This window comes from Pipistrellus hanaki (assembly GCF_964339955.1).
Source record: "Pipistrellus hanaki genome assembly, chromosome: 18".
Classification (NCBI taxonomy): Eukaryota; Metazoa; Chordata; class Mammalia; order Chiroptera; family Vespertilionidae; genus Pipistrellus; species Pipistrellus hanaki.
This window is the reverse complement of record NC_140520.1, coordinates 37,622,677-37,682,094: the sequence shown is the minus strand read 5'-3', so window position 1 is coordinate 37,682,094 and position 59,418 is coordinate 37,622,677. Positions and strand designations below refer to the sequence as shown.

The 59,418-nt window shown below is 55.8% G+C and overlaps 1 protein-coding gene across 6 annotated transcripts; it reads right to left on the bottom strand.

The window, feature by feature from the left end:
* Positions 1-3,317: 3,317 nt before the first annotated feature.
* Positions 3,318-57,915, bottom strand: ILDR2 (immunoglobulin like domain containing receptor 2). 6 transcript variants are annotated; one of them, XM_084867070.1, is made up of 11 exons: positions 57,454-57,915; positions 45,933-46,122; positions 44,666-44,998; positions 43,512-43,631; positions 24,113-24,169; positions 21,694-21,840; positions 20,283-20,459; positions 12,195-12,308; positions 8,331-8,547; positions 6,776-7,355; positions 3,318-6,138 (listed from the first exon to the last, which is right to left on the bottom strand). In XM_084867070.1, exons 3-11 carry the CDS (start codon positions 44,946-44,948, stop codon positions 6,103-6,105), a joined length of 1,731 nt encoding a protein of 576 aa, XP_084723196.1. In that variant the 5' UTR covers positions 44,949-44,998; positions 45,933-46,122; positions 57,454-57,915; the 3' UTR covers positions 3,318-6,102. The 6 variants fall into 6 exon arrangements, with proteins under 6 accessions (XP_084723196.1, XP_084723194.1, XP_084723197.1 ...); XM_084867068.1 differs by lacking the exon at positions 45,933-46,122; XM_084867071.1 differs by lacking the exons at positions 20,283-20,459; positions 45,933-46,122.
* Positions 57,916-59,418: the final 1,503 nt, after the last annotated feature.

Sequence of the window (59,418 nt, the reverse complement as noted above, 5' to 3'; positions counted from 1 at the left end):
TACAGGAGTAAAGAGCAAGATGCTCTCAACAATGACCATGCATGTTTAAAAAAGACCTAAAATGAACGTTTAAAAATGAAAAATAAACTGATTAGAAATAAAACTGGAAGGAGATTAGAGCCAACTGAAGAGAGAAGTAGGGAACTGGAAGATGAACCTGAAGAATACGGTACAGATAGACAAAGAGATGGAAATGCAAAAGGTAGATTAAGCAACATGTAGCATAGAATGAAAAGGTCTGAGTACATTTAACTGCAATTCTCAAGAGTTTAAAGAGAAGAAATATTTGGTATGTTAGTAGCTGGGATCCTGAGAGTTTTCAATAACTGATGGAAAATACAATCCACAGATTTAGGAAGCACAACAAATCCCAATCTGAATAAATTTTTTAAAAATTCACACCTGGCCACATGTTATTTAAACCAAAGAACACTGGAGACAAAAAGAAAATCTTAAAAACAGCCAGATAGACAAGATAGATTGCTTACAAAGCAAGGATAATTCAATTGGTAATTGACTTCTCAAAACAACCAACCACAAAAGTCAGAGGGAGTGGAGTGATGTCTTGAGAGTGTGGCCAGAAAGTAACTATTAATTTAAAGTTGTACATTCAGTGGAATTATCTTTCAAGAACAAGAATAGCATAAAAACTTTTTTTTTTTTAATAAACAAGAACTAGTCGAGTATGGTCCCACAGAGTCTATGGCATAGATAGACCATCACTGAAGACCACTTCCTTCAGAAAGAAGGGGAAGACCTCAAAAGAAGATACGAAACGCAGGAAGAAATGGCGTGTAGAACACCACGCGGGTGATTCTAAAACACTTTCCAAACCAAACCACCATTTTATAAAGCGAAAGAACAAGATGGGATTAAAAGAACGGACCAAACAGCAGGAAGTCCGGAGGAGGGCATCGGAGTGCAGCACCAACTGAGTCTATCTTTAGGCAGCTCTGCGGGTGAACATCATAAAGCTAACTGCTTCATAGGAAGGACTGAGCCCAGATGCTTCAGCCAGGGACAGGTTTCCCGTTCACCCAGTTCCCGGGTCTGCCACGCCAGAGCCTGGCGGGAGGAGGGTCCGCGGTTCCCTGGGGTCGTATCCCTTCGTTTGCTCACATCTGTCCAGATGCCTCCTCTTCACTAGCATGCTGTGGGGTTTTCCAGATCCCTTCGGAACACGCCCTCCCGTGAACTGCTTCCTTCCTCACTTCCCAAGTGCCATTTCTCGCAGGTGCCCCTTCGGGCCAGGAGCCGGGCGCCACCCACTGTGCAGCCTCCCAGCTGCCCCTCCGAGGCGGCGGTGTGCACAGAGCCGTGGCGATGCTCGTACAGACCTGTGACCCGCGCGGTGCTCCCTGAGGCCACAGCAGCCACGTACTCCGCTGTCAGGGGCTGGGAGCAGCCTCGGCAGCGCGGAGCGTGAGTTTTTCCTGCGGGGTCTCCGTCAGGTCATGATCAGCGGTAGCTGTGTTCATCATGAGACTTGACCACACACGGAGGTGAAAAATGCTTTATTTCCGTTTAAAACATCACAATGCAATTTGCTCTGTGTATCTGACACTGAAAAGAAGTAGTCCCGGGCAACAGACACACACAGTTCAGTTTTGATGCCACAGACGAGGCACAAAGACTAACGGGCAGGTGACGCGGCAGCACCTTCCCGCCTCCCTGCCCCGTTCCGTCCTCCGCAGGAGGCCCTGGGGCAGCCTGTGCCCCTCGCCCACACAGGGTGCGCCCTGGGAGCCCGGGAGGGGCTCCTCTCTCAGCCTTCCCGGGGGCAGGCCCGGCCCCGCCGCCAGCAAACACAGCGCAGAGTAACGCCTCTGCCGCCCTCGGTATCCGCCCGCTTCCTTCCACGCAACATCCCGAACGCAGGGAAGTGGCAGGCAGTCAGGTCCCAAGAGGTCCCCCCAAGGCCTGGGTTCCCGAGTCTCCATGACTTTGTACTCTGGCTCAGAGATTTCTCTTCAGGAGGAGTCTGCGATCTGTAACACAGGTGTCCAGGCGCCCCCAGCGCTGGGCGAGGCCGAGTCCCCGGCCATCAGCAGGCGCGGGCAGGGCCCTGCAGGACGGGCAGCGTGTCTGTGCTCACAGCTCCCACTCGTGGGCCAGTGCAGGGCTCCTGCACCGGGCTGGGCGGTGCGGAGGGCCAGCCAGACCCCAGGCCCTCGGGAATCCAGGACCCGGAAAGAACCTTAGACAGACAGTCCGTGGGCCTGGCTGGGTTTTTAAAACCCACTTTTGTTTGCATTTCCATCTCCCACAGCATGCCTCACCTCTGCCTTCCCTTTTCAACCTCTTTCACTGTTTGATGGGACTCCAGCACCCCCCCTCCCTGCCACCCCCCCCGCCTCTCACAGACACAATGAAAGGGCACGTGGGAGTGGCCTGTGACAGCAGCACCTGAACTCAGGCAGAAAGAGCCACCTTCTCCCCGCCCAGCAGCGGGGCCCAGGCGGCTGCTGGCAGCTCACGAGCGTCCTCGCCCACTCGGATGTCCAGAGCCCCCAACTCCGGGCTTCAGGGGTCAGATCAGCTTCCCGGGAGGTCGGAGGTGGGTCCTGGCAGGAAAAGCTAGGCCCCTGAGGCACCTGGACCCCATGTGGGTTGGCTCCCGACACCCAAGTCGCTCTCAGACTCCTGCCGGGTCAGGCCGCACTGGGACCTGGGCTGGGGATGGATGTAGATTTGATTCTTCTCTCCCGCCCCACATGCGGCAGTCAGGTCATCTGTGTGGCCAGGCAATCTGGGGAATCACGGATCCAGCAGAAAAGACCTAAGGCTTGGAGTCCGGAGACCACACTCCGTGTGTGACTTCACCAACGGGCGATGGAGTTCCCACCACGGCTACAGCCACGCTGCGGCCTCCGGCAGAGGCTGCCGAGTCCAGACCAGGAGCCGTGTGTCTCTGAGACGCCGCGGAGCACTGCCAGGCGTGGCGAGGCGCTGTGAGCATGGAGTGCCGGGTGGAGTGAGGCTCGGGAGGTGAGGCCCGTCTTCTCTGTAAGACGTTCTGTGTGGGGAGGGTGGCCGGCAGCCCTGGAGGCTGGGAACGGAGCCCGGGGCAGCCAGGACAGCGCTCCGGTGAGCACGCGTGGCAGGACAGCTGGCACGCACTGTCAGCTCTGTGACAGATGTCCCCGGCTTCCCAACGCGTCTATGCACGGCCCGGAGACGCCGTTCACCTACCAGGGACGCTGTGCCATCTGCATCCACGTGCCCTCCACACGGCCCCGACTCACTGTGACTCACAGGCAAGCACAGCAGCTCACACTCACCCCTGGCCCTCCGCCGCCCCTCCTTCTCCCAGTCACCTTTATTAGCATCGGCTCTTCCGAGCACAGAATATCATGAACTAAGATGGATGGACACACACACACACACACACACACAATACTAAAATATCAAAATATACCCATTTAGATAAAACACACACTTCAGTCTCTGGGTCTGCTGTCACTTATCCATTGCTGCGTTTCATGTGATGCGTGAACCTCCCGGTGCTTTCTTGGGCATGTCCTGTCCCCCAGGTCCCAGGGGCCAGGGGCCAGCCTCACACCGGACTGGCTCTGTGCCCCAGGAAACCCGGGAAGGCGGCTGGGCAAGCCCTTCCTCCGAGGACACGGACTCAGGAGAGCAGGAGCACGGGGTCCAGGAAAGCCTGGGCGTTGAGGGCACCTCTGCCTTCCCTTGTCCGTCAGCCTCACCTCCTGCCCACGTACCCAGAAGCGACCGTCTTCTCTCTTCACTGCAGGCCCTGTCGTCTCAGTCACTTTACAGACGACAAGCTGGCCCAGCCCCAGGCTACTTCCTGTGTGTCACTGTCTGCACGTGTGTTGTCCTTGGAATGGCAGGTTTCCAATTCAGTCCTTTCCCACTGCCCCCTCCAGTCACCCAAGCCAGAGGGCCTGCTTGGAGCAGTGGGGGCTCTGCGGCGGGCGTGGGGGGCTCTTTGGTGGTGAAAAGCCTGATGCAGGGTGCGGATGAAGAAGTGAGAGCGCCTGCAGCTGCCGATGTTCTCCAAGATTGCCTGAGCAAGTCAACTCCGAAGCTGGTGACTGAGAAGGGATGTGTTCACGGTCTTTCCCATCCGGACCAGGCCCAAAGGGACAGACTAGACCAGGCTTTTGGAGGCCAGGGGCAGCAGCATGTCAAAGACTCAGCACCAGGGTTATGGCTCATGTCTTCCAGCCCTTGGAAGTGCCGGCACTGGGCTGAACTGTCCGCCTGGGTCCTCCGGACAGGCCAGAGCCACCGTGGAGTCCTTGGCAGCCCAGTTCTCCAGCAATGACATCAACCCAGCCACTGCCCTCACCCAGCCACGTCTTCGTTTCATTGCACATGTACGACTGTGCTGGCCATACGTGATGTAAATGAATGGTCCTCCGAGAAGGAGGCCTGGCTTGTCAGGTGGCCCTAGAGAAGCCCAAGGAGATGCTGAGGAAGGAAGCCACAGGCAGGGGACGGACCAGTGTGGCAGGCAAGCACCTCCAGGGATTGGAGTCAGCCACGAGTCTCCCCAAACAGCCTGGGGAGAAAGGCTTTGGCTGAAGTCTGTCCAAGAGAGTGCAGGCTGTGCAGTGAGGGGTTGGATGGAGTAGGAGATTCGGGGCCGGACAGGGAAGAAGATGAACATATAGAGAGAGCAACGTCTCCTGCCTTGAGTAGGAGTCAGCAATGTGGGCTCACTCCTGGTGGTTCTTCTGTTGGTCTCAGCTGGGCTCCCCCATGTCTGCAATCAGCTGTGAGTTGACAAGCTGGGGGAGGGGGAACTGGCCCTGTCTCCCATCATGCAGCGGGACAGCGGGCTCACTCCCCTGGTGGTAACGGCCAGGTGCCCAAGAGCAGCAAGAGAGGGCAGTCCCATGCCCACGGATTTTCCGTCTCGGCTTGTGCCACACTTGTTACTGGGCCACCAGCCCAATCAAATCACCTGGCCATGCCAGATTCGAGGGTGGAGGGCAGGAGCAGGAGGCAGGAGGACAGACTTCATTTCTCAGTGAGAAGGAAAGTGTGGCCATGTTTTTGCAATTTACACAAATTACAAAATCCAGAGGGATCTAGCTTTGGGAGGCAAACCTGTCATTTAGGCGGGAACAGGAAGTGCTCCCCTGGAAGCAGCACCCCTTGTCTCCAAAGCGTCTGCAGTGGCCACAGAGAGGCCACGGTGGGCATGTGTCCGGGACCTGGACAGCAGAGCTGCTGCGGCAGAAACTACGGAGGCAGACGCAGTACAAACCCAGGGAGGTCACGCGAGTCCGTGGGGGAAATGGCCCATATTCCAAATACGAGAACACGTATTCTTTTCCCTCCATTACTGCGTCCTCTCCCTTCGCTCCCGCTTCTCGTGCAGACATGGAGCATTTACCGAAGAGCCTGTCGCATGGGGAGGGAGGCGGGGCTCCGTGTGGCCCCAGGCCGTGCCCATGACTCAGGCGTGTGCAGCAGAGAGAAACGGAAAAGGAATCCACGTAGACAGCTTTTCAAACAGGTATGTACTCTCTTCCGTGTTGTGCCAGCCACTCAAGAACTGTCCTTCGGAACAGCAAGTTGAAGTCATTTCTGTGACTGTCCAGCAGGTCACGGTCACGAGCTCACTGGCAGCTTCTGCCCTCAGTGTAACTGCAGTCGTGGAGCAGAGACGGAGGAGAGGGGAGTAACGGGTGAGCTCAGCCTGAAGCTCTCCCGCGGTCAGAGGCCGTGTGATAGCAGTCACAAGCGCTGCCGCCTCTCGGCACAGCCAGGCGGCCCGGAAATGCGTGCTGGAGGCATCCCTGGAGACTAGCCGTCCCCAGCTCACTCCCGTCAGACGTGGAGGGAATCCTGGTGCGGCTAAGGAGCCTGGCGGGCGAGAAACGGGCGTGTGGAAGGTTCCCGCGTGCAGTCGCTTCCATGGCAGATTTCTCAAACCAGACAGATGGCACCGAGGTTTGGAACCAGCCTCGTTCAGCCTGCCCCCGTCCCTGGCCAAGGCGAAGATCAGCAAACCTTCCAAGGTGAGGCCGGAGGAGTCCCGGGCCAGCTGGCTCCTGGATTTGCGCCTTGTCCCCATTGTCCACGTCTGATTCTCGTCACCCAGAGAGCTGTCTCGAACACACATCAGACCACGAGGGACATCCTGGTTGGAAAGTCGTTCTGGAGAAGAGCAGAAAGAGCCCAGCATGAGACCACACACTGTTTAGAGAACCAGCGCCACAGGTGGTGCTGTGGGCACAGTCCATGGCAGGGGTCCTCAAACTTTTTAAAGTGGGGGCCAGATCACGGTCCCTCAGAGAGCTGGAGGGCCGGACTATATGAACTACTAATTCCTACTGTAACACCTTGGCTGCGCTCACTGCCCAAAAAACCTGGCGGGCAGGATCAGACTCCCCTGGGGGCTGCATGTGGCCCGCGGGCCGTAGTTTGAAGACCCCTGGTCCATGGCCTGGCCTGAGCCTGGCACCCACACCCCCAGGGGTGCACTCACAGGACAGGTGTGCACACACACGAGTGCAGGAAGTTCTGTATGCAGGCCTCCCAGACCACATAACGCCACTAGAAGCCCTGACGCTGTTAGAGATGGTCACCAATGAGCCCACCTCTCCTTCCACACCCCCTGCGCCTGCCTGGCCAGCGCCCCAGGCCCCCTGCCTCCTCACCCACCTGTCGCAGGGAGAGGGAAGTGGGGGTGGGGGGGCTAGCCAGCACCCAAGTTCTCTGCAGCGGGCCCCGCCTCCACCAGCCCCTCTCCTCTGCCCCCCGCCCCGGCCACCCCAGCCGGGACAGGCCTCACCGGCTTCTTGGCGGGCTCCTTCTTCCGCCGCTTCTCCGAGGAGCCGTGGGCGGCCGGGTCGCGGCCGCGGCGGGACGGCGTGCGGCTCAGCTCCAGCTCGCTGTAGGGCGGCAGCGTGTCCTCGGCCGAGTCACCCTCGTCGCTGCCCCGCGGGGCGCGGGCCCGGTAGGAGGCGGGCGGGGACCAGGCGTAGCAAGGGCCGCGCCGGGCGGGGGTGTCCAGGCTGCCGCCCCGGCCCGGGCGCTCGCAGGACGGCAGGCTCACCAGCCGGGGCAGCGGCGCGGCCTCGGGGGTCCAGGCGCGCTCGGCCTCGGCGGGGGGCTCGCGGCTGCGGCTCCGCGGCCCGAAGTACGGCTCCGGGGAGTAGCCCTCGGGCGGGCCGTCCCCGAAGAGGCCCCCGCGCGCCCGCGGCTCCGCGCGCTCGAAGCGGCCGCCCGGCCTGGCGTCCAGGCTGTCCTCCGCCGCCCGCCGGGCCCGCGCGTACGAGTCGGCGAAGGCGGCCAGCTCGTCCATGGACACGGCCGGCACCCCCGTGGCGAAGCTCTTGCGCGACAGCATCTCAGACTTGGAGCGCTGCTGGCTGCGGGGCGGGCACCGGGTCAGGGGCACGTGTCTGCCCGGGGCCCGGGGCCTGGGGCCCTGGTGGGAGCCGCTGCACCTCTCTGGCCGGTTCCCCGCAGGGAAAGGGAGGCAGCGAGTCCCCCAGGGTCAGGTCCCCAGGGTCAGGGCGGAGCATCACAATGGGGCCTGGAGCATCACAATGGCGCCTGGAGCATCACACCGGGGCCCAGTGGGTGGGACTTTGTGACCCAGAGGGCGGGGCCTCCCGAGCATTATCACGTGACCTGAGGGCAGCTTGTGCCCCTGCTCACACCTCAGCTCCCTGGGTACAGTGTGGCTGGCAGTTCATACAGCTGCGGCCCAAGGAGCCCCTTGATACTTGGTGATAAACAGGCCTTGTCCTCCCTCCAACTGACCGACAGGCCTCCTCTGGGAGCAGGCCCGAGGGGCCCACATTGACGGGGGAGAAAGGGCTGCCCTTCAAGGGAGAGGTAGGTGAGTGAGGAAGGCGCCCCCGTGGGCAGTGGCCCCACACCTCCGCCTCCTGCGTTCACTGGCTGTGTGACCCGGGGTGAGCCCTCAGCCTCCCTGTGGGTTCAGTGTCTGCAAGTTAAAACGGGGGCCTGCCTGTAGAGCTATGACAACCAGATGCAACAGTATGTTGTGTTTGGCATTTTACCTTTTGCATAACAAGTGAGCAGAAAGGGTGAGCTGGTGGGTGGGGTATGTGAGGGCATGGGATAAACAGGTGAGAAGGCAGGGGAAGGCTAAAAGGTCTCACTAAGAGGACGGGAGGGCCCATGTCACAGCGCTAGAAGGTGACTGCATGGGTCATGTTCCTTAGTGGGTGTGGGGAGGGGTGTTCTCATAGAGAGAATGTGGCAGGAAACCTGGAATGGCAGGCAGAGGTGTGACTGGGTACAAACAGCCTTGGATCCACCTACCTCCTGCTCCTGCCCTCACCCAGCCCCCGAGCCGCCCGCCAGCCCTTCACCTGAGCCTGAAGCTGTCCCGGTCCTCCCGGTTGTACTCCGCGGCCGAGGGCCCCCGGCTCGCCCCGCTGCTGCCTCCCACGACGCCCGGCCAGTAGTCGGCATTGCTCTCCAGGTCCCGGGACACGGGCAGCTGCTTGCTCCGCATCTGGTGGTAGGACTGGCGGAAACTGCCGTCCTCCTCGTGCAGGGAGCTGAGTTCCGAGATGGTGTTGTTATCTGCAGGGACGAAACGAGGCGGGACAGCGTTCTACCTGCCGCACAGGCGGGACTGCCGGCCAGAGCGAGCCCACGAGCCTCGGGAAGCCCACCCGGCGCTCAGCCCCGTCCGTCCAGGGCGGCGAAGACCTGAACGAGCCTGTCTGTGTCCTTAGCTCGGCAGGCACGGGGTCCAGCTCGAAGCTCACTTGCCCAGAGTGGGAGGCTTCTGTCCTTGGACTGGGAGAACAGTCGTCATTGCTCCCCCTAAGGCAGGCTCCCCAGCACGTGGGCCTGCAGCAGTCTCCTCCCAGGACATCGTCATCTTGTGCAAATGAGTGTCGTCTTCTTGTAAGATTCTGTGCTGAGCTGTGGCGACCCCAGGCATGTTGAGCCCAAAGGGGTAACGGCGAGAGAAACCCCAGATCACAGTGTCTTCCCTACTGCTGGCTGAGTCCCGAGGCGGGGCCTTCAGGGCGAGTACCGCCCCAGCAGCGGGAGCACCCGTGCCAACCTCCTGCAGCCATGCCCATCCCAGAGCAGGGCGTCCATGGGGCCAAGGGCCATGCATATCTCATGTCTGACTGCCCACCTCCCACTGGGAGCTCATCAGGGAACCTGGAATACCCTCGCCAGATGGCTATTTCCAAGGGCCAAGGTTGACCCTTCTCCCGAAAGAGTATCCTAGGTGTATGTGGCCTGGTAGCCAGGATAGCTGTTTGGAGGGGCAGGCAGGACAGGGGCCACTGCACCAGGCTCTGAGCCTCCACGTGTGGTCTAGCCCCAGCCCCACGTTGTGAGAAGGGGGAGGGGGATGAATTGGCATGGCTGTGCTCCAATAAAATTTACTCACCAAGACAGGAGGCGGGACATGGTGCCCTGGGACCTGTAGTTTGCTGATCCCTGCGCTGGGATTCCAGACTCAACGCATCTCAAGGGCAAGTTCAAATGTGGGCCTAGTTCTCATTTCCTAATGTGGCCATGGGAGCTATTTGCAACAGCACTCATGAAAAAGACCGCATTGCAATCCGGAAAGAAAAATACACGCCTATTTACTTATGGAACTTTGAAATGGATCGAATGTCATTTTCCTTAAGAAAATGAATCTACTTACTCTATTTGTACTGTAATTCAAGCCATTTGTTTTCTAAAATCCTTTGGTTAGAAATTCAAAATATTATCAAAGTCAACATTTACAATATGGAGGGTCTGGCTGCTGAGTGAGGTAAGCCGAGATGGGATGTGGGAGGCACACATGTGGGCCTCGTTCCCTCTGCGTCTTCTCCCGGTCCCTGCGGACCGCTGCTGCCCCAGGCAGGGGGGGTGGTCCTTCCCTCAGCGGCACCGGCCGCCTCTCCCTCCCCAGGACCCGGCTGACCGGCAGCTCCGGGCAGCTGAGCATCAGGTGGTTTGGTGGTCAGTGGTTTTGAATTATAATCTAATTTTAAACCTGTCTTCCTCCGAAGGAACATGGACTAGTTTATATTTGAATGACAATAACTCAGAGCCTTTTGAGGAATAAAATCTACAACCTTCCTTTCTCAGGAGCTTAGTGATGGACAATCTCCCAGGGAGCACACAGGAGAGAACCTTACAATGCACCGAGGGTGAGGACTGTCCGCGGTCACGTGTGACTACCGAGAAACCGCACTGTTGTCCCAGAACTGCCCTCAGAAGGCAGCGGCAGCGATCCCTCCGGTCTGCAGGTCTGGAGGGCCGTCTGTTCCCCGCTCAGTGGGCGGGTGGGCCAGGCTGCCTGCTCTACAGCTCCTGCCCATTGAACATGACCACACCCTCCTCCGCTTACGGACACCTGTCACTCAGGGGCAGGACAGGCAGACTCTTCCAAAAGGGCCACACGGTAAGCATTTTAGGATTTGCCAGCCACACAGGCCTATTCAGCTCTGCCACTGCAGCGTGAAAGGTGTCCTAGCGAATACAGGTGTGACTTGGCATGGCTGTGCTCCAATAAATGTGTTCACCAAGACAGGAGGCAGGACATGGTGCCCTGGGACCTGTCGTTTGCTGATCCCCGCACTGGGATTCCAGACTCAAGGCATCCCAGGGGCAAGTGAGGGCCACACGGCTGGCGGGCCCTGGAATACCCAGGCTCACAGAGTGGATGCCTCCCTATTGCAACCTGAGACGACGGATCCACTCTGAGAAGGACCTTCAAAGGCGGTCCCACTTCCGTGACCCTCCCCAGGGTTCTCTGCCTTCAGGGACAGACCTCTCCAAGCCCCGTGAACTGCTTTCCTGCCTCATCTCTGTGCCTTTATCGCCATGACAACCGGCAGCTTCCAGGACACCAGGGTCCAGTTCTGGCGTCGGTGCCGAGACCTGGCACTGGTGACGTCCCACTGCCTCCCTTCCCTCCTCTGCAAAGTAAGGGGGAGACTCGGCACCTGCTCCTCTTCCAGGTTTGACTCCAAGTCCTACGAGCTGGAAGCTGTGGCCACAGCAGCCACGGAGCCGCCCAGCCTGCTCACAGGCTTCTGTGTGAGAGCACAGGGCGGGGAGTCAGGAGGGCTGGGTTCCAGTCTCATCCTGTCACTTGCACCCTCTGGCTTCCGTGTCCTCGACTTCACACCGGCCATCTCCAAGGCCCCCGTGGGCACCAAGAGTCCATGACCTTGTGACCTGCCAGGCCCTGGGGACCATTTTCATCCAGGGAGACAGGACGTGCCACCTAAACCAGCCTAACTCGTCTCCTGGATCACCGACTCCGTCCCCTTCCAGGGATCCATGACAACATGGTTACCACCAGCTCGTCAAGCGCGGTGACATCTGCATCCCTGACACCCAATCTGGAGCCGGCGTTTTATAGTCGGCGGCGGGAGGAGCTCGGAGCGCGAGCGCGAGGAACTGGCCGCCCTTCGTCCGCACAGAGCTCCTTTCAGCTGTGTTCATGGTGGCCCAGAAATCCCATCGCATCCCTGGCAGGTTCCGGGGTGAGGAGGGTTCAAAGACAGAGTGTGGAGCCATCGGTGCTACACCAGTCCCGCACACCCACCCGGGCCGCCTCTCCCCAGGGCTGGTCATTGGGAAGCGTGGGCTGTGTGGGCCGCCAAGTCCCCAAGGACCGGGGTGGGTGAAGGGGTGGGGCCCTGCCCACAGGCTCCATGATTCAAAAGTCCCCTGACAAGGGGCAGCCTCCCGGCTTGCCCGTTCATTTCTGCTGCCGGGCATCTCAGTGGCACAAAGGCCTCTTCGTACAACACGCATCAGCACAGCTGTTCTCTCACACACGGGGCCTCCATGTGGCCAGTACCGGCTGTTGTTCAGTGCGAGGGCCTCTCGTGTTGGAGAGACTGAACGTTCAGCTTCCACGTGGAAGTCTGTCCCAGAGATGCTTAAAAGGGCAGTGGAGGGGACTGTTTCCTTAAGACATCTCCACCCCCAGCGCACAGCCCAGCGGCACTCCCTGTCCACAGATGCTGAGCCCAAACCCCCTGGACTCGTCTGTTCTTCACCCAGAAGCCCGGGTCCCTCCCCGCTGCACCCTTCACGGCCCTTTCCTCAGGATGCTGTCGCCAGCACCTGCTGGTTCTGACCCTGGAAGCCAAAAGCTGCCCAAGTTCGGGGACCCCGCCCCCTCCTCCAAGTCCCCATTAGCTGCGAATTCCTGCACGAGGGAAGGCCCCGTCACATACAACACGGATGCTCACAGTGGCCCCTCAGCCTGCGGGCCGGGTCAAACTGAGCCAGCTCCTTCTCCACGTAGTACAGGACCTTCATGGAGTCCCGCTCCTTGTCCGCCTGGATCCGGTAACCCTTGCGAACTGTGGGGAAGAGGACACGCGTGTGAGCTGGGGAACTCGGGGGACGGGGCCTCGCGTGCTTTCCCAGGTAGAAGCCACGTTCCCATGTGTGGCAGCTCCCTTCGGAGCCGCCAGACACAGGGATCTGTATTTGTACACGTAAGACCCTTCAGCACGGTGCCCTCGGCACGGGGCCCAGCAGGTCCACAGAGTTCTGTGCTGGTGCCTGTTAGTCCTGTGGTCACCGCTGCTCCCTGCCCCACCCCAGCAGCTCCACACAGAGCTCCTCCCCTCAGAGCTCAGGACGTGGACCTGAGTCCTCCCTGAGCACAGACCCCTTTCCGGCCTGAGACAGACTGCTCTGCAGCCTGCGGCTCACACCGCCACTCGGCGGGAGTTCCTGTAACTTCAAAACAGACACCTCAACTGAGGGACGTGGGCAGAGGTGGCCTGAACGCCTCTAGTGGCCGGGGAGAGGGTGTAAGAATTCCACACCTGCCTGGTGCATAGGAGCTAATGTTAGATTATAGGCTAGATAGGCATTGGTACAAAATAAGAGGTAGAATACGTGATTATCGTTATTTTCTTATTTTTAAACACCAGTAATTCAACCTGCTGCTTGCTGTGTGTTACAAGCAGGTGCTGTTCTCGGGACTTAATAACAAAATTAAAGCATCCTGCAGCATAATCCTACCTCCCACGCCATCGCTCATTCTGTCAGGGACAAAAGCCGTTTGAGCCCCACACCCACCAAGTGTCACTCTTGTCCAACACCAGCCCCAACGGGAGGTCTAACCGTCACGGTAAGAGAGGGGAGGAGAGCAGGGAGAGCATGAGATGGGAACAGAACAATGATGGCAACAGACACGTGTGCTGGGTGCTCGCTGCCTGCGTGGCCACTGGCCCTCACGCCACCCAAGGAAGGTGCCGTTTTAGCCAGTTTGTGGTTGGGAAAACTTTGGCTCCAAGGAGTTTCCTAACTTTGCTCCCGGATCACTGGCAGCTCGGAGTCTAGGGCCACAGTAGGAAGGAGAGACGAAGGGGATGAGGAAGAGGAGGCAGGGCAGGAGGCCTTAGGCGGCCAGGGCACGGTGCTGAGGCGTGGTCCTATCTCCGCCCGGCAGGACTGTACCCTGAGGGGGAAGCGGGACCCAGCGCCAGCATCCTGCTCCCACAGGGAGGCAGGCGCCACACGGAAGCCGGTGCCTCCAGGTCTCTGGTCACGTTATGGTGAAAAAAGCCCCCACAGCCATGTACACGGGAGACTGTAATAGGCGACTCCCCAGCGCCCGGGCCACAGCCTGGCACGTGGGCAGACACGGCGCCCACACGCCCCCTGGCAGGCTCTGCTCTTGTACATGAGCCCGTGCCGGGCAGTCCACGGCATCAGATCGTGGCGGGCGTTACTTTAAAATCCCCGCGCGCCACTTAGTGACTCCTCCGAGAGGTCAGACCCATAATCCTTTCGCAGAAGCAATTATTAGAAGAAATGGTTTTATGCATCAAGCCGCACAGTCTCCCACCTCGTTTGCAGAGTGGTACAGACAGTTCAATTAAAATGCAATCATCCCACCAGCTGCTCTGTCTGCTCCGAGGCAGTGCCGTCTGATGGGTGCATACAGGGCTGGGGGTGGGGTCTGGGCACCCTGTGGGCGTGCCACTGGTTTACAGAGGGACCCCCAATAAATGGTCCCTCTGCTTTCCTGTCTGTAAAAGGTAACTCAGCCCCTCATCAGTTTGGCTCAGTAGACAGAATGTCAGCCTGCAGACCAAAGGGTCCCAGGTTCGATTCCAGTCAAGGGCAAGTACCTTGGTTGCAGGTGCCTCCCTGGCCAGTGCCCTGGTTGCAAGAGGCAACCAACCGATGTGCTTTTCTCTGTCTTTCCCTCTCTCTTCCACTCTCCCTAAAAATCATTGGAAAAATATCCTCAGGTGAGGATTAAAAAAAAAAAAAAAAGGCAACTCCCAGTTCCCACCTTTAACCTCACGAAGAAGAGACGACAACACGGACCGAAGCCACGGAACCGCCGAGCTCTCTCTAATCAGGAGGGGCAGCTCAGATGGCGCCACCTCTCCCAGGCTTTGCTTCTCGTCACTCGAGCAGTTCTACCTCCTCTCTCTGTCTCACTCCTAACTTACAAGTCATTTAGTCTGAACTGTCATCAAGGCCCTGGGTATATTCTAGCTTGTTTCAGGTTATTTGTAGAAATGTGTCATCTCCCCAGATTCTGCAGGGACAGGAGTCCTTGTCGTTTTGTGTAAAAACACTCAGGACCTCGCTGTACCCAGAGCAGCGCTTACTGAGGGCGTGTGAGCGGAGCTGCTGCCGCAGGGCGCAGTGGGGTTCCTGCTTTCCTCAGGAGTATTTCCAGTCCTTTCCCTCTGGACGGCCAACTTCCCGAGGGCAGAGAGGACCGGTCCTCTGTTTCTCTCTCACCCCAGCACCTAGCACAGCACCGGCACCTGCTAGACATCCCGGGTGTGTGAGAAGCCTCCAATGGCAACTGGAGGGAGCAGGCTTGGTAGGTTTTGCTTTATTGTTATTATTGTTGACGATACCAATGGTAAGAAGACTATAATGATAATAATCGGTAAGAAGACTCACTTGTTTGCGGGTGTGGGGACAGGGCTGCCCTGCCTTCGCTGTGGCTTCGACTGCGTGTTCCGAGTGTGAGGAGCGCCATGTGAAATTCCAGCCATGAAGACTGAGCTGGGCTGTGCCCAGGTACTGCCCCCGGCGGCGAGGCCGGCCCCTGACAACCGCTGGAAACCTGGGCTGCCACGTGGACTGGAATGCATGTTCTGTCACACAGCAGACACGCTCACCGGACTGAGCGCATATTCTGTCACACAGCAGACACTCTCCTTGGTGTGTTACAGGAACCGTCCCAGCCGCGAGAAGGCAGCGGCTGCCTCAGTCCCCGCTGCCCGTGACCCCAGAAATTGAATTCCTCACTATCACAAAGGACAGAGGCAAAATATTGATCCTGAGACTTTGGAGGCATCATCCAGTGGTTCCAGGAGCTAAAATGCCAGGCAGTCCTCCCTTGAAAGGTTTTTTTACCATCAGCTCAGTGCCATGGCGCGGCACACTGGGGCTCTTCCCTCAGGCTGCGAGGAGCCGCCGTGTCCCCTGGGGCTCAGGGGCATAAAACCAGGCCTTTCCTGGACTCTCCCCACCCCGCCTCGATGAGGCTGTTTTCTCTGGGCAGCCGGAGAGAACAGCCTGATCAAACACTGCTTTGCAGTCTCCACTCAATTTATTTGCTAGCCCCACAACCACTCCCCTAGACCAGTGGTCGGCAAACTCATTAGTCAACAGAGCGGCAAACCGCGGCTAGAGATCAGCATGTGGCTCTGGAGCCGCGGTTTGCCGGCCACTGCCTAGACCATGCATTCATTGAGGGGCAATTTATAAGAATTTATGAAATTTTTATTGATTTGAAGATAAATAGGATGGTGTCTGGTTGATTTTTTGTCTGTACTGAGTCTGAAGACCAGAGACCTATGCTGGGTGGTTCCATTTCAATAGGGATTGTCCCAGACCGGTGCCAAAGCCCAGCGCTTTGTGGGAAAGGAGCGTGCTCCCAGTGGTGGGTGCTCCCAGCGGTGTTCCAGTTTGGTGGGTGGTTTCTCTCTCCAGGTTCAGTCGGGTTCACGCCCTTTGGTTGGTGTGGCTTCTGCATCAGCTTCTCTAACTCATTAGCCTTGCCAACTCTGCTTCCACCGGACAGGGAATATTAGGGGACTCATTCTCATGCCACACTATAACGTGGAACCATTATTGCTAAAGATTTGAGCTAATACTTTTGTCCCCATTGAGGCTCAACTACTTTTCAGTTAACTTCCCCTTTGCAGCCAAATGAAACTTAAAAACTTGCAAACAACGCCCATCCCTAAGGCAGGCCCATGCCGTGGCCGTGGTCTCGGAGCGCCAGCTTCCTGAGCTGAGTGAGGCTCCGGGGATGATGGAGCAGCTGCCACCCCCAGTGACAGCATCAGCCGTGGGGAGGTGGAGCTGGAAATGCGTGTTCTCTGTGTGCACACAGCGGGCGCAGAGACACATCCTCATTAGTTTCGAAAATGACATTTCCAAATCCTACCTGCCTACTCAATTCTTTTGCTAGAAGGGTGAGGGGAGGCAGGTAGATGTGACGAGGAAGTGGATTGGAGTGAGGGAAAAGTGGATGCAGGAAGAGCAGGTAGATCATTTCACTCAAGCAGGTGGGAGGTGGTGGCAGAAGGGACCAGGGCTGGGGTGGAGATGGGGGACCAGGGCTGGGGTGGAGATGGGGGACCAGGGCTGGGGTGGAGCTGGGGGACCAGGGCTGGGGTGGAGATGGGGACCAGGGCTGGGGTGGAGATGGGGGACCAGGGCTGGGATGGAGATGGGGACCAGGGCTGGGGTGGAGATGGCAGACCAGGGCTGGGATGGAGCTGGGGGACCAGGGCTGGGATGGAGATGGGGACCAGGGCTGGGGTGGAGATGGGGGACCAGGGCTGGGATGGAGATGGAGGGCAGAAAACTGGTTCGAGGTTATTCTGAGCTACAGTCTGAAGGACTTGCTGACCAACTGGATGCGGGGAGTGAGGGTGAGGACGAGAGGAGGGTGGAGTCCCAGCTTTTGGCTAGTAGGTGGACAATGCCAGCCACTGAAATAAGAAACGGCCAAGCTGAAGTGGACAAACAGCAGGTTAATTCCATTTCCCAGAGGCTGGGGTTGAAAAGCCTGCCAGCCTCCAGGGAGACGTGAGGACAGCAGTGGGACCAGGGGACTGGGGATCAGAGAGGTCCGAGGCATCGGCGTACAGACCATGGCTACAGCCTGGGCGTGAGTCCATTTCCACAGGGGAGGCAGGAACACTGGCCTCTGGGCCACACAAAGGGACAGCCGGCAGGTAGAAAATGTCACAGAACACCACGAGGAGGAAGGCAAAGCCAAGAGTGGGTGAGGGTGCAGGTCCCTGGTAGCTCGGGGAGCCAGGATGGAGGAGGACCCACGGGCCTCTGGCAAGGGGCGGCCTGGCGGGCCGGCTTCTGCAGTGAGGGCAAGAGCGAGATGGAAGTTGGGGGCGCTGATGAGAGCAGGGACATGAAATGTTCAAAACTCTCCGGAGGAGTCTGGCAGTGAAGAGGCGCCAGGGGTGGGATGTGACCTCAGAGGGCTGCAGTGGGGAGAAGGGGAGAGATGAGGGTGCTGTATGTAACGGAAGGTTTCCAAGGCCGAAAGGAGGAGGCCCAGAGGCAGGCAGGCTGGAGACGTGAGGCAGAGCGGGCACCGTGTGGATGCCCACGGGAGAGAAACAGAGCCGAGGGGTGGGTCCGGCAGGGGGGAGGCAGCCATCTTCACTGTAGGAGGTCCCCTCCATCCGCCATGAAGGACGGGGGAAGGAATCGGGTGCCTCTGCCGTCTCCCTCGCGGTAGCCAACTGGTGGTTCTGTACGCAGCTCCTCAAAGCTGCCTTTGCAACCCCCCAGTGTGCAAACGACTATTGTGTACAAACAGAATCTGAAAAGTTACCGTTGCTAGGTGACTACCCCAAAATTGAGTTGGCATGTAAATATAAAATAAGCTAAATTTACATCTTTATAAAAAGGCCTTTCTTAACATGTCTAACATGCCCGAGAGAATAATCTACACGAAACCTTGGCGTCATCAGTAATTCTGGTCGTGGGACCAGGAAGATAGAAATGTGCCCAGCAGGACACTCACACAGCCAGGCTGGTGTGACACCCCCTTTCCCGTCACAGAGCCCTGGTTTTGTTCATTCCCAAGGTCAGTAAGTGCTTTGGTCTAAGAGATGTGTTATATATGTATATATATTTTTTCGTGCATCGGGCCTCTAGTGTGTACACACACACACACACACACACACACACACACTAGAGGCCCGATGCACGAAAATTCATGCAAGAGTACGCCCTCCTTCCCCTAGCTGCTGGCACCAGCTTCCCTCTGGCACCCGAGACCCAGGCTGGCTTCCCTCATGCCCTGGCTTTGTCAGGAAGGACGTCTGGAATGACGTCTGAAAGAGGAAGACGCCCAACAAACACCCTCTCTGGAAGGTCTAATTAGCATATTACCCTTTTATTATTATAGATTGATTTCAGAAAGGAAGAGAGAGAATCATCAATTGGCTGCCTCCTGCACACCCCACACTGGGGATTGAGCCCACAACCAAGGCATGTGCCCTTGATTGGAATTGAACCTGGGACCCTTCAGTCCACAGGCTGAGGATCTATCCACTAGTCCCAGCCAACTAGGTTTAGGAAGGGGCCTGGGACACAGTGCTCGCCACCAAGACTGCAGATGTGGACGGGAGGAAGGGCTTCTGGCAAAGGCCCGTCACTCTGGACAAAGCGGTGCAGGGAGGAAGCGTGTCTGCTTCCTGCCTCAGAATGCAGCGCCCGGAGCGATGGCGGCCATCGCGGGAGAACCAGGGAGCGCCCAGGAGGACAGAGCAGGTGGGAAGAACAGCCCCTCCGTGATGCCATGAGCTGCTCCTCCAGCCAACCCCAGGCCACCTTCCCCAGGGGCTTCTCGCCATGTGAAATAAGACACTGTCCTCGGTCCCAGCCATTTCTGACTACACTGGTCAGTACGGCAGCCAGGCCGGAAGGACGGCACTGCCACCAGCAGGGGCTGGGGAGGCCGGAAACAGGAGAGAGGAAGCCCTTGCCACTCTAGGAACATGAATCATTTTGTTATGAGACTCTCTGATTTAGAAGTGTGGGGGAGGGTTCTGGTGGGAAGGCAGGAAGGAGAGGAACTGGAGGAAAGGGGAGCAGCCCATAGAGTTGGAGACAAGTTCCCTGGATGGCTCCTGGCCCCCCACCCGCTGGGCAGCGGCTGCCTCTCTCTCTCTAATCCCCTGCGTCTTTGATCATTAGCTTCCACTCCCCTGCCTGTGACTCATTTCCGGTCTCAGGCGGCAGGATTCTGTGAATAGTTCCAGGGAGAGAAAAACACAAATGCCGATCACCCACTGAGGCCGCCTGCTCTGTCCACGGTCGGTACCGACAGTTCACCGCTGGGCGAGGCCCTGGTCCCTGTCCAGATGCCCCTCCCCGAGCAGAAATGCCTGCTTTCCCCATCCCCACGGCTCACCCACCCCGGGGTTTATAAATCACCTGCTAAGTCTCCCACACACAGCTCCAACCTTCCTGCTCTGCGGCCCTGGTCAAGGCCTCCGGGAGAGCCACACCTTAACGCGCTACCCCATCCCCCTCCGCCCGCCCATAACCATGACCCTTCATCCCTAGGTGGGCCAATCTCATCCGTACAGGCCTCTGGACCAATGAGCGCACGGCGGGCTGTGAGCGCACCACCGTTCCCTCCACTTCCTGCCCGATGGGCTCCTCTCCGAGCACCTGTCCGACTGCCCTCATTTCAGCTCACAATCTCCCCGCAGATGCTCACGTGTCCCACGAACAACTTCAACTGCATCTCAGCTTAGGGTCCGACTCACTCTCCCTGTAAACCACGTGCCGGTCAGCACCTCACTCTCCGCTCAGGACTCTGCTGCCGTGACTCTCGCTACAGCACTGAGCCCCAGCCCTTCTGGGAGCCGGACCAGTGAGCCGGACACCATCAAGCACACTGTGTTCTCCCTGCTCGGGCTTCACCTGCTGCCTCCTGGGGGTGCTAAGTGACCCCCTAGTCCTCTCATTCCTGCAGCCCAGCTCACACCTCACCTCTTCCCAAAGGCTTGGCAGCCAGCTCTCTCCCACAGGCCCCCAGTCCCACGCTCTAGCCCCCAAATGCCTGATGAGGCATCTTTCTGCGGCTCCAGCACCCGGCCGGACTCAGCTGCTTCCACACGTCTTGGCACTCGGCACTGGCTGGTTAGTCCTGTGCGTGAAGGAGGAAGGAGGAAACCACTGACTAGCTTCTGGGATGGAGATACCATTTCCCAAAGGGGCGTCCCTGAGCTGCCGTCAGCCAGTGCCCGGGGGAAGCCAGGAGCGGGCCGGGCGGGATGGAACCACATTACCGCTGCGGCTGCCTCCAGTGGAGTCGCTGGGAGCCAGGGGCGGTGGGTGCGGCTTGTCCATCAGCATGCCCGATGAGGGGGCTCCTCCCAAGGGGATGGGGGGGATGGAGTAGGGGCCGGGGCCACAGGACACAGAGGGAGGGTACCCGGCCTTGGCTGCTTTCCCTGCTTCATACACTGTGGAGGGAGACGAAGAGCAAGAGATTATACGGTCCCACCCTCACACCCCTCAACCTCACGTCCCTGAGGATGCACTTTAGGGACCCCCTGGATGTGTGCCTGTGTGCCTATGTGCGCATGCATGTGCATGTGTGTGCTTATGTCTGCAGGTGCATGTTGTGTTCTGGTGCATGTGTGTACATGTGTGTGTTGTATGGCTGAGTACGTGTTAGAGCATGGATACATGCATGTGGTGTGTACCTATGTGTGTGTATTTGTGTGTGATGAGAGTGCTTAGGTATGAGTGTGTCTATGCCTGTGTGCGCTTATGTGCGTGTGCATGTGTGTGTGTGCACTTCTGTGTGTTCATGTATGTGTATGCTTTCCTAGGCCTGAGCCACTCAACTGGAAGCCCTCTCCCCACGGCCATGGACTCCCCGGGCTCCGTCAGCGGATGACATCAGGAAGTGCAGTGTTTGGCCCTGGAACTGAGTCACTAAGCGGCTGTGTGACAGCACAGCCCACTCTTAGCGGCCCTGCGTAGGCGGCCCAGCCCCCCCGCTGCCCAGGGCAGCTTCCAGGGCAGCCGGAGCCTCTTCTAGCGGCAAAGCAGGGGCTGCTTGTGAGCCCAAAGCGGAGCAGATGACCTGACTCCGGGAAGCGCGCTACTCCTGAGGGTACCAACCACAGCGCTGTGTCTCTCTCCGACAGCGGGGGTTCCAAACGTGATGCCTACCTGGGCCTGGCACCTGGGGAATCCCCAAAGGAGGACTCACTCTTCTGTGGACCCTGTGGTCACGGGAGCACATGGAACCCGCCAGTGGCTGGCTGGTACCCAGCACTGTGGCCTGCACACTCTGCTGTCAGAGAGGGGTTCTCTGCTGGGAGGGGCGTGGCCAGAGAAGCGTCCTCGAGTCTGAACGCCCCAGGAGAGGGCAGGCGCCTCTCCCACAGCCTCAGCCGCCTGCACCTGCCCTTCCTGCACCCAGTCTCAGCGAGGACGGCACATGCTGGTGACGGGCGTGGACAGCGTGGAGGGAGTGGAGTGAGACCGAGTGATGAGTGGACGGAGTGGAGTGAGACGGCACACAGGGGTGTTGCTCTGGAAGCGGGGCTCCCGCGGGGAGGAGCATGGGATGAGTGACACTTGGGGCGGAAGGAAAGGAGGTGGAGGAGGAAGTCAGGCACACAGCCGCCCCTCGGGGGGGTCCCGATCCTCGGGGGCTGCTCCCCGCCCCAGCCCTTTACTCACAGGCCTGCGGGCAGCAGCAGGACTCGGGGCAGCAGGGGCAGCGGACGTAGCAGCAGCAGCTGTGCGGGCAGCACTGGCACCAGCAGATGCCCACCAGGACGAAGAAGAGGAAGACGCCCAGGATCACCAGCCCGACAAACACCCACTCTGGAAGGACGCACAGGGAAATGGCGTCAGAATGGCCCGCTCGCCCGCCTCTCCCACGAAGAGGCCGACGGGGGGCCGGGGACAGAGGGCACAGAGCCCCAAACTCGGGAGGCACTGGGAGCGTGAGCAGTGCAGACCCCCGGGCTTGGGCGTGAACAGGATGGTCACCGGGTCCTGTGATCACAATGACACCCAGCACCAGCCACGGTGGCTCAGGGCCCGCCCCGGGAGCGGGTTTGCCACGCTGACTGCAGGGTCAGGACGGGCGTGGGACCGGAGCACAGACACTGGTGCCTGGAGGGCACGGGTCTGCGGAGCTAGAACGGGGTTCTGTGCGTACGGATCTTGGGGAGTCGTTACTCTTGTCGGTGAAAGTGTGAGCCCTGAGACACTCGCCATGTCTACCTGGTCCCAATCCGAACGTGCTTGGTGGTCCGTGTCCTTACATCTCCGTCCGTTCCCCTGCCCATTGCCCCGAACACCTTCCCTGAACTCAGCATCGGGGCTGATATCTGTCCAACCAGGACCAGAGGCCGGGACAGAGAGGCCCCAGAGAAGACACTGTCCCCGGCCCGCGGCTGACCTGCTGGAGGGCCAGCTCCCCCTGGAGGCGCGGGAGGCTAGTGAGCGCACTTTCCCTTAAAAGCAAAAAAGCCACAGCAATTATGATTGAAAATCATCCGCCAAAACCCTTTCCAATGGACTTCACGTGTTATTTTCTTAAACTTGGGGTATTAAATACTCCGGTTAAGTGGCCATTCAGCGAGAGCTTGAAAACGTGGCATTTTTGTTGCGTAAGTTTGTGATCGTGGCAAAGCCATTGATCTTTGTTTAGACAGATTTCCTCAGAGAGGAGACTTCTCCTGCTTCCTGGCCGTCCCGCCCGCCTCCCCCTGAAACAGGTTCGAAGTGGCCAGGTTTCCGCTCTGCAGGAGAGGGAGCCCTCGTCGCTGGTGTGGTCGGAGAGCACTCCTGCTGCGGCGCCGGATGGCCGAGGCTTTGGCCTGGGCCTGGGAATGACGTCAGGTCACTGCCCGGAGACAGTGTGAGCCTGAGGGGTCGGTGAGGGATGAGGTGTGGTGAGGCGGCCCAGGGCAGGGCAGGCCAGGCCGTCGAGGAGAAAAGACGGCAGGCGCCCTTGAAGGAACACTGTTACCCACAAGGATTCTTGCAGCCAAAAGGGAGGGGCATGCAGGTTCCCAGGAGCAGAGATGGAAAATACAGCAACTCTTTGTTGGGGTTATCAGCTCTGATGTGGAGAAGCGGTGCCGGGTAACATTGTTTCTCTGACGCACACACTGACACAATTCTGGATGAGGGGGGTCACAGAGACAGTCTGTGTGGCCTTGGGACGAACAGGAAGAAGACTGTCTGTATTGGGCTGTTCAGTTACTGGGAAAGGGCCAGGGAATTCCTGGAAGAATAATGAGGGATGCTCTATTGGGAAGACTCTGGGTGTTTTTGAAGCCTTGAATCAAATCAAAACCAATGGCCGTGGATACTGTGTACCTCACTGCTGCTGGCAACCTCAGGCAGCTCGGCAACGTGGGCAGAAACCCTCCAAAGCGAGAGGGAACCCCTTCCCACCCCGAGTCTGGCTGTGGCGCCCCCTGGTCCATTCCTGCTCGGTCCGAGCCTCCTCCTTATGGCACCAGCCTGACCGTGGCTTGTGCAGGCCTCTGCGTTCAACTGAAGCCACACAAAAGCAGGGCAGGTGTCCTGGAGACAGTCCGCAGCCCCCCAGGACCGAGGCGCCCCCGAAGGCGCGGGAGCTGCACACCAAGCAGAGTGGGTATGGAGATGTGCGCTCCTCACGGGAGGAGGGGTGCCCAGCTCTCATTAAGTTGGAAGAAAAAAGTTCCGATAAAGTTACAAGGGAAGTTCAGAGTAACATGGCTGCACACTGATGGGTGGGTAACATAACTTAGGGCCTAAGGAACGCAGACAAGGAATGACTCCGTTAAGGATACTTTGTGCGAGGTGGTGCAGCCGCGACGCTGGGCGTGGAGGTGGCCAGGGAGGTGCATGCCTGGCATGTGTGGTCAGGGCTGGGGACCCATCTCAGCCATTTTTAATTTTCGTTACTTTTTTAGGGTCTAGTAACAGAGGAAATACAATTTATCCCAATGGGCTTAGTTCATCCTGGAAAAGACCACAGACACTTATAGACAAATGTGCAGATACAGTAAAGGAGCAATTAGTGACTAATGCGGAAGCCAGACAGATGGAATGACAGCACACTAAGCAAAGGAGGAGTTAAATGACGGAATACCTGGCATAATCTCCACAGCAAAACTGGGCAAGAGGTCAGCAAGCAGCCCTGTCCTGCCTAGAAGAGGTAGAAGGGAAGAAGAAGGAGAGAGGTTACTCCGCGGGAAAAAGGCAGCCTGGGCCTGGCTGGCTGGTGCCACCACATGGCCTGGCCCAGGCTCTTTGTGGCACCGAGGCACATCCGGCGGTGGGGCCCGGGCAAGAGAATGACCTTCCCACCGACCTCCGGCAGCTGGGGAAGTGACCGCTGCACCTACATTAGGGGAAGCAGAAACAGAACTTCCCCTCCTGCCACGTACAGGAGGTGGGACGCCTGCCTCACCCACGAAGGGCCCTGACCAGCAGACAGACATGCGCTGTCCACTCACGTGTGCGTCCTTTACTGGAGAGTCCACCCCGTCCGGGTCCAGACAGTCAACCTGCATTCCAATACACATCCACACGCATCCCCACACCCATAGAAAACAGAGCGCATATTTACTTTTAACTCGGAATGATCTCGGTATATAATTCTAATTACAGCCTGGAGACATTTCAATGATTAACATTTCCAAGGCAAAGGAGAAATAAGCTAGATCAGTCTCACACTCCTCTGCCCTGGCTTCGGAAAAGCTCTGTACGGTATGGCTTTCCCATATGGCACCCCCAGCTGGCGTGCGTGGACCCACCTGCCTTCCACGTGCCGTGGCAGAGAAGCGTGAGGGCTGGTATGGGAACACGCAGGGGCCCCTCGAGGCTCGGCTGGCAGGGAGCTTGCAGGAAGGAGCCACTGAGATGTGGGGAAGGAGGTCAGTCCTACAAACAGCCTCCTCTATAGGGAGAGGTGCCAAGCGCACCACATTCTCAGTCACAGTAGGGGGAAAGGCCCTGCTGGGACTTCCCTGCGCCTGACGCCCGGCCATGCTGTGGTCTCGCTGACCAATGAAGTGACCAATGAGGAAACAGCTCGTAAGCCGCCTCCTGTCAGGCTTGGATGGCAAAGGCTCACCCTGGCACCTCATGCTGCTTCGTTTGCGTGTGTGACGATGCACCAAGAACAGCTCTGTCCGGTGCAAATATAATGTGAGCAGCGGGTCACTGCAGGATTTCTAGTAATCACGTTAAAAGAGTAAAAAGAGGCCCCGCCCAGGCAGCTCAGTTGGTTAGAATATCATCCTGATATACTAAGGATGTGGGTTTGATCCTCAGTGAGACCACATACAAGCAGCAACCAATGAATGCATAAATGAGTGGAACAACAAACCAATGTTTCTCTCTTCAATCAATTAAAAAATTGAAAACGAGTAAACAGACTGAAGTTAACGGCTATTTTTACCTATACCCAGACAGCCAAAGTGAGCACTTCCCAGGCCCCGAGCATCACCTCCACGGGGGGTCTGTTTCATGCACGTGGACTTGGTTCATTCAGAAACAGCCCTTCCTGTTCAAGTTTCTAGAGGCGGAGTCCAGAAAAAGTCACGTGTGTGGTTTACATTTGAGCCATAAGGCCATGGCTGGGCACCGGCCTCTCCTTCCGCAAGCCGCCCCACGGAAAGCAGCTCCGACAGAGGCCACGGAAAAGGCTCGCCAGGCGCGGGGAGGCCGCTGTCCTGGGGGCGCGGCGTTAGCGGGCGGGGAAAGGATGTTGGCTCACTTTGCTTTTCTTGGCTCTCCTCAACTCGCAAGGCCCGCGTGGAGTCAGTGTCCCGGTCATGTCACCTGCGTGAGTGATGGCCCGACATTTAAAAAGCTCACTGGGACCAGAGCCCATTCCAAGGGCGAGGCGGCTTGGGGGATGGCGCAGGCCAGCTCCGGCTAGGTTTGGGGCAAGCAGAGCCTCCTTCTGTCTGTGCTGCATCTGCCTGCAGGCTCTCGGAAGGACATGTGTGAGCCACGCAAGTAATTGGGAAAGGCACTCTCGGGAGTTAGCCTAAGCCTCCAGGACTGGCTAGGTGGTACCTCTATGCACACACTTGGTCCCGTCCAGTCCAGTTTTCTGGGATGGGAGACCGGACTAGGCTCGGGGCCAAAATCTGAGGGCATGACTAAGGGCACCAGCTGGCCTCACCTGGCCACTCTCTGTACAAGTTTCTCTTGGAAACTCAACAAGGCAACAGACAGCTGGCCAAGGATTTGGGAACTGGGACCTGGGACATTTCTTAAAGGCATAATTACTATTAATTACCAGCCAATGGTCAATGAACAAGAAACCAATACGTAGTGTTTTTAGTAAGCCAGGTATCAGAGACTTTGACAATGAGAACAATCAGCACTTCTAAACGTGCCTCCGATTGTAGCGATACAATGAGAAGCTTCCCTTGCATTTTCTCTCTGGTTCTCAAGCCCACCAGTGTTTAAACATCTCTAGACATGTGATAGCTCCAGTCATTACATTCCTAATAGGAAGCACTGCTGACATAGCTGCCAGTTGTGCGCTCTCACAGGGAACTAGCTCTGTGGTGACTATTGACTGTAAAAAGCCCAGGCATGCAAGGGGGAGGTGCGCGAACACATCACAGGGCATGTTCTACGGAGACAGCAGCAGACGGGGAGCGAGGGCGGCGCAGCCCGGAGTTTACTGGTGATTATGCAGGCAAGTCGCAGCCTCCTCTGGTCTCCGTTTCCTCCTCAGTCAACGAAGTGCTCTCTCTATAAAGGAGGCCACCTGCCTGGCTACCATTGCCCTGGTGTAGTGATTCAGAGCGCCTCTTCTCACCCCAGTGCCCTGTTCGGACAGTTCATTGTAGGTCGTCCTGTCTATAGCATGTTTCATTCTTAAAGCTGATACGCAGTGAACAGAGTTGCAAAAGCAACTATCTGCCTACAGGGACTAGCAGGAGTGCAAATTTACGCACAGCCAGACCAATCTGGGGGAGAGGAGGGTAGCAAACAGCAGGCTGTGTGTCCATGGGGGCTGTTCCTCCCCACATCTGGCCAGTTGTCGCCCCAGAAAAAAATGTGCCTGCGTGTTTGCAGGTCTTCCTGTTTCTTAGCCAGACATGAGATTTTTTACGTGAAATATCCTGATGTGTGAACGTTGCCAACTGATGCACAGAGTTTAAAGAGCACCAGATAAACATAATAAACAGGGTGTACACACAGAGATATGTTTATGGGCACATGGAACACACAAGCTGGACCTCTCCACAGGCTCTTGGGTGACCTTGGTGGTGGTCTGACCTTGCTTCTCTACACAGAACGTCAGGGAACACAGGTTGTAGGCGCCTGGGTTCAGATCTGAAGGCATCACACGCAACAGTGTTAGCTCTTCCTACTGCTGGGAGCTGCGAGGGGCACAGGGAAGAACACTGAAGGGCCTTCCGTTTTGTACATGTTTTTGACATTTGTAATTGAAAAAAAATGAAAACAGGAGAGGTGGGATCAGAAATGTGGACAGGGCTTCACAAAGGTTGTCACTGGGACAGAAGGACAGACGTCTCATTTCTCATTCTCCCTGAAGCCACAGCCCAGAGCTGACGCTCCTGAGGCCGGGACACGTGCACAGTGTGGTGGCCCCTGGCCGGGCGGTACCCTTTTACAGGGAACAGCCGGAGTCCGGGGACAGCGGGCAGTGCCACCGCCATGGCAGCAGTGAGACCTGCGCTCACTGGCTCGCACACCGGGCCTTATTTTATTGGACTAAAGGCACTTTGAAAACGGTTTACACTGGGACCCTACATTTCTGAAAAGCATTTTGCTTCCATCTTCTCGCCTAGCGATTCCTGAGAATGGCCTTTGCCAGATGAAAATGCTGTATCTTTCTTTCCTAACCCGTCATGCCCAGTGCAGGCCTGACCCGGAGTCCACACAACTGCAGCGAACGCCCTGCTCTCAGAGGCCTGTCCCAGCCGGGACCTCACTTCTCCTCCTGGGTTCGGTGTAAGAGCGGCAGTTACACGTCACCGAATGTCTGAGGAAAGGATGGAGAGGTGACATTGCAAACAGAAGGCCATTTTCTCTTTTCAAACATCGTTAAAGCTATTACGGAAAACTGTTCATGAGGTGCTTGTGTCCCTGAACTTGGCAGAATCCATCACCTTAAAGCCATTTCCACAGGAGTCAACCCCACAACTCAGCACACACATGAGCACCAGTTTCACACCAAAGCATCATGCATGTCGCAGCCCAAAATACTCCTGGGATTGAATGATCATGGCAGCAGCAGCGTGCACAGTGGATAAAACAACTCACGTATCATACCTGCACAATTCCCACGGCCGCCATTGTTTGCCACAGACACCTTAAAGTTACCTGAGAGCTTTGTACTATTCCTCGGACCCATTACTTCTGAGTGTCTCCCAATCATTCATTCATTCATTCATTCATGCATCAAGAAATGTATACGGCGCCAGGTGGAGAAGCAGAGGGGAACTAGACGAGATCCCTGCACTCTCGGGGCTCACGGTCTCGCCTGCAGCTTGTCCAGCCGTGTGAGTGTAAAAACAAGTAAGTGTCACAGGACTTACTGAGGTCAGGGACCTTCCTCCTGCCCATGCCATAACTCATCAGCCTTCTTGCCTTTTAACATCGGGTTCCACCTGGCCCTGAGGCCCTCCCCAGAGCCTTCCCCAGAGCCACGGCATTCTAGTCCCAACAAACCCCGTCCTGTGACACTTCCCCGAGACTCGAGTGCTCCTTCACGGTAGGCCAGCCCTTCCATGGACTTCCTTCCCTTCTTTCCTAGGGTAACAGCTCCTCACTCCTCACTGTCCTTGTTGGTGTGAGTCCTCACCCCACACAGCCTCCCGCCTCCAATGTGGATTCCGACAGCCCGGAGGGAAGCTGCGCTGAGAAGGTGGGTGTGCCGGGCTCGGAGGACCCCAGGGGCACCCTGCTTTAGAGCTGGTCTCCTGGTGGCAAGGAGCAGCGCACTGAGGACGAAACCCTCCAGGCAGGGCCTGCGCTCTGTGCGATGTCCCCAGCAGCCCCGCAGGAGGAGACACCTCACCCTCTGGACCGTGAAGTGTTTCCAACAGCAAATCCCCTCTGTGGGGTATGTGGCTTCTGATTGGCTGCTCACAAGGGTGCCTTGTCCATCCCAGATGGACACGGGCTCTGCACCAGCACAGGAAGGGAGCCTTCGTCCACGGAGCCCTGGTCCATGTGCTGGAGAAGGGGGAGCACCCTGGACTCGGGGGCTCAATGGTAGGAGCATCCCTTGAGGATGCACCCAAACATCCCAAAGGTCATCTTACCGTCGCGGGGACTGCAGGACTGCCCCACCTCGCACCCACAGCTGTAAACCACCAGGCTGGGAATCTCTAAGGCAGCCATCACAGAGAAACAATGTGCTTATGAACTTAGCCAACAAGAGTGTTTTGTCTCTACTCCTGAAACTTAAATACAAGCCCTCAGAGGGCAAAGGTTAACCGCGTTTCCCTTGTCCTGGCGAGGCTGCCGCTGCGGACAGCGCGCCATCTCCGTTCAGTGCACTGAGCTGGTTCTCGTGGAGTCCTCCTGGGCTTCGCCAGCGCACTCCCCGCCAGTGCTTGCTTCCCGTCCTCGAGGTTCCCTCTCCTTCCTGTGCCTAAAGCACCGGTGGGCTCCTCCCACGCCAGGCCTTCCTCAGACCCCCGGTCAGTTCTCAGGGGTGCACAGTACCTACCCGGCTCTCTCAGCTCCTAACCCTCCCAAACGTTCCCTTTCAAAGTCTTCAAAGAGAGAAGATGCCTTTCTCTGGCTCTTTGAAGTGTAAACTTGTTTCTCTGGCTATTTGGAATCCCAAATAGATAGGAAATTTCCCAAGGGCGCACACATCCCTGCTTTTATCCCGTATCCCCCGGCAACCATGCATTCAGGGAGTTTGTGGTTACCCATCACGAATTTGGAGCTGGCCTCCCTCTCTTTATGTATATTTATAGACCATGTACGCAAGCCTTTCATACGTGAACGCTTTCTTTTTGTGTCCTTTACATTTTAATTCACTTTAAACTATATTGAATAATTCTGACATTGGAGTCTCTCCAATACTAATAATGACTAGTATTAGACCATCTGCAATTAGCTGTTCATAAATGCTTTGGGCTTTTTGGCAGTAATTGTAAGGTTGGTCCAAATCACTGACTTCTATTCACACAGAAGTCAGATTTGATAACTAGAAATGATCTTGGAGGTCATCAAATCTGTAACCTACCCATTTTTAGGAACCTGAGGCTCAGAGAGGTTACAAATTTTACCAGAGTCACACAGCTGACTAATGACCAAACCAAGAGTAGAACCTAGATCTACTTGTCCCATTCCAGTATTTATTTTTTACTAGTGGCCCATTGCATGAAATCCATGCACATTAAAAGAAAGTTAATTAGAATAAATATTTTAATATTGCTATTTTCCCTTTCTCTATAATGGAAGTGTCAGGGATGAAATAAAATTAGTAAAATATACATAAAATCTCCCTCCTGTCAGAGTCTGGGGTGTGCTGTGAGACGTAGGGTCAAGTCCCCACCCACCACCCACATTCGCTTCGAAAACGCAGGAGACCCAGACCTAGCAGGCCCCAAACCCATCAAGCCCCTTTGGGTGGGGGGGGAGGGCAGCCTCAGGTCCTCCAGCCCAGTGCTGGGGTGGAGGGGGCACAGCATGAGGTCCCCTGGCCAGGCGCTAGGGTGGGGGGGCATGGCCTGAGGTGTCCTGGCCTGGCTCTGGGCAGGGGGTGTGGCCTGAGGTGCCCTGTCAAGCCCAGGCCCCACCCACCCACCCCACAGAGTCACATCAGCACTGAATGGGGACGCTTGCAGGCAGTGTCACGTCTGTAGCTGGGGATGCAGGCAAGCAGCTTCACCTCAGCACTGGGCGAGGACACACAGGCAGAGTGACATTAGTGTTGTCCCCACTCACAGACTGGTCATGACTAGGACACTCACCATACAGACAAATTAGCATACTGCGTCTTTATATTATAGATTTATTTATATTTTGCCATACCTCACTCCCTCTCCAGATTTGCTTGTCCTTAAATTTAACTGCTTCCTCATCTCTTGGTATTTTCAGTGAGGGACCCTCAAATGTGTTTGTGGCATCACTGCTCTACTTAAATAATTAAAGTGTAATTTTTGGGTGTAGGGAATGTTAGAGGTGATTAAAAATTTCAGCACCTTTTAAAGTTGCATCCAGAAAGTGATTACTGAGTAGTTGTGACCCTATGATCTAATGAAAGGGCATTCGCCATGCTGCTACATGATAACACCATGGGGACCTGGTCAGAGTACGCCGGATGTGCAAGGCCACTCTGAGCATGGGACTCTTAATCAGAATGTTCAAGGCTAAGATACTATACACAGGTGCACAGTAAGGCCACGGTAGTCTTACTATGTCCACTGGGTAAACGTGCCCGTCTATAACCCAACATAGTGAGGCCAGTATTTTGAAATAAGCCTCTTTTAGTCTGAGTTGGTATTAAAGCATGTTACTGCCCACCAGGCTGCTGCTGCTGTGTGGGAAAGATACATTGTTGTTTAGCCGGTGTACAGCTATGGTATGGGACTTTACTTTGAAGAACTGTTTTGTCTGGTGGCTCCTTGTTAGCAATGGCTGCTTGGGCTACAATAAAGACTCTCTTACATATCTACAACTTCTCATGGCTTCTCCATCGAATACCCGGCATCCCAGGAGGTCCAGTCCCTGGCAGAGGGGCTTGGACCCAACCAACACCAACTGAAAAGTTCTCGGTCTTCTAAAGGTGCTACGGTGAGCCAAGCCCCGGCCCCAGAGAGTGCACAGGTGTAAAATGTGATCAGTATGTAAGGTGCTCCCGCTGGCCTGGGAGGAAAGGCAGGGACGGCCCCAATTGCCTCCAGAATGCTGTGAGGAGGGAGGGGTTCATGGACAGAAGTGATAGATCCTCCCTTTCTCTAGTTGATGGACAGACGTAAACCCCACCTGCGGCCAGACATTCCTGAGCTCTGAACCACCAATCAGCACCTGCCAAATACCCTAAGTCCCGATTCCTAAGGCCCTAGGTCCCTAATCACCAATCAGCGTGTGCTGAGTGCGCTAAGCCCCGCTCCCTAACCTTAAAGGTTCCTGTAAGCCCCTCGCTCGCTCTCTTCCGCTCCTCTCTGTGGAAGCAGCCGGCAGGGGTACCCTTCCTTCCAATAAAGCCTGTGTGTCCTGCCATCCCGGTCTCTGGTCGACCTTCTCCATTTAATCTATCAAGAAGATACGGAATTTCTTGGGGTGATTCCAGGGGATTTCCTGAGCTGCTGGGCTCCTTGCATCAGACTGGCCCAGGCACCTTAGCTACAAAGATACCAAGAACAGCTACTTTCCTTAACCAAAACAGCCCTGGAGTCTGGGGCATGCGGGGAGGGGTGTGGGGAGAGGGGCACGCCCCCGCAGCCCTGGATGTCAGAGTTCCTGCCCTCTCCCAGGCCAGCCCCTCTCCGTGTGAACGCAACCCTGCCCCCTTGAATAGCAGCAGCTGGTTTGGAGAAAAATGGGATGACTATCTCCTGACCGGCTTCCAAGGGCTGCCATTCTTTCTATGCAGGCTGAGCCGACTCTCCGGTGACTCCCCCTCTCCCGCACAGGGGCACAGGCCTGCAGCCTTTCCACGGACTACAATGAGGCTGGCTGTGGACCCAGCTGCTTCCCCTCCTCTCTCCCCCAACCCCAACCTGTCACCACAGCAACCAGCAACCGGGGCTGGAAGAATGCGCACTAATTAAAGGCCAGTTTCCTCCCACCTCCAAGAGCAACAAGTGAGCTGGGAGGAGGCTATGGAAGAGGTTGGGAGGGTGTGTGTGTGTGTGTGTGTGTGTGTGTGTGTTGGGGGAGGAGGGGAGGGTCAGGGAGCACACTGCAGCAAGGCCTGAGGCTGGGGCTCGGGGCGGGCCAACCCCAGCCTCCAAGACCTGCTTTGTTCTCTTAACAACCCCGGTCTGGAACTCCCTTACCCTGAGGAAATCTTAGCGCCAGTTTTTCAGTTAGAAGATATTATGCAAACCACCATCTGTTATCTGGGCCCTTTGCTTGGAGATATGCACATAGTAGGTTCTCCTGAATGAAATGCCAGCTACAGCCAGGGCTCCCAGGTTGCCCCCAGCTTCTGGAACTTCACTTCCTGTCTAATTGAGAGGAGGGCCTTCAGGGGGGTCATCTCTAAAGATGGTGGGACCCTCTTGCCACTCTGCCTAGACATTCTCAGTGTATGCCTGTTGTCCTGACATAACTTAGCAGGCTCTCCTTCTCACTCTAGGAGTTTCTTCGTTTGGACCATAAATTACAGTCACCCATCTAGACTTTCCAGGACCCATATTCTCATCACAGCCCTAGGTGCCCCCCAAAGCCTCCAGACTTCACCTGTGGCCCTAATCCTTGTATAGGTGGTCACACCCTGTAATTAACTAAGGGCCGTCCACCGAGGATTGGGGGCAACCAACGCTGGGAGCTGGGACGGAATGTCCTAAAGCCCACTGGCAGAGGTTCCCACAGGGCTGCAGAGGTCACCTCCACAGGGCACAGCACAGGTGTTACAGCGAAAACGTGGCTGTTGGAAGCAGGATTGCCAATTCACAGTGGCTCAAAGTCCATCTGTGGAACGGGCTAGAGGAGAGTCGGCCCCTAGCAGGAGTCCCACACGAATTCCCTGCAGTCCCTCAGACCACGGCCGACAGGCTGGAAGAGATGCGGGGATGGAAGGATGGAAAGGAACTCATCCTACAGGTTCTGGTCATGTGCCTCACAGCAGTTTTCCCAGGAAGTTTTATTCCTCCTCATCTGCTTTTACAGATAAGGACACTGGCCTGTCCAAGCTCCATGGGTGCACCAAGTCCAGGGACTATGACCCCACAGCCATGCTCTCGGCAGTGACCTTCTCCAGTCCCCAGGCTGAACTGTGGTCAGATCAGGATTTTGCAACCTGGCTATTGACACATAGGGCTGGATCTTCTTTGCTGGGTATAGGAGTCTGTCCATCCCACAGGGTGTGGGAGGCTGTCTGTCCTTTGCATGCAGGGTGTAGGAGGCTGTCTGTCCTTCGCATGCAGGGTGTAGGAGGCTGTCTGTCCCGTGCATGCAGGGTGTAGGAGGCTGTCTGTCCTGTGCACACAGGGTGTAGAATTGTCTGTCCCATTCATGGAGGGTGTAGGAGGCTGTCTGTCCTGTGAATGCAGAGTGTAGGAGGCTCTGTCCCGTGCATGCAGGATATAGAATTCTGTCTGTCCTGTGCATGCAGGGTGTAGAATTCTGTCTGTCCCGTGCACGCAGGGTGTAGAATTCTGTCTGTCCCATGCATGCAGGATTAGAACAGCCTCCTTAGATGCTAGCACCCCACGAGTGTGCCAACCAACAGCGTTTCCAGACACTGCCCACTGCCCCCTGGGGCAAAGCAGCCCCTCCTGAGCACCAGTAGCCTGGGTATTTCATCTCAAATACAGTTTTAATCTCTTCTGTGTTGTTCTCTAATTGCTTCAAATATATAATTAAAAAAAATATATATATATATATATTATTGATTTTTTTACAGAGAGGAAGGGAGAGAGAGAGAGAGCTAGAAATGTCGATGAGAGAGAAACATCGATCAGCTGCCTCTTGCACACCCCCTACTGGGGATGTGCCCGCAACCAATGTACATGCCCTTGACCGGAATCAAACTCGGGACCTTTCAGTCCGCAGATTGACGCTCTACCACTGAGCCAAACCAGTTTCAGCCAAATATATAATTTTTATCTTCACTAAAAGACAGTGATTTTTTATAGGGACAAGACTGTGTCACATATTGTCATTTTGAATCCTCACGGTGCTAGGCACTTAGTATGCAAAAATACTGATTACATTTAAATAATAATTTTGATAAAAATCAATTTGAAGCCAAACTGACTGCACTCCATGGTACCTACCCAAGAGCAAGGTGGCAAGGATGCAGTAGAGTCTGAGACCACCCTCCCCGCCCCACCCCCCTCCCCCCATCCCACACCAACCCCCCCACCTCCTGCAAAGAGAGAGAGGCCTGGCTGGGGTCCTGGAGGCTCTGCAGCCCCCATTGCACTCTGTCTGGGGTGGGTGGGGAGGCTTGTTGTTGACAATCATGAGCCAGAATCAGGTTTTGGTTGATTGGCACCTGGCTAACTCTCCCAGCTCTTCCTTCTCCTCCATCCCTTCAACTCATTTCCTGGTTCATCTCAAACCAAGACCAACAGAGGCACCGAGTGAGCTCAGGCGGAAGGCCAGCACAGGGAGCGGGCTGGGGGAGAGGGCCAGGGCTGAGGCTGAAGGTCACTCCTCTTTAGTCTTCTCTCCCGTCGGGGAGCCTAAACGGTTGTCTCAGCTCCTCCAGAAATCAGAAGGCTCAGTGTCTGCTGAACACAGAAAGGGCGCTTCCACCCGCCTCCAGAATCACCCTGCTTTCGGTCTTTCGAGTGGAGCCACCGTCTGAAGGACAGTTGATTCGACAAGTGAAAATGTGGGCTCAGCCCAAATCCGAGGGTGTTCCACAGGCGTCACCCTCAGATTTACACCCAGAGGGTGGCTGGAGCCTTTTCTTCCTTCCCCTCCAATTCCGTTCCCTCTTTCTGTTTGTAAACCTTCCAGAGAAGCCAGAGCAGCACTCTCAGAGATCAAAGTTTGAGCAGGCCAGAAAGACCTCCAAGGAGGCTGTTGCCATGGGAACTTGGAAGCTGCAGCCCTTTTAATTGGCAAATCTCCTCAGTTAGGAGCCACTGGGCAGGCAGAGGCCGAGAGCGGGGAGGGGAGCCTTGGCAACAAGTAGCCTCTCTAAAGAGCCAGAGGAATGTCCTGGGGGCGGGGGAGGGGGGGCCTCCAGTGTAGGCACAGACCCTGGGTGAGTGCAGGGATCTCTGCACAGCCTGAGAGACGCGCCCACATAACCCTCACGCAAATGCAGCCAGTGCTGTTGTAATAACTTAATAAACGATGTATGGAGCCAGACCAGTACCAGGCTGACGGGGTGACCACCAATAAGGAATACAAATGTCTAATCACTACGCTGTACACTTGAAACTAACATAGTAGTGTGTGTTAATGGCCACTAACAAACACACAAACATTTTTAACCCTAAAACATGGTTGCAGGATGGCGTCCCAGTCAGGCACACACCTAGGTAGAGGGTTTGAGCCCTCGGTCAGGGCACAGATGAGACACAAGCAATCCATGTTTCTCTCTCTCTCTCTCTCAAACCAATAAACGTATCCTCAGGTGAGGATTAAAAATACTTATGTAAAAAAGTTCACACACACACACCTGTTCCTAGGTCCAGGGTAAGGTCAGGGGGAGGGGGAAGGAAGCAGGAGCAGAGTGAACCCCAACTTAGCCCCTCCTCACTGGACCTGACCTGCCCCTGGAGTAGCACTGCCTTCGGCCAGGGAAGACGCAGAAGCCATGAAGCCACAACATGTGGGCAGTGGCGGTGGCAGTGTCTGCTCTGCCTGCCTGGTGTTCTCTTCTTCTTTTGGAATCAGTGGCCCACCCCAGCAACAGGACCTTTGCTGAAACTAAGGAGAAAAGCACTTTATACTCCACCGAGGTAGGAGGGTTCAAGTCCAGGAAGCCAAACCTGCTGGAGGGAGCCTGAGCAGGAGCAGCTGGCATGGAGGAGAGGCCCTCTGACCCCCACACTAGCAGGAGGAGCCCTCTGACCCCCACACTGGCAGGAGGAGGCCCTCTGACCCCACACTGGCAGGAGGAGGCCCTCTGACCCCCACACTGGCAGGAGGAGGCCCTCTGACCCCCACACTGGCAGGAGGAGCAGCTCTCTGCCCCCCCCCCCCCCCCCTGGCAGGAGGAGGCCCTCTGGCCCGGCCCACATTGACATGGCCAGGCCTGACGTGGGTACACCCTTGGACGCGGTCTTAGACTGGGGCTGCCGTGCAGCGGGAGTTCTGGTGAACAGCCTGTCAGCTCTGCGAGGCCAAAGTTCAGGAGATGTATTCTCCTTTTGTACTTTCCTACTTTGTTAAAAAATTTCTCAAGAAACCTGCATCATTTCCCCCTCTAATAAACAGTATTAACCCAGAACAAGACAGCAGCGGGCGTCATGGGCCTGCATGGAGAATTAGTTCTGCAAACTGGGCTGGGAGGTGAAGCCAGGGGCAGAGGAAGGGCTCTGATCCCTGGCCTGGTGGTGCTCACTCAGACCTGGGCGAGCGCCTGCCGCCCCTGGCCACAGGGCAGCGCCTCGGCCTCCTCACTCACCAGTTTCCCCAAACTGCCATTTCACATGTAGCTTCCATCTACACACACCCTGGTCCATGGCCTCCTGGTCTCGGCCACAGACACGAATACGCATCCTGCCCTATTTCTGCCCGGCCCTTCCCCTCCTCCTTCTGCCTGCAGGCCCTTAACAAACAAGCAGCCACATGGGGCCTCAGAAGGAAGAGGCCAGGCCCTCACATTGTCACAGAAGCGGGGCAGAGCAAAGCGAGCTGCTTTCCGATTTTTAAATAACAGCCTTCCCGCTGGCACCTTCCTGAGTCCTTTCCTGCCAGCCAGGGCCACTCGGGGCTTTGTTCCTGCCCCAGCCGTGCCCAGGCTCCAGGTCCCAGACGGCCTGCCGTTGCCAGCGACCCTACACCCAGGTCTAATCCCGGGTGGCGGACTTCCGGACACTCCCACGGGGCTGGGGAGGTCCAGCCCCACAACCCCAAGCGTCTGTCTAATTATTTCTAAGGTACTTGCCAGCGTCAACTTGAGGCACCCAAACACCATGAAAACATCCGACTCCAGAACAGCTTTGCCTTTTCAAGCATCAGAGAGATACGCTCGGACAGTTCTTGTGCTTACAGCGAGTCCACGGAGGTCACTCACTGTCTTCGGACATTTCTGAGCCCTCTGGAAGGAGCTTCCATGGAGATCTGAAGATGCTTCGGACGAGGAGACCCTGGCGCCGCGGGGAGGGGCCGCCTGGACAAGAACAGCTAGGCCTTGGAAGCGAGGGCCTCGGCCAGTGGTTAAGGGCAGTTTTACTAAGAAATAAAATGAAACTCTAAAGCCAACCTGGTACAAGTAAAAACCGTTTCCTGGGCCTCAAGCAGCAGCCACGTTTTACAGCCGCTTGAGAGGGACAGGTCGGCCCGCGTGGGAAGAGGTGGGGCTAGGAACCAGCCCTGGGGTGTCTGTGCACCGGGATAATGAACGTAGAGTTCTTCACTTGGGCAATGAGGACAATAATGCCTGCGCTGCTACCTGGCCAGGTTATCACAGGAGAGTTTATGGACTAACATTATTACCTGTGTACGTTACAGTAATAATAGACGGTGGACACGTATTGCTTTGGGGGCATCTCATGTCCTGTCTTACTTTGTCATCGTGCTCCAAAGTTTACTTGAAAATCAATTCTCTTTCATATCTCGAGAGACTAGCCGTCCAGCAGCCCCTGAGCACCCAAGGCTAAGCATGGACACCTGTCCAAACTGGGCCAACGGGACTCTCTCCTGAGGCTGATTCTTGGATGGGAAAATGCAAGAGCAGAAAATATAACAGTTCTACTGATGTTTTCTGGCCCTGGAACCCTAAACACACTGCCTACCAATTCTTTTTTTTTTTTTTTATAATATATTTTATTGATTTTTTTTTTTGTTTGTTTTTTTTACAGAGAAGAAGGGAGAGGGATAGAAAGTCAAAAATATCGATGAGAGAGAAACAACGATTAGCCGCCTCTTGCACACCCCCCACTGGGGATGTGCCCGCAACCAAGGTACATGCCCCTTACCAGAACCGAACCCGGGACCCTTGAGTCCGCAGGCCAACGCTCTATCCACTGAGCCAAACCGGCTGCCTACCAATTCTTGCTACACAGACCCCGGGGGATCTCTGGCAGGGCAGGGATGAGGCTGTTCATCTGCACAGTCTAACTCTCTTCCTGGGCACATACAAAACAGGTGACCCAGACCTGGTCTCTAAAAAGTCCCATCCGACCTGCCTCATTCTATCTTTCTGTGCAGCTGGGACCAATGGTCTCCCATGCAGCAGAGTTGAACAATGGAGCAGCCAGACCCCTTATACCACCACCGGGAAGGGAGCCATCGGGTGAGCCTCCTACCCTCATCTATGACCAGATGAAGTAACCAACTTCCGTGGTGGTAAGTCATTGAGATTTGGGCACTGCTTTTACAGGAGTTAACAAGCGTTACCCTAATGTACTACTATCCTTTCAGAGACTGACTTTCCTGTCTTCCTTGCAATTTCCTTCCAATGAATTCCTTTCTGCTCCCCAGCGTGTAATTCTGTTGCTTTCCACCACAGTCCCTGATGGATAGACTACAAGTAATAATGTAAATACCCAGCTGGAGAATTAAGACTAAGGAGATTAACGCATATTCTCTCTGGAGATTGTAGATGCTTATTGTATTGACACTCTATCAATCAACAAATAAATGCTCAGCGCTAACTAACATTTAAGAGGAACAAAGTAAGCATTAATTATAGATTCTGCCCACTTATCATTTGAGGGGGGAAAAAATGCCCTCAAGCTTCCTTACTGCAGACCCTCTGCCAGGCAGCGCAGATGCAAACACAGAGGAGAGTGGTCAGAGCCTCTGCTGACCCATGGCCCTCGCTGTTGGAGAGCTCCCTGCGTTGTGGGGAAGTGAAGACACGCCCATGGGCGGTGGCCATGCTACCACTCTCCTGAAGTGAAAGTAGGACATATGCCTGATGGGTTCCGTCTTTGTCCCTCTGCCCTTTATATAATCTTCCTAGCTGGCTCATCTCTTCTTTCATGGTTCTATCACTCATGGTTCTCTAATCTATTGTCTCTCATCCTCTCTTCTCCACCGAGTTCCAGGCCTATATTTCTAATTGGGACACCGTCTGGATGCTCCACAAGGCCTTTCATGTTCAACACATGCAGAACCAAACTCATTCTCCTGCCCCCCAACCTGCTCTCCACCCCGTGTTCTTTCTCTGAGTTGGTGGAGCGGTTGGCTACCCAGGGAATGAGGAGTCCAGTGACCTCAGAAATGTTTCTATGCTGACTTTTGTCAATCCACCTCTCTGTGCTCTCCAGCAGCCCCCTGACTGCCCCCTCTCCCAGCACACCCTCCTCAGTGCATTGTCTACCCTGCTGCTAATCATACTCCCGCCCTGAGGTCTAGTTTCATTCTTCTGCTAGTTTCTTCACCGGCTCCCCATGGTCTTCAAGATGAAGTTTAAACTTCTCAGTCCTACGTATAAGACACTTCACCATCTGCTCCAGCCACTTCTCCATGTTCGCCTTTGTGAGCATAAACAGAAAACTAAATTCTCTGATCTTTGCTCTAATTCGCCCATCTTTGCTGATTGGTCCTCTGAAATTCCAACCAGTTATCTGCTGCCCATTTTGTGATGAACTCCAAGAAGAGCTAACATTTCAGCTCCTTCAATCACCATCAAGAGTCTTCTCATTCCGGTGGGACCACCCGTTAGCCCTGAACTCTCTGCAGAAGGCCACCCTTTATCCCTCCCCCTCCTGCCCCCCCCCCCCCCCCACCAGCTTCTCTGTGAACGAGCATCACCCTGCGTGTCCTTATAACCAACCTGTAACCTTTCATCTCTGCCACGAATTTCCGGGAGGTCATTTTCTCAAGGTAGTGCATCACTCACGTTCATCTACATTTTAATGTGAGATTTTAGAATTTTAGAATTGAAATAAAGCTCAGAAGTAACTTAGTGAAGCACCGTTTCCTAAGCGTAAAAGCTTGATGAAACTCTTAAGAAAGTTTTCAACCGCTTAAGGACATGGGAGTCACTGCTCCAGAGAAGACTGTCCTTCTTTCCATGTCTCCAGCCGTCAGCAGCTCCTGCTCTCACGGAAATGCACTCCCCAGCCTGTGACGTCCACGCCTGGCTCTCATTTTATCCGGCCACACAGCAAGCTTCCAGTCCCTCCGGAGACACGTCCCAGGCTCCTGTTCCACGTCCTCTTCCCCTGGACCAGGACCTCCCACCCCTCCTCATGCCAAGTTCAGTGCCCGAGCCGGTGGCTCATGGGACTGAAATAAGCAGATTGTGGGCCTGTCACCTTCCCCCTGAGGCCTTCAGCTCCTCGAGGCCGACTTCACAAATCAGGGTGCTCTCCTGGTCTCACCGGGAAAGAACACCTAACAGATGGGCCTGCAGGTACAACACCAATAACCCGGCTTCCAGACTGACAGTATTTTGAAAAACTCTATTATAAAGGGAGTCAAGGCACAAATGCTCAGAATTTTGCATTTGGGAAGTAAATATAGTCCTTTATGGCACCCAGAATATTCCTGTAGGTGTCAAGGCAACCTCTTTAGTTAACTACACATCTAGAGTTCCCTAAAAAGTTTACATGGCAAATGTATCTGCATGTTTCTAATTCCTGTGAACACAGTGGAATTGTGAGACATGCCACCTCTGCTATGATGGGCTGGGTTGTGGCCTCCCCAATGTGTGTGTGTGTGTGTGTGTGTGTGGTTTTATTGATTTCAGAGAGGAAGGGAGAGAAAGACATAGAATCATCAATGATGAGAAAAAATCACTGATTGGCTGCCTCCTGCACATCTCCTACTTGGGATTGAGCCCACAACCAGATCTGGGCCCTTGATGGAAGTCAAACCCTGGACCCTTCAGTCTGCAGGCCGACACTCTATCCACTGAGCCAAACAGGCTAGGGCCCCAGTTTTCCTTTCTGCTTCGCTTTAAGTAGCACTGATTTCTGCTCTCCATCTTTTTGCCCATCGTGGGCGACCTCTTCCACCTGAGCATTCCTTTCTCCACCCTTTTGTCCAGGGCCCGCATCTTTGCCCAGGTTATTTATAGGCTCCTGACCCCCTTCCCACACACAGCACCGCTTCGCTCCTTCCCCACGCCTGGAACCGGGGCCGGACTTCTGAGAGTGGTTTCTACCGTCCACTTCCCCTGCACAGGCTCCACTTCCCCATGATGGCGGCACCAGCCAGATAACCACCCAGTCAGCGAGCTGCTGGCTTCTGACCTGGCCGCTAGCGGTGTGTGATAATGCAGACATTTATCTCTTCCTCCTTCTGAGTCACCAGAGCCCAGCCGACCTCCATCTGGTTTCCCAGGGTCCTTTTACAAAACGCACAGAAGCTGTCCATCCCTTTATTTCCTCTCCAATCCGCTCCCATTCCTTCCAGGACCCCAGCAGTGTGGCTGTATGATGCACTGGCCAAAGGTATATGCACTTGAATTAAGTCAACCCTCTGATAAGGGTTGATTATTCACAATAAAGAGATGATTTCTAATCATTATTACTTCATCCATTCTGTAAGTTACAAAGTTAAGGCAGCAGAACCATTGATTTGCCGATTTGCCAAAATCACAGTCATGGTTAAGTGAAACGAAATCCTAAGTGGCCAATTCAAGTTGTCCCTGGGGACTGAGTTTCCCGGGGAGGGTGCAAATTAACCTATAACCTCATTTGCCTTTAAACCTTAAATATTCTCCCAAATGGTTATCACATGGTTTCTTAAAAGCTAAAAAAAAAAAAAAAAAGTAATTTCTTTAAAAAACTGGTATCAAGTGTTTACCTTTTCCCCTACAATTTATGTAGTTTCTCTTTTTCATTCCTATTTTTTACTCCAATTTCCTTGTTCAACCAACACTTACAGAGCACGAAATACGTGCTCAATTTTAAGTTCATAGGGGGTCACCCCACTGACATCCCTCCAGTCCACGAAAGGGGAACAGTAGCCCAAAGTAATGAGTTGGCATTTATGGAGAAACTGCTATTAATAAGGATTAGATAGATATTTGCTTCGAGAAGAACTCAGACACTTCTAGGACTCAAGAAATTGGCCTTCCAATTACACGCTGCCACATTGCTCAGCAGCTCTTTGCGATGGCGCCATTCAGCATGAAACTCTCCAGTTCCCAGCCATCTCCCCCGTAATTGTCCTAAGTGGAGCTAATGAATGGGAAGGATTCCCGATTCTCAGAGGTCCTGACTCACCAGTGATTTCCCAGCTCTCCTGGGTCTCTCCCCTCTTGAGGGGCCTCAGGCGGTTCCTTCAGGGTTAGCATATAAAGATAAGTAAAGCTTTGAGCGAGAGAAAGCTGGGTTAATGATGCAAATGAAAGGAAGAAAAAAACAAAAACAAAAAAAAACACCTAACAGAGCAAAAGAAACACTCAGGACATTGCTAAGTAGCGGGCCAAAGCCACCAAGAAACGAGATGGGAGAAATGCCGGCCACCCGAAGCGCTCTGTCAGGCTGTAGAGCACATGTGTCAAACACACGGCCCGCGGGCCAAATCCAGCCCGCCAGGCCTTGCAATGTGGCCCGCACCGCGCTGTCATCACTGCACTCCGCTGTCAGTTTATGACATTGTCAGTTTATGACTGTTCAGTAAACCATTCGGCCCGCGATTTAGGCTGGATTTTAGATTTTGGCCCCTTCTCTGATTGAGTTCGACACCCCTACTGTAGAGGGTAAGGGCCGTGTGCAGGGGACCGAGAAGGGGAACTGGCCAGCAGCTAAGATGCTCACATCTTCACTCACCCAACACCAGCAGCTCCACCGAGTCCTCGTTTTTGCCCTCCAGGTCATCGGGGGTGGTGATGATACAGTAATAGAGGCCGCTGTCTCCCCACATGAGTTTTCCAATTTGAAGGTCTGCATCTGTCAGCACAGAGAGAATTACCCAATCCTGCACCTGGCCTCTGAGAAGAGCAATATGCAACGTGGGGCTGAGGGGGCCCCTGGGGCGTGTCCGCAGAGTCCGGCCTACCTGGATGGTGGCTGACAAGGTGTCTGACTTCCCTAAACAAACGTGCTAAATAAAAACCCAGCGTCCCTGAGGCCAGAGACCGGGAGCCCGGCAGAATCGGTCTTGTTCCAGGGCAGGGCCAGGAACAGAAGACCAAGCAGCCAAGTGGGCGCAGAGGACCCGAGAGCCAGGTACATTCTAGATACAGGGGTCCTCAAACTTTTTAAAGTGGGGGCCAGATCACGGTCCCTCAGAGAGCTGGAGGGCCGGACTATATGAACTACTAATTCCTACTGTAGCACCTCGGCTGCGCTCACTGCCCAAAAAACCTGGCGGGCAGGATCAGACTCCTCTGCGGGCCGCATGTGGCCCGCGGGCCGTAGTTTGAAGACCCCTGTTCTAAGAATCACCTGGACTGCTGCAAAGGAGCTGGCTTCACAGCAGTTCTTCAACATGCAAATAACCCCATAGATCAAGCCAGACTCTGAGGCCCCTGTCTTGTCCAAAGCTGGGGGGAGCAGGAGTGGGGGGGAGGAGAGAGAACGCCACGTGGGGCGTGGGCATGGCAGCCTCCTGGCTCAGGACCGCAGGGGTGCATCCTCCCCCAGGGAGGAGTCTGCTTTCTGAGTCAGGAAAGGCCCTGCAGACTGACGTCAAGGTGTCTGACCGAGGCCGCTCTTTTGCTAGAAGCCATTTAATCTCGGTTCTGACAGCAAGGCCCTCCAACTGGAGGGCAGGACAGGAAGGACGCTCCCCGAGCTCAGCTCCGTCTGCTCTGGCTGTCACATGCTCCCCCCACGAGCCCATTAAAGCAAGGCAATGGGGTTCTTGCTGCTCCCATGTCCCAGAAAATCAGCTTTGGGGGGCTGAGAGGCTGAGAGGCCAGTATCCCCAGAGTCTGGAACTAAGGTCCCTCCCATCCTAAGCCAAAGCAGAGCTTGGTTACCGTGGACGATGGTGACCTCTCTGCCCCGGTAGAAGTCGCCCAGGGTGACGGTCGAGCCCTGTTTTGAAGCGACCACGCGAACGGTCCTCCTGCTGTCCAGGCAGTCCAGGTAGGGGTCCCACTCCAGGTTCCTCTTGCTGAGAGCCTGGGCCCGGGGAGAGGCCAGGCCCAGGGACTCCCCCATGCGGTCCTGGCAGTAGGACTTGAACTTCCACTGCACGACGGCGGGCTGGCGGGAGGATGTGGAGAAGTGGCAGCGGAGCAGCGTGGGCTGGAAGAGCATGGCCACCTGCTTCTTGTCGGGCACTGTGACCTGGAGACCACCCGCCAGGGCTGCAACACAGAGGGACATGTCCGTACAGCACCCGTACGCAACACGTCACACACAGCGCGTGGGCATGCACTCCGGTGTCCCCTCCCTCCCCAGCCCACCCCCATGTTTTCTCCTCCAAGTTAATGGCATCAGTCTCCATCCGGTCGCCTTGTTCAGAAACTGCCATTGCCACCAATACCCAACCAGTCACCAAGTCACGTCAATGTGACCTCAGCATCCTTACTATCCTTCCCGCCTTCTAAACATTTAAAAAAAAAAAACATTTTATTGATTTTTTACAGAGAGGAAGGGAAAGGGATAAAAAGTTAGAAACATCGATGAGAGAGAAACATCGGTCAGCTGCCTCTTGCACACTGCCTACTGGGTATGTGCCCGCAACCAAGGTACATGCCCTTGATCGGAATCAAATCTGGGACATTTCAGTCTGCAGGCCAACGCTCTGTCCACTGAGCCAAACCGGTTAGGGCCCTTCCTGCCTTTAACCCACTTCTTAAATGCTCTCCTCCGTTCTTGCGTGTACTATCACAATAATCTCGTCTGTCCCCTGCTACAGCTGCTCGCAGGAAGTGCCTCCTCTTTAGTTCAGGTGAACTTTCTACATCTGACTGTTAGGGTTCTCCTCAAAACCCTCCACTCCGCCTCCATGACCTTCGGAATTCTTGGCAAGGCATGTAAGGCTCTCCCTCCATCACTCAGTCCTTCCTCCCTCCTTCACTTCCTGCAGCCCCTTTGAGCACCGACGTTCCCCAGGTGCCATTTCACACCTGTTGCCCCTCGTTTCTGGGATGCTTTTGCTTCACTTCTTTCCTTGGTAACTTCCTTCCATTTTTCAAAATCCAGTTCGAAAGCCACCTGTGACCACTCAGTGCATCGGTCACTTCCTCCCTGGCCACCAGTCTCCCCGCATTCTCCTGTAGACATTGATTATGGTACCTTGGCAAGGGTCTGTTCCGATGCCTGCCACGCCGTCACTTCCTCTGCTGCCCGGGCCTGTGAAGCCATCGGCACTCAACACATTGTGATAAAGGAGACCAGCGGAGACAGGAAGTGTGCTTCAGGGGGAAGTGACTTCCCTTCCAGCCGGTGACCAAGCAAAGGGGTCAGAGATGAAGGGGAACGAAGGCTTTGAGAGAAATGGAGGATTTCAGATCAGAAGCAGTAGACTAAGTTCAAAAGCTCTGAAGGATGGTCCAAAGTGGAGGGGGTAGGGGAGGGAGGGAGAAAGCAGATGAGAAGTTTCAGAGTGAAAAGATGAAAACCGAGGCTTGGTGTCCAAAAAGGAGGGCGATCTCAGTGAATGAAAGATGAGGGGAGCCTTTGGGAAGCAGAGGGCCTCTATGAGCTCAATGGTAAGATCTAGAAATGCCAAGCAAAGAGGACATCACTTCCTCGGGTGAATAGGAGGAGAATCAAGAGTTTCTAGATCAATGGGAGGTTAGAAGCAGACACAGAATTTTGATTAGAAGCAGAAAAAAAGGAAAATCAGTGCAAAGACATGAATATGAAGAGGTTCAGAAATGAAGCCGGAAGCCTGCCAATCAGCTTCCGGTCGCTTGGGGCAATTTCACCCGAGAATTACAGGTGGACTTGAGCCACGCAGGAAAGCCTCATTTCACTCGTGGGTGCCTTCTGTCCTTTACTGCTGCCAAGGCTCACTGCGACTCTGCAAAGCAAAGCCGCTCTCCAGCTCAGCCACACACTATGGAGGAGGTGTTTACAGAAAAACCTTTGACGAGGGCAAGGTAGGGTATTTGGGCGATGTCTCCAGGAGGGCCTATGTGAATGCACGGGGAGACACTAGCTTCTGATCCCTGTGAGGAGAGGGCTCTGCTCTCCTTGGAACTGGGAACACAACACAGTACTTGGGATTTAGGAAATCTTCAAGTGCTTTGAACCTACCAAGCGCTTAACAGCTGCTGGAAGAGCAAGTGAATGAGGATTCACATGGGAATTCCTAGGACTCTGCAGGGGAAACTGGTTAAATGAGCCCTGGATGGCATGCATGGTCCAGCAACATAGCATTGGCTCCAAAAGATAGGGCTTGGAACCTCATCTGGCCATCCAGTAGCAGTGGTAAGGCAATCTCTACCTGTAAAATGAGCCTCAGAATTCCCACTCACTGGGTTGTTAACCATTGTCACCTCCTGGGTCCCCTGCAGAGAGCAGACCATGCAGAGCCCCCTGACCTTGGCCTATAAAGGGTACTTCTCAAATACTCATCCTTCCCTTCCTACTATTCTGAGGTTCCCATACCTTGATGACCATCCAGCTTCAGTAGGTCTGACTACAGCCGGACTGTGTAGGCCTGCTCCAGCCAGGTGCGAAGAGTTCCCACCCGGGAGCTCACCTGAGAGCCCCCGCTCCCAGGCTCCGCTGCTGCTCTCCCTCCTCCTCCCCAACTCCCCGTGCTGATGGGCTAATACCCTTCTCCCTGCTCACACAGCTGCATTAGGAACATTCTTTACAGTTCCTCCTTAGATCCACTGCACTGCTCCAACCTCATGATTCTTCTTCCAGTCCTATCCACCTCCCAATTTCCCAGGTACCCCACATGGGACAGAGGGGTGAAGAGACTTCAGTGGCCACAGTTGGATAACCAAGGATGGGCACGGTTCCCTGTCGGTTCTGCTACGTATTCAGGCGAACTTGGGGAATCACAGTTCCTAGCCTTTCTCGGATAAACAAAACCAGCCAAGGAGCAGGTGCAGCCAGAAGCGTTGGGGGTTGTTTTATCAGAGTGTCAAGTATGGCGTTCTGTTCATCAGATGATTACTAAGAATAACCTCCTTCCCCGCTCCGTTCGCTCAGAAAGAGAGACCAAGCTGCTGGGCCCCTGTAATTATTAACAGGGGCCACTCAGGTCTCAGCTCCTGCTATGCCATGGACATAAGCTCCTGCCCTGGAGAAGGAAAACATTCTCGGAATCGTCTGCCCTGTTACAGCCGGGTGGCTAAGGCGTGGATCTTGTAGTCAGTCCTAAACTAGAATCCAAGCTCTACCCTTGTTGTGCTGGAGTCTACACGGGCAAAGCAGAACGTCTTTGAATGCCCTGTAACTAAGTGCAGACCTCTCAGCCTCTTGCGGTATTTATTCATCTGTGCATCCAAGCTAAGGGTCACTCTCTCCCTTAGTTCCAACTACTTAAGCTCACCTCCCTCAAGCCTCATCTGCATGTTTAACAGGTACTTCAAATGGAGCCTGTCTACACCTCATCTCTCGTCGCCTCTGCTTCCAGCCTTTGCTGGTTCTTCCTCTCCCAGCTCTTCGCCAGTCTACCCCCGACCTACTGCCTCAGAAAGAAATCATAATTCCGGCCATCTCCTCTCTGGCCCTGACCACACTCGGTTGTCAGGCTAAGTTCCCCAATTTGACCCTTCTCCATTCCCACTGTCATCCCCTAAGTCAGATATCTATCGCTGTTACTCCAAAATAGTTACAAAATGCTACCCAGGTGAGAACTTGTGTCCAGCACCAGCCATGTATCTTAGTGAATTCTCTCAACAACCCTATAGAGTAGATATTATTATTACTATTATACAGTACCTCATTTAGTGGATGAAGAAACTGATTCTTAGAGAATGTCGGTATCTTCCCAACATCTCCGACTTAGCAAGTGATGGTCAGCTTGAACCCAGGCTGACTGGCTCCACAGTCCCTGACCACCACATCCCACAGGCCCTCACGCTGCCCTGTTCTAGAGCAGCCTCTTCGCGCCTGACATGTTCTCCACGTTTCCTCTGCCCAGACAGAGCTAACCCTCTGTCCCCCACTCTCAGGCCTCCGTCACTCCCCATTCCTTCATGAATCTCACATGCCTGGACATGGCACAGAAGGTCTTCCCCACCAGCTGGCTCCAGGCACGCTCTGGGCATACGAAGCTATTTCTCACTCTTAACTATAAATACTGATTCCCTCCCGCGGGGACGCAGTGACATGTAACTGGAGGAGTTCCTGGCACAGATGGAGAGAAGCCCTGAGCACGGTCGTGCACACACACGAATAAGTGTGGGCACGCTGCGGTCTGGGTCCAAGAAGGTCTAAAAGGCCTGCCCTTGACCTTGAGAAATTCAAGATAAACTTGGTTTCTAACTCTATGGTCCCCGAGGGCAGGGACCAGGATTTGGGTGACAGTGCTCAGCACACAGCACAGCCGCAGAGTGTAGCTGACGTTCACGCGATTGGGGTGCATCAGTGAGTGACAGAGCCAGTGAGGGGTGACCTGAGGGCCTTTCTCAGCAGGCCCCAGTGCAGAAAACGCGTCTGGCCGGTGCCTAAAAGGCTGCCTTGGAGAGGGCTGAGTGGCGGCTCCAAGCAGCAGCCCCATCTCAGCAAGTCACCCAGGCACCTCCTCAGCAGGCCGGGAAGATCAGCTCCCGGCGCAGACGGTGCCTCCCTGATGGCGGGAGAAGGCCTGGCCCAATTCGCACGCACGGAAGAGGACTGTGTACTTGAGAGATGAACAAAAGCGGGGTCTGGAGCAGGGCTGTTCTTATTTTAGCGCTTTCATTTTTTTTTTCAAAGCAAGTTCCTTTTCCCCGCGAGTAGTAAGCTATTCCTGGCAGCATCTTTGTGAGGCAGATCTGTGAGCCCTGCCCCGCTGCAGAGGCAGCGCCTGCTGGAAAAGGTCAGGGAAATTAGCACCGTTAGCGACAGGCGTCTTCAGAGGCCGTCTGCAGCTCACCCAGCCCGACCCCTCCAAGCCCCAGAAGCAGGATCTGACCTCAGAGCTGCCCACCCCAGCACGCCTTCGCCGTCTAAGGCTTTCCTCCGTCCACTGACAACACAAACCTTCCTTTCCTGCCTCTGAGATACACCTTCTTTAAGAGATTCATCTTCTGTCTCCAATTGGTAATGTGTCCCCATTTCCCAAGACTGTTCAAGGGACGATTGGTGGGCGGGTTTTCTATGTGTTGGATGAGTAAGGTGTGTCCAAACATCTGCTCCAGGTCTGTCCAGAGCCCAAAGGAGAGAAATCTGTCCATCCCTGGGCAGCATTGTGCAAGGAAAGAGCAAGGGGTTGTTGACCTCCAGGCTCAAGATTTTAAGGCAAAGAAAATGCAGCTTGAATCCCTCCCCAAATAGAACCATTCATCTTCTTGCTATACAGGGGCTAAAAAATAAAATATAAAGGGGCCCTGGCTGGTGTTGCTAGGTGGGTATAGTGTCCGCATAGAGATTGAAGGGTCTCGCGTTTTATTCGATTCCTGGTCAAGGAAACGTACCTGGGCTGCAGATTCAATCTCCAACCCTGGTTGGGGAGGGGGCATGTGTGAGGCAACCAATAGATGTTTCTCTCTCTTTCCTTCCCTCCCTCCCTTTCCCTCTCTCTAAAATTCAATGAAAAGAATTAACAACAACAAAATTATAAAATAAAATGAAGTAAAAAAGAGTTAACAAATCGCAGCCATCCCCTTAGTGCCTGCCTAACATCTAAGCCTGATTCTCCAGCTGCCCCATTGGCTCTGTGAGTTAATCAACTTCCAATAAATTCCTTTCCTGCGTAAGTTCTGCTGTGTGCTCCCAGGACCAGGATACCTGATTGCTTGGTCCATTTCAGGGTGAGAGTGACCAGATGTACCATGCTGAGGTTTAAGAAACCATGAAAGCCTTCTTTTACGTCTTCTCCCCAAGAGTCCCCAAAGGCCGCAGTCTCTCCCCTTCTCCGTGGGGCTGTGGTCAGCACCAGTCCAGCCCTTGCCCACATGGGCTTGGCTCATGGCCTGATTAGAGTTTGCTGCCAGCACTCTGGCACTTTGCACACAGAGAGTGCCATTCGTTAAGCACATGCTCCGTGTGTCCAGTGGAGCCATGCTGTCCTGTTCTCTGTCACCACAGGCCAGGAGCCTGTCTCCTTCCTGTCTCATGTGCCTCGTCTCCTGACATATGAAGTGAGCTAGAGCCTGGCGGGCTTACCTGCTGTTCCAGTGGGACCACAGCCACACTACAGCGGGCAGCCTCCACCTCACAGGAACCCCGGTTCATTCAGGGGCCGCTCTCTAGGCTGCACCAGCCACTTGCACAGAGAACACTCGGTAAGAAAGGTAAGAAAGCTCTCATCGATCTTGATCAACTTAGTTTCCAGGCTAGCTTTCTCACCGGAGCACCAGACCCCAGCACATGACCTCCCTTTATTCCCCATCTGGATGGTACACAAGCACTCTGAACGCATCACGCTGTGGAAGGAGATGCTAACTGTCCCCTTCTGTTAGGAACAGAGCTTCCCAGGTTTTAATCCGACCAGCCATGTACTAGACTCTCTTGCAGCTAACGGTGGCCGCATGACTAGGTGAGGACAAGGGAGTGTGAGGACAAGTGACATGAGCGACTTCTGCGCCCCCCGCTCCTGCTGGCTGGGACGTGCTCTTGGGAGCCGATGTTGGGAATGGTAGACTCACCCCTACGGGGTCTGGATAGCTACAGGAGAGAAGGAAATTATTTTGTGTGAGTTACTATACTTTAGGATTTCTTTGTGACAGTAGCTTAGACCGTAGTACTTTACTATTGTATAATGCAAAAGCTTGAAGCTTCACCACCCTTAAGATGTTTCTCCTCCTGCACTTGTTCATGTCGCTGGGTGGCATCCCCGGCTGCCCCAAGCCAGAAGCCTGGAGGCACCTTTAACATCCCCTCCCCTCCCACCTCCACATCCAGCCAAGCCCGTGCCTGTCCTCTCTCTCTGCTCCTCTGTCCACTTCTCGCATCCCCGCTGCCCAGGTGAGCTCAGGATCGCATGTCCCCTTCTCTCTGCAGGGTCTCTTAGTGGGTGTCTGCTGCACGTCTCACCACGCCTAGCACACTCTCCACACCGAGGCCCACCTGATGCACATCTGACTGTGGCGGCCCTGGCTCTGACTTCTGGCCACTTCGGGAGCACAGGGACTCGTCCCAGATAGGACCGCTCTCCTCCATCCCCCTGAAGCAGTAAATCCTCCCACCACACTGAAATATTTATGAATTTCAGAAAACATCATGTCCTCTCTGATTCTTGGTCCTTGCGTATGTTGTTCCCTCTATAAATGTCCCTTCCTCTATCCTGCTCCCCTAGTAACGTCTACTGATGCATCTGCACTTGCTCAGCTATCACTTCCTCTAGCAGCTGCTTCTTGCTCTTACTGTAGTCATCCTGCCCTACAGAACCACAGCACATGCCCTGAAAATCTCCTATTTGGTCACCTGTCTTCTCCATTGATAACAAACGCCCCCTTCCATCTTTTTGAAAGTCTCTACTGCATACTAGTAGGTACTCGAAACATGTGTCAACAATCTGACCTGGTGGATTATATTATTTGTTCCCAATTACCTTTCCCTCCCCTCTCTTGAATGTTCCCTGTGGGTGGAGCACACAAACCACCTCATAGACTGTGGGCTTGACCCTATGTCTTGCATTGGCCAATCAGATGTGAGCTCATGTGCCAGGAGGCATGTCTAAGCAGAAGTAGGAAAGGCATTCGCAAGGTTTGGTTCCGCCCCTTTCCCAGGTTCCCTTGAGAACAGCATGCCCAGAAAGGGCTGCTCCCTCGGCCTGGGCCTTGGAGTAGGAAGACATTCTAACTAAGCCCGGTCCACTGATTCCGGCCACGTCCCAGCTGACGGGCGGCAACGCCGCCCTAAATGTTCGATGCTGTGAGCTGTTCTGATCTGGGAGTTGCTTGTGGCGGCATCAAAGTGCTGAATAACATCCCTGTTTGGGTTTCTAAGGAGCATGGGGGCCTGCTCTGTGCCAAAGGTGGTGCTGGGAGTTTCACATAATTTCAGTGATCACCACAACCCTCTCATTTTAAAGCCAAAGACATTAAGGTAAAATATTAAGCTAGTGGTCAAAGGTCAGTTGGAGCCCAATCCCTGTCTCCCACTGCCTCTCAGGCCGCCTCCAGGTGAGCCACGCGCATGGAGGGGGAGGGCAGGACCCCAAACTGAAAGGCAACAGCCCTGCGGGGCCCCGATGCCACGGACAGCATGGAGGCTGGAGGCGCCTGCTCTGGGGCCCTCCTTGTCCCCTGGCCCATGGAGAACCCTACCATCCAAAATGTCCTCTTTCCTTTTCAAAGAGCCAAATTATCTGGAAGACTAAGATCCTGAGGGTACCTGAGGGTACAGATGCCACAGCCACACCTGTGGGGCTCGTGAGCACACAGCACCAGCCTGTCCCCAGGGGCTCTGCCACGCAGCAGTGCCTCTGCCACGGGTCCCCTCTGCTCTCCGTGCTGCGGCCCCTCCTTTCTTCACCTTTAGAGAATTAATCTGAAATGCTGAATGCTTTTCTTCCTCACTGTCCTGGCACGTTTCCCTGGGTCCCCTGGACCCCAAGCCTCACTCCCCAAGGCCCATAACAGACACCAGGGGTGCCCTGTGTCCTTTGGGTCCAGGCACATGAAACAAGCCTCATTAAGCCGGTGTCACCGTTTCACATCCTTCTCATCAATGAGCTATCCCGGCCTCAGGGGGGCCACCTCTGAGCCTTGGTTTTCTCAAGCGCTGGGGCTGACGCCAGCCATGCCCTCTCGGAGGGACCAGAGGGATAATGAACCTGTGAGCCAGTTAGCAGAGAAAAGCGCTAGGGCACATGAATGCGCGAGAACAACCGCCACCTCGTACCTTCCTTTGTGGTCCTGACCCGGGCAAAGAGGCTAAGAGCTAACGTGGGTGGAAGGATGAAGAGGTGAGTCCAGGAAGAGAACGTTAGACGAGAAGGGCGTTCTAGGCCACGCAGGTCAGAGTCCTGCCTGGGCCACAGCGTGCCCTGCTCGCTGCACCAGTCCTGCACCCCAGCACGTTCCACCGTTGCCCCTGACCCCACTCTGTCCGCCAAGCACTGGGAGCTACCCCGCCTGTCCCTCTGAGACCTAACCAGAGCTCTCTTTCCCCAGCTGGCGGTTCTCCTGCCAGTCACTCCCGGCCAAAGACTCACGGGGGAGTCATAAGGAAGACGGACCTGTGGCTCTGATTTCTAACTCCCCGCAAGTTGGAGAAAGGGTCAGAACCAGACTCTTAGAGCTGAAAGGGACCTCAGAAACCATATCATTCAGCAGATTCTAAGATCCCGATCCCATGGCTGGCCGTTCATCTGTCGATGAGATGAGGGCAGAGCGTCAGCTCCCAGCCAGGGTCCCTCCCACTGAGCAAGCCCTGGCACTGGCACTGAACACAGGACGGGCACGGAGGACGGGCACGGAGGACCGGCACCAGCGCGCTCCCGCCCGCAGTGAGACCCACGGCTGCTCCCGGTCTGTGCGCCCTGGCCCGCTGCAGTCATGGGAGCCTAGAGCCTGAGAAGGCAGGGGGAGACAGAAATATGTCCCTCTCCGTCCAGAGAGAAGCATAGGCTGGGGGGGGGGGGGGGGGGGGACTGTGGGGAGAGTGGAAGGAAGGTGCTCCTGTCTCCCAGGGGACAGGAGCCCAGAGCGAGGAGAGAGGTGAAAAGGCAGACAGGAAGGTGCTCATGGAAGGGAGGGGTCAGCCGTCTCTCAAAGCGGCCCGTCCTCCAAGCAGCACACACCTGACCTCTCCACACCCAGGCCTGTCCTCCACGGTCACCAGGCATCCACCCGAATGCCAACCAGATCAGGCAGCAACCTGGAGACTGCCCTTCCGGCTCAGGCTGGGCAGGAGCCGGGAAGCCCAGGGCACCTGGTGCAGGCCCACTGCTTCCGTCACCCCACCGCTGTGGGCCACTTCCAGGCTGAGCTCCGAGGCAGGGGCTGTGCTGCCCCTACACGCGCCTGGTCATGACAGAGCTCAGCGCCGACGGTGGGCACAAATGTCTCACCTGGGCATCGCCTCCTCGGCGGCCACCTCAGAGCTGCCCGCCCAACCCTGGGTTCGGGCTGGACATGCCTCCCCCACACTCCGTCACACGTGTGCTCTCTCCGTATCAAAACGCCCCAAAGACTCAGGCTGCAGGAGAGGACCCCAGGCCGGCCACACCATCCACACCCACACCCACACCCACACCCACACCCACACCCACACCCACACCCACACCCACACCCACACTTGGGAACAAAGAGCGAAGCCTCTGGGCTTCCAGCCCCGTGGCACCTGTTGCTGCAGCCACAGGCCTGAGCATTTTGTTTTGTTTGAAACAAGGACAACAACAGAACACAAGCTATGACAGGAAGCGACATTCCAGCGACAATAAGCAACCACCAGGCTGATCTACAGCTGTGCGAATCCAGAAAGAAAGACAGCAAGGAGCTGCCGGAGCCCAGCAACACAGTGGCGTGCTGATTAGAAATTGCTCAGCCTGCGTTACAAGGCAGAAGCGGGGGAGGGGAGGGGAGGGGAGGGAGAGAAAGAGGGGGAGAGAGGGGCGTGGGGGAGAGGACACTGAGTGTTTTTTCCTGGCTCTCTGACTCATTTCTAATCTGTCCTCTCCTCCTTTCCTCCCGCCCTCCCACCACCCCCTCAAGAGAGAATCCATTGATGGGGCGGACCGCACTGTCTCACCTCTCCTCCCCAGCTTCCTTGTGAAGGAGGAGTCTGGATCCGCGTCCCCATCACTGCTCTGCTCTCCCCCCCTTCCTCCCCCTCCTCCATTGTCGCCTCCAGCTCAGGGTGACAGCAGCTTGTCAGGCCCTGGAGGGCGAGGCCGGAGTGAAGCTGGATCAGGGGGGCCAGCAGGTGCCCAGGGGACCCAGGGAGCCAGCTCCACCTGCAGAGCACAGAGGCCCAGCTCGGCCAGCGAGGGCCCTGCTCGCTAACCTGTTGCCTGCTTCCGGGCAAGGGCAGCCTCTGGGTGCAGAAGGAAGGAGGCGCGGGCACAGCAGCGCACCCTGCCCAGCACAGACAAAACCAAACCCTGCAATGAAGACTTCACAGGCAGCTCAGGAGGCGGCAGCCAATGGCGCTGGTCTGAGAGCACTGGGCTCGTCTCTGCTCCATCACACATCTGCTGGCGCTTGTCCTGCCTGTGGGCCTTTCTGTCACGGCCGAGGCTGCCCAGGTCCCTGGCTGCCCGGGTCCCTGGCTGCCTGGGTCCCTGCCAGCGATTTGATTCCACTGCCACAGAAGCCGTGAGCTCCCCCCCTCCCCCATCCCCCGGCCAGGGCTGCTCCCTTGCTCCCACTCCCTGCAGGGCCCTGGCTCTGTCTCAGGGACCCTCCCAGGCGCCCCGCTGACTTCAGGGAGGGTGCGATGCAGGCTCAGGGCCGAAGTTCCCGGGACAAGATAACAGAGAAGAGGAGGCCAACTGAGGACATTGAGGATCAGCGAGGGGGAGGTGGCAGGCCCCGGCAGGCCAGGGGAGGGGGAGGCCTGGATCAGCCAAACCCTGAAATTACAGATGATTCACAGCTGAGCAGTGTGGGAGGGAGACACAGCGCAGGCAGCAGAGGCTAGCGCAGCGGGTGCCCCGCCGGGACCATGGGGCGCGGGAGCCTGTGAGGGCCCTCCCCTGGGAACAGGACGAAGCCGAGGAGTCGGGACTCTTACTCGGAAGCAGCGGGGGCAGGGGTTGCCTTTCTTAACTGTATTTCACCCTCTCGCCTACTTGCCACACTGAGTTACATGTGCTCCCCTTTCCCGCGGACTTGATTCTCCCAAGCCCTCTGGTTGGCGCCCCTGGAGGGGACCAGACTTCACTTTGGGGTGCTCCTTTGCATTTTCTCTTCTGCCTCTCCCTCATTCTATCCTCACGGCCTTTCTGATCCCTGTCCCTTTCCTCCATCTCTCGGTCTCCAGGGTCATGGCCTCAGACCTGTCCAATCCCAACCTTCCGAGCACGCTGCCCCGAGCAGGGCTCCTGTGTGACTCCGGGCTGGCCCCCTGCCTGGCCACCTGCCCCTCAAACACACAGAGTCATGGGGGCGGGGGTGTAAAGTGTCAGAAACAAAGCCTTTGCAGACCCCAGGGGGGTGGGAGAAGTTCAGGGAAAGGAAGGGAAGCCTGGAGGCCCCCCTGGAGGAAGTGGCACGCTGGGAGAAGCCCTACCTTCTGAGCATCTCTGCTGATTATCTTTCCTGGGGGGAGAGGAAGGGTCCTCTCTCAGGGTGGGACCACTCCCCAAATGGTACAAGAGACCGCAGGGTCCTAAATGCCACGCCCAATGGAACCCCCACCCACCTTCCTCCTCACCCCCTGCCTGAAGGGTCCCCGCTTCTCCAGGGAAGGAATTAAGGAGACACTCCTCCACCCCCACCCCCACCCCCAGAACGCCAGTTTCCCTAATTAATCAGCCTCCTCGGAGCTTCCCGTTTCGTCCCGCCAGGCTTCCCCCGGCATCGCACTCGGGTGCCACGGGCAGAAGGCTGTCTGGGAGGGGGACGCAGGCTCCATAGAACCATCTCGTCACGAGCGGGTCAGACACCTGCCTCTCCGGCGGCTCCCCCACGCCACCCGCCCAGCACGCAGCCCCTCCCCCCGCACCAGCCTGCTCCCGGCTCAGCGCAGCCGGGGGCGTGGGGAGGACGGAGGCCCCCCCACCGCGGGAATATATATCCATAAAGTTCCCGCTTACCTGTCAGCCCGAGGAGAGCCAGCCACGCCAGCGCGACCCTGTCCATCTCCCCAACTTCCCATCCGGGGGGCGAGCGGGCGAGCCGAGTGCGGAGCGGCGCGCGGGATCCGCCTGCGCGACGGAGGCAGAAGCGGCGGCGGCGGCGGCGGCGGGCGGGGTCCGCGTCCCCGGGGCCTCCGCGGGCGGACGGCGCGGCGGCCAGGCGCGCTGCCGCTGGGCTCCGCTCCGCTCCGCTCCGGCGGCGATCCCGCCCCGCAGCGCCGCCCGCCCCGCGGCTCCAAAGTTTCTGGGTCACGTGCCGGCCCCGCGGGCAGCACCCGGCGGCCAAGTGCACCGGAGCCGGGAGGGCGCGGGCCGCGGAGCGAACCGGAGCCGCGGGTGGGGACGGAGCAGGGGCGGCTGTGCGGGCGCGTGGCCCCTGCTGACCTGCCTGCAGGAGAGGGACGCAGCCTCCGGCCAGGGCGGACCGGCCAGGACTTGGGGCAGCTGATCAGCAGGTCCCCTGGGCGACTTTCTGACGCGGTCGCTTTCTGACGCGCAGTGAACCAAGGGGCTCCGCAAAATTAGGAAAGGTGGACCGAATCCCGCACCCTAACTTCCTCTAGTTAAAACATCACTCAGGGCACGTAGCTCTTCACCAGCGATTGTCAAACGGGAATGAAATAAACAACATGTGGGCTTTCATTTGTCCCAGCATTCACCGCTTCTCAGCCTTTGGGCTAAGATCAGGCACTTCACAGTATGCAGGACACATTCACACGCTTATTTCCATGTTGTAAACAGACCTGTGCCGTGTGTGTGTGTGTGTGTGTGTGTGTGTGTGTGTGTGTAGGGAAGGAGCCCGTGTGTTGAGCAGAAATGTTCCTAAAGATAACTAAGTATCTACCAGGCGCTAAGGACCTGGGCTAAGAGGATGAGCAAGACAGACCTCCTGCCGTCAAGGGCCCACCCTGGTCCTTTAAACACATCACTCATTGGTAGGAAAGCAGGGCAGATGCGATCCTGGAGATCTGGAGAAAGTGCCCCAGGAACGGAAGGATGACAGTGTGTGAAATGCGGATGAGATCTGAGCGTCGGAAGAGGTGAGCATCCACTCTGCACAGTGGTCTTGTCCGGCTGCCTGACCTCTGAATGAATGCCCTGAGCTTTGAGGAATGCCAACTGTGGAAGCCAAACGTCTAGAGTCATCCCCGAGCACTGCAGCCGGAGGACAGCCCGGCCCCTGCTGGCCTCGGCCCCGCTCTCTGAGCTTTTCGAGTTCCAGAGCATGCAATGCGAGAAGCAGAGTGGGCAGGGAATTGGTTTTGCCTCGAGGGGCAGCACATCCAGGGCTCAGGGCAGCGGTGGGAGGTCAGTCTGACCGTGGTCTTGGGTGAGCTTCTCCGTTCCAGCCCACCTTCCGCAGCTGGCTCCTCAGCCTCCTGGCAGCTCTGCGAGCTTCCCACCGCCTCCCATCAACCCCCTCTCCGCTGGTTCAGGCCAGAGATGGTGCCTGATGCTGGCAATTAAGAGCCTGACTAATATGCCCTGTGAGAGACATTGGGAGCCTGTTTCCTTTCAGATACGAAAAGATAAAATGGAAATAGAACATAAAACTAAAAGAATTACCTAACACTCGGGGGTTTCCTATCGGGTTCCCCACACAGTGCTAGATGCTTCACCAGCGTTCACTTTTCATTCCAATGAGGAAACTCAGGCCCAGCCATCGGAACTAACTGTCCAAAGGCCAGGTAAGTAGGAAGGCGCAGAGGTAGGATTTGAACAGGGGTTTTTAAACTCTGAAGCATATGCCCTTTGCGTCATAAAAGACACCTCTAGACCAGGGGTTGATAGGTGCTGTATCGGTATTGTGCCCTGCCATTTCCTGTGTGTGTGTGTGTGTGTGTGCCGTGTACACAGTGCACAAGTCTTTAGGATCTAAGCATACACAACTATGATACTTTATACAAAACTTGGCCTAAGAGC

Coding starts and splice junctions, on each gene's coding strand:
- ILDR2 (XM_084867068.1), bottom strand. CDS start 57,499: ATGGACAGGGTCGCGCTGGCGTGGCTGGCTCTCCTCGGGCTGACAG. Junction 21,841..24,112: donor TGCTGTGGAGATTATGCCAG/GTATTCCGTCAT, acceptor GCGTCCTTCCAG/AGTGGGTGTTTGTCGGGCTG. Junction 8,548..12,194: donor CCGCAGGCTGAGGGGCCACT/GTGAGCATCCGT, acceptor TCGTCCCTGCAG/ATAACAACACCATCTCGGAA.